At 47.0% G+C, this 71,401-nt stretch overlaps 2 protein-coding genes across 6 annotated transcripts in view; both read right to left on the bottom strand.

The window, feature by feature from the left end:
- Positions 1-36,318: 36,318 nt before the first annotated feature.
- On the bottom strand, positions 36,319-54,660 carry Adora2a (adenosine A2a receptor). 4 transcript variants are annotated; one of them, XM_029564800.1, is made up of 3 exons: positions 54,563-54,660; positions 44,800-45,365; positions 36,319-38,050 (listed from the first exon to the last, which is right to left on the bottom strand). In XM_029564800.1, the coding sequence occupies exons 2-3, from the start codon at positions 45,120-45,122 to the stop codon at positions 37,111-37,113; spliced, it is 1,263 nt and encodes a 420-aa protein (XP_029420660.1). In that variant the 5' UTR covers positions 45,123-45,365; positions 54,563-54,660; the 3' UTR covers positions 36,319-37,110. The 4 variants fall into 4 exon arrangements, with proteins under 4 accessions (XP_029420660.1, XP_008833984.1, XP_029420661.1 ...); XM_008835762.2 differs by lacking the exon at positions 54,563-54,660 and adding an exon at positions 54,187-54,301; XM_029564801.1 differs by lacking the exon at positions 54,563-54,660 and adding an exon at positions 53,924-54,006.
- A 7,626-nt stretch (positions 54,661-62,286) lies between these two features.
- Specc1l (sperm antigen with calponin homology and coiled-coil domains 1 like) overlaps positions 62,287-71,401 on the bottom strand; it is a 159,365-nt gene continuing 150,250 nt past the window's right edge. For both annotated transcript variants that reach the window (XM_008835759.3, XM_029564799.1), the window contains 3 exons: positions 66,844-66,960; positions 66,103-66,162; positions 62,287-64,191 (listed from right to left, as the gene is read on the bottom strand). In XM_008835759.3, the coding sequence (XP_008833981.1) occupies positions 64,102-64,191; positions 66,103-66,162; positions 66,844-66,960 (267 nt within the window). In that variant the 3' untranslated portion in view covers positions 62,287-64,101. The remainder of the gene's footprint in view (positions 64,192-66,102; positions 66,163-66,843; positions 66,961-71,401) is intronic.

Genomic DNA, 71,401 nt, shown 5'->3' with positions numbered 1-71,401 from the left:
GTACCCAGTGACTGCCTTGTTGTCATGCTTTTTTGTTCTTCTCTGGTAACCATTTTCCTACTCGGCTTCTGTAAGATCATTTCTACACTTCACATCATTGAAACCATGTGATGTTTGTCTTTCTGTGACTGTCATATTTCACCCAACATGATAAATTATCATTCTATTCCTGTTGTAACATTTGAAAGGGCTTCATCCTCTTATGGCTTTATAGTATTCCGTTATGTATACATAAAATGTTTCCTTTTTTATCAGTTGATAAATATTCAGGTTGTTTCCATTTCTTTTCTTTTATAAATAATGCAATAAACTTGGAAATAAAGTTGTCTCTTCATACTGATTTCATTTCCTTGGGATAGATGCTTGCTAGGCCATATGATAATTCTATTTTTAATTTGAGTGATTTCCATACTATTTTCCATAATGGCTGTACTAATTCCCATTCTCACTGTCAGTGAGGGTTCCCATTTGTCCATATCACCACCAGCACCTCTCATCCTCATTATAAGAGCTCCTTCTGATAGCGAGACTATATACATTCTTTGATTTGGATTTTGCTGATAAATGTCAATGCTGGGAATTTTTTACATACCTGTTGGCTGTTTGTGCATTATCTTTTAAGAAATGTCAAGTTAGATCTATTGCCTATTTTCAGCTGGATTATTTGTGGGCTTTGTTCATTTATGTGGTTTGGTTTTTCACACACACACATACACACACACACACAAATATACCAACATGTATATAGTACTTGAAACCTCCAATATAGAGTTTTATTTAGGATTTTTCAATTATAAGTCTGTGTCAGTCACCAATGTCTTAAACTTTGTAGTCATTATTTTCTGCATTTAAAAATTTTTATTGAATTTTTGTGTATTTCATACAGAAAATCATCTTTCTACCCCCTTCCCCTTTGGTACCCTCCCATAGCCCCCACCCCCAACCTGTAGTTCATACATTCTGTCATCTGTGTTAAGCCTCTCATGTAAAGTAGTGTCCTCAGATGTCCCTCAGTGCAAGTTCATCCGCTGGGATATAGTCAGCCTATCTAGAGTCCTTCCCTTTAAGAAGATCAGTTCTCAGCGGGCATGGTGTTGCATGCCTTTAATCCCAGCACTCAGGAGGTAGAGGCAGGCAGATCTCTGGGAGTTCAAGGCCAGCCTGGTCTACATAGTGAGTTCCAGGACAGCTGGGACTACAGGGAGACCCTGTCTCAAAAAGACAAAAAAAAAAATCTTGGACTAATATTGGAGACAGCTATTCATTTCCACAATTCTTTGCTGGGTTTTTGTCTGCTTAAGTTTGCATGGGTCTTGTGTATGCCGACACCATTGCTGTAGGTTTGTATGAGAAGACTCCCAGGAGCCTGTAGGACTATTTCTGTATGGTCCTGCACCTCCTCCCTGGCTCTTACAATCTTTCTGCCCCCTCTTCCAAAATGGTCCCTGAACCCTGGATGGGTAGATTTTTAATATAGGAGTCCTGTCCAATGACCTGGACTCTGAAGACTCTTATTCTTTGTATTTTGGTTGTTTGTGACCTTTTGCTTTCCTGGCACTCTGTTACATGAGGGAGCTTCATTGATGAGAATTGAAAGATACATCAGTGTTCTCTACATCCCTTGTTATGTGTTCCATGAGCCTTAGGTGTAGAGGTTGTATCTTAGATGTGCCATTTAAGCATGGGCAATTCAGACAATCTCTGTGTGTGACTAGTTGTGGAACTCTGTAATTATCTCTGTCTCTTGAAAAATAAGCTTCTTTGATGGGTGATGACTGGGATACTTGTCTATAATTTTTTTTTGGTCTTTTTGAGACAGGGTCTCCCTGTAGCTCCATGTAAAGTCAAATTTACTTCTGGGGGGCCAGTGCTGCACAGGCTCTTGGCTCCCAGGCCCCACGTGAGGCACACTGCAACCTTCTTTCACCATGCTGTCCTTACAACTGACAAACTGACACAATGTCCCTTTGAGCTATGGTTTAGGGAATAAAGATATTTATTTGAGCTTGCCAACAGAGCTATGATGTCCAGGAGGAGGTTACTTACAAAGGCATGGATACACATGGGCTTTTTTGTCTACAAATGTGATAGCCTTGGAATTTTCTCTAAGATCTGTGGTCTCTCCAGCTATGTGTATTTAGCCAGGTTTACAGTACCACACTTGAGTTTCCTCCCATAAAGTGGGCTTTAAGTCCAATTAGGTAGCTGTTGATTACCACCAAGATAAAAGTGCCACTACTGTACCAGTGTCATTTGTTGTGCTGGTCATTGATGCAGTTTTTAGGCCTTGAAGCTGGGGTTGGACCATCAACTGATGTTCTTCCTTACCAGCTTGCACAGTGCTCTCCAAAGCAAGAGAGCTAGCCTTCAGAGGAGGTGGCTTCCGGGTCAGTTCCCCTTGAAGCTGGGGTTGGACCATCAACTGATGTTCTTCCTTACCAGCTTGCATAGTGCTCTCCAAAGCAAGAGAGCTAGCCTTCAGAGGAGGTGGCTTCCAGGTCAGTTCTAGCTCCATTGCTCTAAATCCTGTGTCCAAATCATGTCCCATCTTCCACAATAGAGTCTTACCATCAAGTTCTGGGAGGCAATCAAGGACTGTGACAATAGCCTGTGTAATTTGGGAGTGTCTTGGACTCTGGCCCCGGCCAACAACTCAAAGGAAGGTTTCTCCCATTTGGCACTGTTTATTGTTATGTAGCCTTCAGCTATACTCACAGACTCATGTAGAGATAGTGTACGTGTAATTTTTCAGTAGGCTCCTGGATTAATACAATTCCCTCTGGCTTTTTATACTAGCCAGGCACTATTTATCTCTCTTTCTTTCTTTCTCTTTCTTTCTTTCTTTCTTTCTTTCTTTCTTTCTTTCTTTCTTTCTTTCTTTCTTTCTTTCTTTCTTTCTTTCTTTCTTTCTTTCTTTCTTTCTTTCTTTCTTTCTTTCTTTCTTTCTTTCTTTCTTTCTTTCTTTCTTTCTTTCTTTCTTTCTTTCTTTCTTTCTTTCTTTCTTTCTTTCTTTCTTTCTTTCTTTCTTTCTTTCTTTCTTTCTTTCTTTCTTTCTTTCTTTCTTTCTTTCTTTCTTTCTTTCTTTCTTTCTTTCTTTCTTTCTTTCTTTCTTTCTTTCTTTCTCTCTCTCTCTTATCCTCCTTCTCTACCCTCCCTATTTTTTTCATTTATTATTTTTATTTTATGTGTATGTGTGTATTGCCTGCTTGTAGGTAAGTGCACGCATGTTGTGCAATGCCCGTAGAGGACAGGAGAGGCTGTCGGATCCCCTGGGACTGGAGTTATAGACAGTTGTTAGCTGCCATGTGGGTGCTGGGATTCGAACCTGGGTCTTATGCAAGAACAACCAGTGTTCTTAACTACTGAGCCATCTCTCCAGCCCCCACCCTCCCTATGTAAAGTGTCCTCATTTTCCCCATTTCTCCCTTGATAATTTCTGTCTGCTGTGGTCCCATCTCTCTTGAGCTCCTTCTTCCCCTTTATTCCCATAGTTCTTTGTATAGCCCTCCTTCTCCCTCTCCCATTTAACTACCCCCTTTTAACACATTTCTCCTTTAATAACACCTGTCTTCTACTATTCTTCTTCTTGGGTTCCTCCTTTCCCTTTACCTCCCTGCTTCCCTTCCATTTTCCTCATCCTGTAGTGACATCAGGATATGTACTCACTTATAAGGATTTGGTGCTAGGATCCACAAATGAGGGAGAACATAAGTCTTTTGATTTTCTGAGTCTGCTAAGATCTCTTATTTTTATTTTTATGTGTGTGAGTGTTTTGCCTCTATGTAAGTGTGCTCTTGTGTGCAATGCCTGTGGATATCAGAAGAGGGAGGGAGATCCCCTGGAACTGGGGTTATGGATGATTGTTAGCCACCACGTGGGTGCTGGGAACTTAACCTGGGTCCTTTGCAAGATTATCCAGTGCTCTTAACCACGGAGCCATCTCTCCAGCCCTCCCCCACCCCCTGCCCAACTATAATTTTTAAGCCATGAAGCACCTAATTCCAAAGAAAGGGGACGTGGAATGGAGGGAGGGAGAGAGAATGCAGCTCTGTTGAAGGAAAGTTAGAACTAAGGTAAGGAAAGGGCTCTGGGTAAGCAGAAAGCAGGTAGGATTCTCACTGTGTCCAAAAGGAGAAGGTGCCACCTGGTGGGTCAGAAAAGGACACAGAGAGTTGACAGGCTGCCACAACTTGAAAATCTCAGCAAAACAGATACAAGTGCTCCTCAAGATCTTTGTATTTCCACAGCTGTGACTTAAGCACTGCTTATCTTTCCTCCAAGAGATTCCTTGGAATGAAACCACCGGGAGTCTAGACTTTGGGAGAGTCTCATCAGAGCAGATGGGCCAGCAGCAGCCAGAAAGCTTGTTGCCTTTGGCTGAGAGCACCGTCCTGGAAGTGGATATCTTGTGAGTAAACCTCAGCAGGCTCGGCTGTAGGCCTGAGTCAGGAGGCCTGCTGCTCGAAGTTCTCCTACGTTTCCTCTCCACCCCCCTTTTTTTCTTTTTCTTCTTTTATTATTTTCCTTTTTATGTATATGAGTATATTGTCTGCATGTATGTAAGTGCACCCTGTGTTGTGCAATGCCTGATTAGGACAGAAGAGGGCGTCGGGTCCCCTGGAACTGGAGTTTTGGACCGTTGTCAGTTGCCACATGGGTACTGGGAACTGAACCGAGGTCCTTTGTGAGGACAGACAGTGCTCTTAACCACTGAGCCATCTCTCCAGCCTGTCTTCTCCCTTCTTGTGTATGTTGAAAACCACATTCTTAGATACTCTTCTCCTTAAGCACTTTGTCCACAAATACCCTTGGGAAGATGGATTAGTGCATTTAGGCTTTAGGTGGATTCAGAAGTATGTGGTATAGTGGGTCAGAAGGCCTGGGCTCTGCTTGTTATGCAACTACTGATTTTCCCCAGGATCCTGTTTCCTTGGGCCCAAATTGTTCCTCTCTGACCCTCAGTTTTGTTCACTATAAGATTGTTTATAATAAATTATGAATACCCACTATGTACAGGATGAATCTCAGTGAATCCTTCAACAGTTCTCTGATGTGTGTGCTATTATTATTTTAATTAACAGATAAGGAAATAGAGGCCTAGAATTTTATTTTTAAGAATATTTTTATTCTTTGACAATTTCATACATGTATACAATGTATCTTGGTTGTATCCACCTCCAACTTCCTCCTCTCCCTCCCATTTTCAAGTTTTCTTTTGTTAAATAACTCACTGAATCCAATTACTGTGCTGCCTTCTGTGCATGGGTGTTGGACAGTCTACCAGAGCTCGGGCACCCCACATAGCAGAGGCCACACCCCTAAAGAAAAATTATTCCCTCTTCCCCCAGCAGCCATCAGCTGCCAATGATTCTGAAGCAAGGGGTTCCTGGAGTCAGTCCTCTCCTTCCACCATGTGGGTTGCGGGAATCAAACTCAGGTCATCAGGCTTGGCAGCAAGCACCTTTACACACTGAGCCATTTCTCCAGCCTCTACATCTTCAGCAAATCCTACCAGCATGTACCACAATAGCTGGATTTGCATGTTTTAGACAGGCAACCAAAGGTGTAGTGAGTTCATGAAGCAACAGCCATGCCATGTCCAGAAAACAGTATTTCACATCACTCCTTCCCCATCCTCTAACTCTTACATTCTTTCAACCCCCTTTCCCATAATGTTCCCAGAGCCTTGGGTGGGTAGGGCATGTTGATATGGATGTCCCATTTATATGACTTAGCAGCCACTTTTTTCAGCACTTTGACCTTTTATAAGTCTCTGCATTAACTAGTGTCCATTGCAAAAAGAAGTTTCTCTGACTAAGGTTGAGAGCAACCCAGACGTACAGATATAAACAAACATATTTAGGAGGCAGTTTGACAACATATTTATTAGCAAAACAATAGTAGTAGATCCTCCCCTAGGGTTTATGATCTCCCTAGCCATGGGATTTTTTTTTTAAAACCAGGTTTTCAGTACCACACATGAATTTGTTCATATAGAGGTAGGCCTCAAATCTGAGCAGAAAGTGGTTACCCTCAAAACAATCATGCCATTATTGCATCCATGGGTACATTTTGCTGACAGATTGGTATTGTAGAATGCAGAGTTCACAGCTGGTAATTAATGACTTTTCTTTACTAGAAGTCTATGTAGTACCTTCTGGCACTATGGAAACTATCCAGCAGGGAAAAAGCTTCTAGGTCAGTTCCAGCTTGATTTCACTATGTCTTTTAACCAGAGTATGTGTTATCTTCAGCAACAGTCTCAACACCTAGTTTTAGTAGGCAACTAAGATCAATGGCAATAACCTGTGTTGCTCTGAGGGCCTGTGGGGCCTCCCTGATCAAAAACTCATAAAGAGGTATCCCACATCTAGCATGAGATTTTTCACTTAACAACCCATGTCATCTGGAAAAACACTATCCACTCATGCAGTGTAGCACCATTCAAACACTTTAAAAATTATATTTTAAATTAGCTTACAAAGTATATTTTCTTAAGACTTTTTTTTTGTCTTTTTGAGACAGGGTCTCCCTGTAGTCCCAGCTGACCTGAACTCACTATGTAGACCAAGCTGGTCTTGAACTCACAATGATCCACCTGCCTCTGCCTCCCAAGTGCTGGGATTAAAGGTGTGTGCCACCATGCCTGGCTTCTTAAGACTTTTTAATATAGCATTAATTTTGATTAACCCGTCTTGCTCCCTCTTCTTCCCCATCCCCCGTCCCCATCTTCACTTAACTCCTCCACCCCCAGCACTCCCTCTCTGCTTTCATATCAAATCTCACATGTGTTCTACTGTTCCCTCCTCCCCTTTACTTCCCCCTCTCACAGGACCTTTCTAGCTTCCTGACCTCTACAAATACTCGAAATTAAACACAAAAATTTGAAATTTCAGAGCTAGGATCCACATGCAAGATTGAACATGTGCTGTTTGTCTTTCTGGGCCTGATTACCCCACTTAGTATATTTTCCAGTTCTACCCATTTTCTTACAAATTGCACAATTTCATTTTTACTCATGGATGAATAAAATCCCATTGTGTATATACACAATATTTTCATCATCCATTCATCAGTTGGTAGACATTTAGGCTGATTCCATTTACTGGCTATTGTAAATAAAGCAGCAACAAACATGGACATGCAGGTGTCTTTGTGGTAGGATATGAAGTCCTTTGGGCACATACCAGGAGTGATGTAGTGGGGTCCTGCAGTAGTTCTACTTTTAGCTTTTTAGTTTTTTGTTTGTTTGTTTTTGGTTTTTTTTTTTTTGTATGTGTGTGAGCCTACAGGAGTATATGTGCACCATGTGTATGCAGAAGTCCACAGAGGCCAGAAGAAGGCATCAGATCCTCTGAAACTGGAGTTACGGGCAGTTGTGAGCTGCCATATAGGTGTTGGGAACTGAACTCAGGTCCTCTGCAAGAGCAGTAAGTACTCTTAACTACTAAGCAATCGCTCCAGCCCTTTTATTATTTTTGAGAACTCTCTGTTTAGTTTTGTAGTCCATTTTTTATTGTGTTGTTTGTTTTCTTAATGTTTAATTTTTTTCAGTTCTTTGCATATTCTAGCTATCAGTCTTCTATCAGATGTAGAGATGGAAAAGATCTTCTCACATTCTGTAGGTTTTGAGGCTTAGAATCTTTATACCCTACTTAGACTTCGTCCTACTCCAGGCATGGTGATGCACATTATAATCCCAGCTACTCAGGAGGCTTTTGCAGGGGGATCATTTGAGCCCTGAGTTTAAGCCAGCCTGGGCAACATAGCAAGCCCATGTCCCCCCACCCTCACCCCCCTGAAAAATCCATTTTCCGTCTTACCCTGCTTAATATTCCTTTCTCTGCTTTATTTTGGTTCTATAATTTAACACCAGAAATGTTGCAAAGTTGATGTTTTTATTTGCCCTCATTTCTACAAGGCTATAAATCCTAAAGGAAATGGATATGTCTTAGCTTTTATAATTACTGTTTATTTTATTGTGTTGCCAAGGCCTAGAGTTAGGCTTGTCACTCAAGTATTTGTTGAATTAAAAGAAAATGATTGGGTAGAAGACGGCTCATCAGGTAAAGTCCCCTGTTGCCAACCCTGACCACCTTAGTGGGACCCACATTATAGAAGGAGAGAACTAACTCCTGAAAGTTGTTCTCTGACTTCCACATATGTGCAATGACATGTGCACACTCATACACACACATACACACACAATAGATAAAGTACTTTAAAAATACTTTTAAGTAATTGAATGAATTCTTGGTAGGAATGTAAATTTGTATAGATTCTAGGGAAGTCAGTTTACAATGATAGCATTTAACCTTGCAACACATAACTAGGAATTCATTCTATACATGAAAGGTTCATACATGTGCGTAAGATTGTAAGCACATGGATATTTACTACAAGACTGCTTTCTAATAAAAGACTAAAAACAATCAATATGTTCATCAATATAGGAATTCCTTAAATAAATTCCTAGGTTCTTACATAAATTCTAAACAGGGTGAAAAGAAAGATTTAAATCTCCATGCACTTCATAATAGTCTAAGCGGCATTATTTAAGAGAAAAAAGTCTAAAACATATATCACTTCTTTCTATTTGTATTAGAATAAAAATATATGATAGGAGATACTTGCTATACATGGACTATTTCTAGAAAACTAGAAAAAATAATTGTCTGATAAAGGAAACAGAAATTCCAGGCTGAGCTGGAGAACGAATTCTTACCAAGAGATCATTTATAGCTCAACTGGGTGGCACATGAACATAACTGCAGCTCTTGGGAGGCAAAGGTAGTAGTGGTGCATGTTTTAGGCCAGCCCAAGACATGTAACAAATCCCTGTCTCAAAAAGACAAAGCAAGCAAACAGCAATGAGAAGATATGTAATTTATAAGTTCACCGTACAGCTGCATATGTAATATGCATTTAATGAGTGTGGTGCATTACACTAATTTTTCACATTGTAAAGTAGATGTACACAAAACATAATGTTATCCATTTATACTTATTCTTTCTTGTAGCTCAAGCTGGCCCTGGACTCATTATATAGCACATTGGCCTCAAACTCACAGTGACCCTCATGCCTCAGTCTCCCAAGTGCTGGTATTTAGGCATATGCTTCCCACACCTGTCTCATTTTTACCATTTTGATGTATATGATTGAGTGGCATTAATTATAGTCAGAATATTGTACAACATAGCTACAATTTCCAAAACTTTATCACCTCAAATGGGAATCCCGTAACCAATTTTATTGTAGGCTTTGTAGTATTTTACCTTTTAAAATTTCTGTATATTAGATTTTGCTTATTGAGATAGGCTCTTATGTAGCTCAAGTTGGCTTTGAACTAACTATATAACTGAAAAATGACCTTGAACTCCTGATCTTACTGATTCTACTACCCAAATGCTGAGATTATAGGCATGTACCACCAACCAGCACACATTACTTTTATTTATGTAAATATTTTTAAAATATTTTACTTATTATTTTTATGCATATGTGTGTATTGCCTACATGTAGGTCAGTGCACCTGTGTCATGCAATGCTCGCGGAGGACAGAAGAGGCTGTCGGATCCCCTGGAACTAGAGTCACAGACAGTTGTTAGCTGCCATGTAGGTGCTGGGATTCGAACCCGGGTCTTCTGCAAGAACATTCAGTGTTCTTAACCGCTGAGCCATCTCTCCAGCCCTATGTAAATATTTTTAAAAGGAATTTATGTGGGTTTAAAAAACTTGGTAGCATGACTAAGATCTCACATCTTATATTCCATAGTAGCAAATATCTAGTTTATTTTAAAATATAAACTACCATACAGAATCAACCTTTGGTCATTCTTCTGGGTACCCAGTGGGATGTCTGGTATCATCTAAAATACTCATTTTGTAAGTTAGGTAACCAAGTCTCAGAGGCAAGGTGAGTACCACAGTAAGGAAGCCTGCTTTTAGCAAGCCTAATCCAAGGAATGCCATCCAAAACCGATAATCAAGAGATGTCTTCTCCTTGACAGAAAGTGGGACTTGAATCTGTCCTGTCCCCAAACATGGACATAATCATCCCCATTTTGGATATCTCTTGGAAGTCCCATGAACCTGTCCTATACAGCAGTACAGAATGGGGCTTTTGTACTGCTATCCTCATTTATGTTTATCTAACTGCAACAAACCTTCAGAGTTTGCTATGTCTATTTCTAAGAAAATTTCTTTGGTTGTCCTTTCAATTCCAAATCCCAACTTAGTTCTTAACTCATAAACATTATTATTTGGAACACAGGTTGCAATCACAGAATGCTGTGAAACATTTTATAGCTGTGTCAAGGTAGAAGTAAGTTCATTGTGTCTACTAGTGTAAGCTCTAGGAAGATAGGACTTGGGTGGTTGATTCTCTGGAGTAGATCACCAGTAAGACTGGTGACTGGTTTATTGAGCTGTTCCATTTTAGGGTGAAAGAAAATAAAACCAATTATACAAATGAGCTCTTCAAAGGGTTTCCCTGTGCCTCCCAGCACAGCTGCCTATTGGATCACAGAACATTGAAATTCACGAAGACTGTGGCTATTGCTCACTCACTGAGAACCAAGTATAATCCTTCCCTCAGTGTGCTTGGCTTGGCATCAGTTACACCTTCACTTATGTGACTGATTGCAGCTCATCTTTTCTTTGCTTCCTCCCTCTATGGCAATAAACTCATCTGGCTTGACTCACCATTGTTTCTCCAGCACCAAGCCAGGCACGTGGTAGGGGCTCAGGAAACATTTATTGAAGGACTGAATGGATGAATACAACACTTTATTTTATACATAAGGAAGCAGAGGTCAAGTAAATCAGGCTCTTAAAAGACGTAGCTGGGGTGGGAAGGCAGGCTTCTCCACCCTGGCCAGACAGCGTTCATTCTGTGCTCCTGTGTCTTCCCAGGGTTGGATTTAAAACCCTTGGCACCTAGTCCAGCTTCTTCATTTTGTAAATGAGAAGTGAGGCCCAGAAAGAACGACACACTCGAGGCTACAGAAAGAGGCCAGCCTGCTACCTAGGTCTCCTGCCTCCTAAGCTAGTGCTTTATAAGAGCATTAAAAAAACCAAACCCAAAAGCAAAGCTGCAGTGGGCTCCTTGCCAAAACCCTGCAGGAGGTCACATAGCCAAGAAGCTCTCAGAGTCCTCGGCTATTCTTAGCCTGAACTTTTAGTGACTCTGATCTTCAGCAGCTTTTTCCTTCCCTTTCCCTTTGCACTGGGTTCGCTGTGTCAATGCAAAAGGCGGTTTAAGTAAATGGTGCTACGTGTAGGAAGCGGGCTTCAGCAGAGCCCTGCTACAGAGGCCCTGGAAGAATGAGTTAGAGGAGGAGCCCTGAGAAGCCCTGAGGCTTCCTACCCTCTGAAGCGACCCTGTGTCCAAGAGCTGCTCTCTCTGTCCCTGTCACAACTGCACCACAAGGCAAAGCTGCTCACAAATAAGAAAATCACCAGAAACAATTTGCAAGGACGGTTGGCTGCTAATATTAGCCAATGGTGCCTTATTTTGATGCAGACCTCTTTCTCTGTTCCAGTACCTGCCCTGAACAGGGACAGAAGGAATTTAAGCTGCTATTCACCTCCAGTTACTGCAAAGGACGGACACACACACACACACACACAGACACACACACACACACACACATACACAGAGAGAGAAGAAGAGACAATATGCAAAATGACCCATAAGAACAGGTCTACGTCAAGTTCAAATGAAGCAGAGGTTACCCTGGGCAAGGCAAAGTCAAGGAAAAGTCAGAGGAACAGTTTGAGCCAGTTCTTGTGCTCTTGCTATTTATTGCTGTGTAACATATTACCCTACTTTGGAGTGTTACCTGTCTATTACTGAATAACAAATTAATATTTAGTGGTTTCAGACAACAAACATGTATTATCCAACAGCTTCTGGGGCTCAGGGATCTAGACACAGTAACTGGGTGCCTCTGGCTCAAAGTCTTTTGTGGTGTTGCAGTCAAGTTCTCAACCTAAAGGCTGATTGGGATTGAAGGGAATCTGTTGTCAAGTTCACTGAAGTGGTCCTTCGCATGCCTGGTCCTTCCTGAAGCAGGCCTCCCCTTTGGACTGTGCTAAGACTTTCTTAGGGTGAGAGATCTCTGAAGAAATTGAACGACAGGTTAGAAGCCCTGGTGCTTGGCTACCTCATCTCGGAAGGGAAACCCTGTCACCTTTGCTGTACAGATGCTCTCCAACGCACAGTTTTCATCTTCATGTTGGTAATGAAAGCATGCCCATATAACCATTCTGTTACACGGGGTAGTGAACGTTTTATTACAAAATAGACTCTGCGTTAGCTGATTCTAGCCAACTTGGGCTAACATGCTAGTTGTGAGCATGTTGGAAGTTGGGCAAGGTAAGCTCTGCCATTGAGAAGGATAGGCATTTTAAATGTATTTCAGCTTCCTGATGTTCCCAACTTGCACTAAGTCCATCAGGACGAAGCCCTGTTGTAAACTGAGGAACCATCTGTATGCCTGGCATCCAAAGAAAATTGCTAGGTTCAATCCCCGTATGAGGTTGTGAATGCCAAGAGGGGCTATTTTAGAGACTGTCTACCTTAAAGATCCTTAAACACCTCATCATTCTGTTGAGCCTCAGAATCTTGGTATACAGGTAAAAGAAGACAAACGTGGTGTCTGAGAGCAGACAGCTGGTTTCCACTCACCTAGAAGTCCAGGAGCGTAACCTCTTCCTCACTAGGCAAAGTTGCAACACCTGATGCTGACCACTAGCCACACTGCCTTTTCCCTTTGCTGGCCAAAATGCCTCAAGCAACCATCTTTGTGCAGTACCTCTCAGGATGAAAGAGTCCTGCTCTGGGTGGTGTGTGTATGTGTGTAAAAGCTATTCTGGAAGGAGGGTGTGTGAGTCAGCTGGAGAAATTATAACAAAACATTACAGGTGCGGTGGTTTAAACAAGAGAAATTCTCAGAGTTCTGGAGGCTAGGAGTCCAAGATCAAGGTGTCAGCAGGCTGTTTCTCTTGAGGCCTCTCTTCTTGTTCCAGTGTCTGCCTTTTCACTCTGTGCTCACATGGCCTGTTCTGTGCACCAAGACCCTTATGTCTCTTCCTATTCTAAGGATACTAGTCCTGTTAGATCAGAGCCCTGCCTTTTTGAGCTCACTTAACCTTACTTATCTCTTCAAAGGTTCTATTTTGAAGTACAGTTACCCCAGGGCTCAGGGCTTAAATATGTGCATTTTCAGGTGGACATGAATTAGGCCATAGCAGTGGGCAAATGCATGTAATGCACCATATCCATTTTCTTATAAGGAAATGATAATCTCCCATTTGTACAGTTGGTGCAGATGGAGTTGACGCTTCTTAAGAACTATTCACATCACTGATGTAATCACTTCTGCAGCCTCCAGGGTAGCAGAGGTAGTGTTGTTATCTCTCTTCTGTGGATGAGGAAACAGACCAGATGGATTCCCAGGTCCTCCCAACCACAGAGTGTGAACTGTGGCTCCAGGCTCCCAGGCCAACTCTCTTGTGCTCAATCTTGGTGTTACCTGCCTCTGACCTGTTAGGATTGGTCCCCAGTGCTTTGCTCACCTTGATTTTAAATGTCCTCTTCTTCCTCCTGCCCTGTTCTATCAAAAGTTACAGACCCTTCCAGGGCCTCATATTTGATTTTCAGAGCTGCAGCTAGCCTACTAGATCATCTACTAAATAGCTATGCTGGATTGTTAGTGAATGTCTTAGTGGTCCTGCCAAACAGGCTAACAATCTATGTCATTTTCTAGCTTTAAAAATATTGTGTTGGCCGGGAGTGGTGCTGTATGCCTTTAATCCCAGCACTCAGGAGGCCGAAGCAGGCACATCTCCATAGTGAATCCAGGCGAGCTAGGGCTACAGGGAGACCCTTTCTCAAAAAGACCAAAAAAAAAAAAAAATTGTGTTGATAAGCAACATCTAACTTACTTTCATTGAAACAAAGTTATACAAAGAGATAGTATCTGTTTCCAGAAAAAGAAACAGAGAAACTGGGCACTAGCTCAAGGTCATTCCGTAGAGTACCTGAGGTAAAGCCGGAACTACTCTGAACATGTAGGAAAGCACTGTAGCACTGAACTCTATGCCTTGCTTTTTGACAGAGTCTCACTGTATAGTTGAGCTTGCTATGTAGACCAGAGTGGCCTTGGACTCTCCTTCCTGCAGCCTCTACCCCCTGAATGCTGAGATTACAGGTGTACCTCATGACTCCTTGCTATTTTTTTAACTGTGTTCTTCTCCACAGTGTAGTGTTACTGATTACCTAGAATCCATTGCCTCCCTGTATTTCTCCTCTCAATATCAAAGTGATGGCTCTTCCTTTCCTTGGTTAGTCTATCCTTAATAGCTCTCAAGTAGGGTGGGGAGGGGGGGGACTTGAGTGTCAGCACCATCCCTACATAGATACGGTGTCTGCAATTATTTTAAAAATCTCACAGGTCTCTTATTTTTTCATTTACTTCTTCTTCTTCTTCTCATTATTATTATTATTATTATTATTATTTATTATTATTTTTTTCTTTATTCTTTTATTATTATTATTGGTGTGTATGTACATGATGGGGGTGGGCATGCATTTTGCAACATTTGTGGAGCTCAGAGTTGTGTATTTGGTTCTCTCCTTGTACCTCCGTGTGAGTTCCAGGGATTGAACTCAGGTGGTCAGCTTGAGTCATTGAGCACCAAGTGTCCTTACTTGCCCATCTCACCAGTCCACTGGGCTTTTTTTTTTTCTCTCCCATGAAATTAAATGTACTAATTTTCTAGTTTTAAAAGTCCAATGAGTTGATAACTTTATCTCCCATGCCATTCATTTAAGACATATTTATCGGTAAAGTACCATACCAGGTGTGGTACTACAGATTTGTAATCCCAGCACTTGGAAAGTGGCAGCAAGAGGATCAGAGTTCAAGGTCATCCTTGCTTGGCTACATAGTAAGTCAAGCCAGTGAGGTCAGCCATGTGTGCGTTAGACCCTTTGTAAAAATAAAGTATATATGTGCACATGTATAACCTGCTATTCGTACTATTTTAGAGACACTGTCAGGTACTAGGAGAGGACAGACATGGTTCCTGCCCTCGGGGAGTTCAATTTCTTATCCAAAGGGAGGGACCCTCTGAAGCACTTAATTAGGTCTTTTTACAGAAATGAACTGTGAGCCATGAGGTAACTGACTTCCCCGGTGTCAGCCAGTAAGACGTGGCAGAAAAGGGATCCAGGACTCTGGGTGTTTTCTTTCCTGCTTTGAAGTCTTCCATTTATTGTGAGTTTCGTAGAACATGATTTGGAGGAGCTGGCCTCCCTTCTCAGTGTTTCTCCTTGAGCTCTGATGTGCACTCTGCTGCTGTGGCTCACAGAACGTAGTCAGAGGCCATCCTCATGACCCACTATTTCAGCATAACTGAAGGCACAGAAGTTCAAAGTTGGACTCCCATGGTGGTAACCAGCCCAGAGGTAGCCAGCTCTGCCCAGCAAAAAAGACCTTCTCATTCTTTTCCTGCTCATAGGGCCAGAATCTGTTTCTGCTGTCAGCCTATGTGTTTTTATATGCCCCTCAGTGTATTCCCCTTCCTTCTCAAAATTAGGCTCTTAGACAGCGGCCTGTAGCCCTACACCTGCCCAGGTTTTCTGCTGACACTTGCCCATTAAACCTTCACCATCCATCCCTTGAATCTGGTTTCTTGAGATGAGACAAAGACATTTACTTAGACTAAGTGACTTCCTTGGGGTGGCAGTCAGCACAGCCTGGGATCAGCCCCATGCTGCTTCCCAAAGAAGAGCCTCACGTAATCAGGGAGCATAATCCCTGGCTGCTCATAGGTCCTGGACAGTAGCAGATCAGCACCCATACGTGGACACCTGCTGTGCTTGCCACTCTTACCTGTAGCTGTACTTGTAATTTTTAATTCACTTTAAAATTATACAAGCACATAGTTTAAAAAAACACACTAGTCTTACAAAGTTTCTTTAAACAAAGAGTGGTCTGCAGCCTCCATTTACCCACCCCAACCCCATTTCCCTTTCCCTAGAGGAACCACTTTGAGCTTGTTTAATTCTTTTGGAATTTACTTATCTCTAAATGACATGTTTATAGTGCTACTTCCTGATTCTTCAGTTGAGGCCTTTTTTTTGTTGATTTCCCGTTGTGAGAGATGAGGACTTAGCTCCTTTTTTTCTACTTGTGCCCTCTATACACATATACTATCTATCCCCTTGCTACCAATATGATTATGGCTTCATTTTTTCATAAATCAATAGTTTTTATAACTTAAAAAAATGACTAGGAAAAAAATTACCAATGAGGTGAAAAACCCTCATAACAAAAAATTTGAAACACCAAAAGATGGAAAGAACTGTGCCCACGGAGCAGTAGAATTACCACTGTAGAAATATGTATGCTAGTGTGGGGAGATGGCTCAGCAGTTAAGAGCACTGGCTGCTGTTGCAGAGGACCCAGGTTCGGTTCTCAGCAACCACATGGTGGCTCACAACTGTCTGTAAGTCCAGTTCCAGGGGAATCCAACACCTCTTCTGACCTCTGCAGGTATTGCATGACACGGGTACACTTACATATATACAGACAATACACTCATACACATTGATACAAATGATCCATAGAGTTAGCATGATGCCATTAAAATTCCTGTGACAGTCTTCACTGAACTAGAAAAAAAATCCAGAAATTCATATGGAAGCACAAAAGAACTTGCATAGCCAGAACACTAAGCAGAAAAAGAAATGCCAGTAGTATCACACAGTGCCTGATAGTGCCAAACCCAGCTTGCTACTGACAAAAGCAGACGTACAGAGCGACAGAGTAGAGTAAAACCTAGAGGCAAAACCACACAACTGCAACCACTTAATTTTAAACAAAGATGTGGAGAACATACATTGGAGAAAAGTCAGCTTCTTTAAGAAATGGTGCTGGGAAAACTGGATATCCACATGTAGAAGAGTGCAACTAGATCCCTATCTCTCACCCTAAATAAAAATCAATTAAAAATAGATCAAAGACCTTAATGCATAAAAGATTAAAGCTCTGAAAGTGCCAGAGGAAAACACTTCAAGATATAGATATTGGAGGCAAAGCTTTTCTGTAAAGAATTCCAACAGCCCAGGAAATAGTTGCAAAATTTAACAAATATGATTGCATGGAATTAAAAAGCTTCTGCACAGCAAAGTAAACAATCATTGAAGTAAAGAAACAGTTTACAGAATGGAGGGAATCTTTGCCAATGAAACATCCAGCAGGATATTAATATCTGAAATATGTAAAGAAATAAAAACTAAACCAAAAAAGAATGAGCCAATAAATGGACAAATGAATTGATCAGACAGTTCTCAGAAGAAATACAAATGCCCAATAAATATTAAAAGATGTTTTAAATCCTTAGCCATCAGGAAAACATAAAACTACAGTGAGATTCCATCTCACCCTAATCAGAATGGCTATTACCAAGAAAAGGAGGGGGCCGGAGAGATGACTCTGTGGTTAAGAGCACTTGCTTTCAGAGGACCCAGGATTTGGTTCCTAGTACCCATAAGGTGGCTCACAGCCATCTCTAACTCTAGTTCCAGGGAATCCAACACCCTCTTCTAGTCTCTGCAAACCCCAGATACCTGTGGCGTACAGACATACATGCAGGCAAAACACTCATACACACAGAAACAAATCTTTTTAAAAAGAAAAGAAACAGATGCTGGCCAGGATGTGGGAAGGCAAAGGAATGCTTATACATTGCCGATGGTAATGTGAATGAGTGCAGCCACTATGGAAATAAAAGCCCTAAAAATGGAACTAACATATAAAACTAGCTACGCCACTCTGAGGTATTCAAGTCAGCAGACAACAGATACTTGGACATCCATGATCACTGCCGCATTATTTACAATAGGCAGGACATGGAACCAGTCTAAATAGTCATCAGCATGTGAATGGATAACAAAAATGCGGTTATAGCTGGGCATACTGATGCACGCCTTTAATCCCAGCACTCGAGGCAGAGGCAGGTGGATTTCTGTGAGTTGAAGGCCAGCCAGAGCTAATAGTGAAACCCTATCTCAAAAAATTCAAAAATGTGATTATATATATACACACACAATGGAATTTTATTCAGTCATAAAATAGAATGGAATTATGTCATTTGCAAGAAAATAGATTAAACTAAAGATTACCACATTAAGCAAAATAAGGCACAGTTAGAAAGACAAATGTCACGTGTCTTCTCTCATATGCAGTTTTTAGATTTTAAAATATGTGCATATATTTACAATATGAAGACAGATGTGGTGGCACATACCTCTAATCCCAGCATGTGGGAGATGGAGGCTGATGAGCTAGAGTTTATGACCAGTTTTGGCTACATAGTAATTTTGAGGCCAACCCAGACTACATGAGGCTCTGTCTATAAATAAATTAAATAAATAAATAAATAAAAATTAGAAAGAAAGCAAAAAAAAAGGAATGCATGAGATAAGAGAAGGGTTTAAAGGGTTTAAAAGGAGAGAAGGAAAGAAAGAATAATTGGAGGGATAAAAGGCAAATATATGTTCTTATGTGTACAATCCAGATTTTGTGTGTATGTGCATGTGTAAAACATGAACGCAGAAGGCAGACTCTTTGGAGGGAGGAAGGGGACAAAGTTGGGTGATATATAAGAAAGCACAATGAGTGGGCATGGTGGCACACATCTTTAATCCCAGCACTCAGGAAGCAGAGGCAGGAGTTCAAGGCCAGCCTGGTCTACATAGTGAGTTCCAGGTCAGCTGAGGCTACAGGGAAACCCTATCTCAAAAAGACTGAGAAAGAAAGAAAGAAAGAAAGAAAGAAAGAAAGAAAGAAAAGAAAGAACAATGATTTGCATGTATGAAAGTGCTGTAAAGAACCCCATCATTTTTATACTTACTAAAAAATAAACTCAAACAAAATAGTGTGTTTGTTGACAAGGCACATGCCAGCCATAGCTGGGGCATATAGTCAGCTATACGTGCTTTTCCTCTCCGACGTGTTTTGTTTTGATTCCCTTGTTTGTTTTTCCATGCATTTATGCCTCTAGAGTCTTATCACCAATCCCTCCTGTCATCTAATCTCTGCACATTATCTCGCTGTCCTTTCAATGTGCTGTTCTTAGGAAGGTGTCCTGGAGTCTGCCCTGTGACATGTGAGGAGGACCTACGATGTGGCTGTCACGCTGGGATCTCCTGTCACCCTCACTACGGGAATTCCTTCGCCTCCTTCCTGTGTTGATTGTTTACTGGACCCTGTGTCTTCCCATTTTGTACTGTCTCCCTTCCGTCTCCTTGGTGACATACATACTGTGGAGCTTCCTGAGACTACATGGGAGATACTGTTTTTCAAAATCTTGTATAGCTGAAGGTATCTAACACTTGATTGTAAGTAGAATTCCAGGGAAGAAGTCATTCTGCCTCAGAACTCTGTCAGCCCAGGCCTTGTTTTCTAGCCTCTGGGGCTGCTGGTGAGGGGGCCTGGGCTGCTCTGATTCCTGACTCTGTGTGGAAATTTCACCATGATAGGCCTATTGTCCTTGCCACTCAGCATCCCTTTCATTTTGAAAACTCATGTCCTTTGGCTCTGGGATGTTTTCTTCAATTGTTTCATTTCCTTTGTTGTGTTTCTAAAATTCCTGTTATTCTGACATTGCAATGAATTTTACATCTGTTCATTCCTAGTTCTGTTCCTGCCCTTTTGCTCTACTTTCTGGGAAATTTCCTTAATCTGTCCGCTAAACAGGCTGTTAAGTATTTGATTTCTGATTCCTGATATTGCTAAGAGCTTCCACTATGGACTTTGCTGTTGAAAACCATCCCTTTTAGTGAAATTTTAGATATTTGAAAATTAAATATATCCGTTTATTCCATTATATTTATTCCAGTATCATTCTATGCAAAACTCCTTAATAATTTAAAAATGCTGTGGTTTGATATGGAATGTCTCCCCGAGGCCCATGTGTCAAGAGGTTAGACCCTTACCCACAGTATTCTGAAGGTGGTGAGCATTCGAAGTGAGGCCTAGTGGGAGAGTTTAGGTCACTGGGGGAGAGCACTAAAAGGGGTTCTGTGAGTGGGCTTCCATTCCAAATGCTACTGCCACAATGCACTAAGCTTCCACAGGCTCAAAGCAGACGGGGCTACTCAGTCATGTACCCACCTCCAGAATGAGCCAAAATAGCCCTTTTCCTCTTTGTAATGTGATCATCTCACATATTTTGTTTGGATAATGGAAATCTGAGTAACATGCCGACCTTATACTTGTATGAAACTCATCGAGCCTTCATAATGGTTTCCTACCACTTAATATATTTGTTATAGTCTAGAATGTTTATCCTGGGATGATCATGTTCAGGTCTATCAACTTACAAAGGAAATATAATTCTCAGAAAGTTGTAGTGTCATCTGGGAAAAAACTTTTTTTTTTTTTTTGACAGACTTGGCTAGAAGCATGGGTGATTTATTGGGAGATACCTGATACAAGAGTTTTCTGTGGATTTACTTTTTTAAAGTGATGTTGAGGTATGACTGGGATAAATGCATAAAGTATACTACTGATGCATTTTGGCGCACAGTCCTACAGCCACCAGCATACCGAGATATCAGTCATCCCCCAAATTTCCTGATGCCCCTTGGTAATTTCACTCTCTAGCCAACTCCCAGCACTACCCAGGCAACCAGTCCTCTCCCTTCTGTCACTATACATTTATTTGCATTTGGTGGATACGAATGGAACCAGGCAGAATGATCTCTCTCTTTTTTTCTTTAAATATGTAGTTTTTTCATGTGCTTTGGGACTCACATTTGACGGTCCAGGTTTGGAAAGGTTGTACCGGCACACTGTCTTCCACAGCCTACCCATCATCCTTCACTTTCCTCCATGTCCTTTATCTTCCTCACGCTACCCGCCTTCCTTCAGCAGCCTCGGGGACCACCATCTTCAGTGTTCTAGTTTACCTGAGCCTGGTCTCTGGAAAGGACTGGTTTTCTGCGTTCACACTGAAGAGATTGATAGAGTTTTCGTTTGTTTTTTCTGCAGTGCTACAGACTGGTCCGGACCCTAGTGTGTCCCAGACTAGCAATAAACCACTGAGCTGCATCCCCAGGCTCCTGTCATGATTTTGTACATGGGATTTTATTTGCCTTTTGTATAATTGTATAGAAGATAGAAATGTACATTTGTCCTGTATCAAAGAAGTAAAGTTCTACTGGTAGATGCGCAAACAGGAGCAGGTAGTGTGAAGAGTTTTTCAGACAAAGGCATCCCTGAATCTGGACCAGCACACTATTGGGTACTGGAATCCTGTTAGGATTTCCCAAATTGCAAAGAGGCAGAATGAGCTGAAATCCCCTCTGGTCCATTCAGAGTTTTGGTTTCCTGAAATGCTAGCCATTTAAGAGCTAAGAAAAGAACTTGCTGACCTTCCTTCCTCTTGCTCTATTTGGCAGAGAAAACAATCCTGTGTAGATAAAAGGTCATTAGAGTGCGCTAATCTCTGGACTTGCAGGAGCAGGTGAGAGGAAGGCTCTCAGAGGTGGCCTCAGGCTGCAGTACTGCAGCCCAAACTGGCAGTAGCCTAAGCACCACAGGCGGGGTGACCCAGCGACAAGGCGGGCTCAGGAGGTGCCTTGCCCATCACCCTTCTCTTTTTATTCCTTTTCATGTTTAATCTTAACAGCACCACGAAGCAGAGAACAAGAAATAGTTCTCAATTAAAAAATAAGAGAAAAGAAGTAGCAGAAACGGTTGAACTTTATACCTTCGTAGCCCTAACCCTAACCTTGTCCAGTAGTCCCTGGACCACCACCCTGCTCCTCTGAGGGAACATGGTGTGAAACCTCTGGGCTGGGCAGGAGGCAGGGCAGGGAGCAGAGGCCCCTACAGTCCTACCCTGCACACTCCTACCCATTGTTCCTCTCTCCATGTCCTGTGTGACCCATGCCCGGTTTGGCATTGTTCTCCAAGGGTCTGCTTGAACATGCACAGAGCCTGTAAGAGGAAGGCACGCACAGTGATCCCCAGGCCCTGTAGGAAGGGACCCATCAAACATTTTCCTTGAGCAAGAGGATCTGCTGCTCAGAGCAGCTGGGTAAGGGGGAAGACACAGGCCATTCCTTAGGCCCAGTTCAGCATTTGCTGAAATAAAGCCCAGGCACCGTTCCCCACCCTATGCATCACATTGGTCTTGAATGGCAGGAAACTAATTGTGGTTGGTAATTGTGTGGGGGAGAGGTGGCAGCTGCGCAGAACCAGGAAAGATGTAGTGAAGGGCAAACCAGGAGAAGAGCCCAGGGATGAGATTTTATAGATAGAGATGACCAATTTCAGTACTTAGCCAGGCTGGCTAGCCCTGCCTCCAGGGATCCCAGGCTTCTTGCTGGTCCTCCTGGGCCAGAAATGGAGTGAGTGGCACCAAACATCTAGCAGCACAAGGCAGGGAGAGGGAGCCGAGCTTTCAGAGCCCTGCTTCCCGTGTGAGGCCCGCATCCTCACTCGTCGTCCTGCTTCCCGTGTGAGGCCCGCATGCCTACTCTGTCACCCTGCTTCCATGCGAGGCCCATGTCCCCAATCCATCACCACGCTTCGCTACCTTCAGTGGCAAAATTTCTCCCAATCAAAAGTTCATAAACTGAGCATCCTATAATCCTTTTAGCAAGAGGGTAGATATTTGTATATCCCGAAAATAAGTAATTTTTCCTGTATCTAATAAATTGATAATGTATTGTACTTTATTTCATCCAATTTGTGAGGTCATGCAGTGGCCAGGCAATGATTACCAGCATTTTAAAGATAACAGAGACACAAAAAGCTTGAGTGTCACCCAGATATTAGTGTGAAGCAGGATGTGAGGACTTCACAAGTGAGAGGGGCTGTAGAGGTCTGAGGCTGGAGGAAGGATCTGCTGTGTGTTTGCCATTCACTGAGATGATCTGTGGCCTTGCATGGTACCAGGGGTCAAGTGTTTCTGCACTAATTCTGTCACTCACCTGGAACTTGGGATGAACTTGAGACGGCTCAACTTTTGGGGTCTTGGTTTCTATACTATCAATATGAAAAAGGGTCCAGGAAGATTTTAGTAGGAAGCAGCATCTAAATGAGATCCTTTAAATCTGTTAGACTATGGTGGTGTGCACCTGTGATTCAAGCCCTCAGAAGGCACAGGCAGGGGACTGCTGCGAATGGAAGCCATGGTCAACACAGCAAATTTGGGGACAGACAATGGCAAGAGAGATGGCTCAGTGGTTAAGAGCCCTTGCTGTTCATCCAGAGGACCCAGGTTCAGTTCCCAGTGCCCACACGGAGGCTAACACCTGTCCTTAACTCCAGCTCCAGAGGATCTGACACCCTCTTCCAGCCTCTGTGGGCCATTCACACACATATAGTATACATACATACATACAGGCAAAACATCCATATAAAAAGAAATAGATATTAAATAGAAACAATTCAGGATAGACAAAGCTGCAGAATGAGGCCCTATCACAAAAAAGAGGAAAGAAAAAGCCACTTGGGCCAAAAGTAAGAGGGAGGATAACAGCCAGGAATACGGGCATAAAAGTAGAAAATGGCACAGTCTGAAAACAGGAAACCTTAACTTGGAGACCCAACACTCACATTTATTGAAGAAGCAGACTATAGAGTTTGCCTACCTGGCCTCTGACAAAATATACTCAACACTAAAAATTTCTGTTGCTTCATGTTTTTAGTGTTACATTAACATGATGGACATGTCAGTTTTCAAATGTGTGTGCCTTGGTTGGAGACTGAGGCCTAGAAATGGAAAATTCTAGGTCATAACTCTCACACCTTCCACCTTTCTAAGCATTGTACATCTGTTTCTCTGTATTCCCACCAACAGTTTTTATTTATTATTTTTATTTTATGTGTTCAAGTGCATTACCTGCATGTATGTAAGTGCACCCATGTCAAACAAAGCCCAAAGAGGTCAGAAGAGGGCGTCAGATCCCCTGGAATTGGAGTTAAGGACAGTTGTTAGCCACCACCATGTGGGTGCTAGGAATTGAATCCTGGTCCTCTGCAAGAGAAGCCAGTACTCTTAACCACTGAACCATCTCTCCAACCCCCCCCAACAGTTTTTAAATCATTTCACAGTTGGTTGTGAAATATATCTTAATTTGAATTTTCCTGGTTACTCCAAGAAGCCATATTTTCCCATGTTTATTGATCATTTAGGTTTTTTTCTTCTAAAGTATCTGATCATATCTTCATCTATTTGTTCAACAGATTGTTTCTGTTCATGGAAGTTATACTTTCTGGATAATTATCTTTCATTGGTTATATACTTTATAGATACCTCTTCCCAGACTGTGCCTGGTCTTTACAATGTCTTTATATTATTTTGTTTTTCAATCAAGTTAGGAACATTTTCTCTGATGTTTTTTAAGCTGTTTTAAGGCCTGGTGATGTTGCTTGGTGTTAGAGTGCCTGCCTAGCATGCGCAAGGCACTGGGTTTAATCCTCCCCACTCCCCAAAATGAAGAAGAAAAAAAAAGGTATTAAAAAGTCTATATTGTCCAGAGATCACAAAAACATATTTTGATTTAAAAACTTTGCCTACTTGTTTATTTTTATGGTGCTACTGACCGAACCCAGGGTCTCACACTTGCTAGATAAGTATTGTATCACTGAGTTATATCCCCAGCAATATAGTTGTATTTAAAATGTTAAGATTAGGCCGGGTGTGGTGGTGCATGCCTTTAATCCCAGCACTTGGGAGGCAGAGGCAGGTGACTGTCTATCAGATTAAGTCCATCCTGGTCTATATAGAGGGTTCCCAGCTAGATGGGGCTACAGCTGAGGCAGGAGACTCTGCCTCAAAAAAAAAAACAAAAAACAAAAAACAAAGCAAACAAAATATATTAAAATTCTTAATTTTACCTTAATTTGATTTCCTTTTTTTTTTAGTTTCTTGAGATTTTCATACAATATATTTTGATCATATTCACCCCCTCTCCTAACTCCTCCCAAGTCCATCTCCTCTTTCCTACCCACCTTTGTGTCCTCCTTTTAAAAACAACCCATTGAGTCCAATTTGTGCTGTCCAATTTGGTAGGTCAACCACCCTGCACTGGATGGCAGCACTCTTAAGGAAAGTTGGCTCTCCTTCTCCCCACAGCTGTCAGTTGTCAATATCTCCTCAGCTAGGGCTGGGTCATCATGCCTGCCTCCTCTCCATGCTGGGGTTTTGACTGGCTTGAATTTGCACAGCTCTTGAGCATGCTGTCATTAACTGTTGGGAGTTCGTATGTGCACCTGCCCTGTTGTGTTTCCTTGTGGTCATCTACCACCTTGGCTCTTGGAATCTTTCTGCCCTCTCTTTCTGACCCCTGAGAGAATGAGATAGATGTTCCATTCCCATAGTCTCTTGTTCTCTGTGCCTTGACCAGTTGTGGGTTTGTGTGTTAATCACTATCTACTGCCAAAAGATTCCCTGGTGAGGGTTGAGAGATGCACTAATCTATAGGTATAGTGATAAGTCAGGTGTTGGTTTCCTATTATGTCCATTTAGCAAAATCATAGAAGGTTCTCCCCTAAGACCTACAACCTATCTAGCCACAGATTCTTGGGCCTGATAATAGTGCCAGGCATGGGTTTCATCTTGTGGAGTTGGTCTAAAATCCAAAAAAATTTTAAATGATTGCTTACCCCTAATTGTTGTAATTTGTAGGGTTTACAGGTGGGTAAGACTGATAAATTTCTTTTCTCCCCCAGGCAGCATGCTGTTGCTAAAATTCCTTCCCTGGGGAGAGATGTAAACAATGTCCACCCCATCCTCCCTTGGTCCCAATGACAAACTGAGGTATAATTCCCATAAAGTACACTCTGGGAAACCAGTGAGTTTATTGACTTACTTCTAGAACTAGTGGGTAAGGGGTTACTTTCAGGAGTGTGGGTGCTCCCCCATAAGGCTTCACTGGAAAATCTTCATCCAAGCATGAATACTGGTTTCCCCAAAGCCAGAGAACCTCTTTCTTAGCCTTCCCACTCTGTATACTCTAGCCCTTCCTAGAGGCCACATGCAATTAGGGCCAAATTGCCCATCACAGCTTGGGAGGTGTAGATGGATTCTCAGGTAAGGGTCCCCTGACTCTTTCTCTCTCTGCCCCTCCTTTTATGCTGTGATGATCTTTGGAAAGCAAGCACAGCTGAGCTCAGGAAGATGGCATCTGTCTGACTTGAAGAACAGTCCTGCACAACACATGTGTAGAACCTTCCAGCACTATGAAAGCTAGCTAGCAGGGGTGAAGCTTCCAGGTCAGCTTGATTTCTCCATGTTCTGTGACTCAAGTATGTACTGTCTTCAGAAAAAAGTCTTACTGTCAAGTTCTGGAGGGTAACCAAGAGCACTGGTAATAGCCTGTAATGTTTGGGGCTCTATGGAGCCTCATTGACCAACAAGTCCATAGGAGGCAGCCTGCTCCTGGCACTGACCTTTTTATTTGTTAACCTGTTGTGTCTATTTTTTTTTATGTAGAAATAGTATCTCAGAACCATTTAATGAATCTCTATCACATACTACATTCCCATAGGGAGACAGGTCTGCTCCTGACCTAGTCATCTAATTTGTGTACCTGTTCCTGCCCCACAGTGTTGTGTTGACTTTGACTTATACTTTTGATATATATTAGGGCAAATATTCACCTTCAAAAGGAAAAAAATTATTCTGGCTTTTCTTGACTTTTTTTTTCATCAAATGACTCTTTAGAAGATTCAAGAACTATTATTAGCAGTTCTAAGAGATTGCAACTGATTTACGGATTGATCTAGAGATGATTTCCTGTTTTACAGCATTGCTTCTTTGCTTCCAGAAGTATCACACATCTCTTCACATACTTGAGATGTCTTCTTTGTGTATGCACTGTGTGAACCCAGGGCTTTACAAACACTAAGTGCGCACTGTACCACTGAGCTGTGCACCAAGCCCTGCGCCTTCTTTTTTTGTGCATATTTGTTAATTTATCCCCAGATACCTTCTGGGTTTTGTTGCTATCCTGAGTTATTTTGAGTTGCTTCTAATAATAGTTTCCACTGGTATATAGAAACTGTTGACTTTTTACACTGATCTTATATCCAACAGTGTTGATCAAATCTCTTTATTTCTAATAATACTCCAAAGAAAAATGCTGTTTTCTGTAAAGACAGTTAATTCAACTGCACATTGTGGCACTTAATTTTCCTTCCCAACCTCATATCTTTCATTTTTCATATTTTACTGTGTTCTAGAACTTTCGGTACTGTACTGAATAGAATAGATCGACTCCTGACTAGAAAGAAAAGACCTGTAATTTTGCTGATTTAGTATATGTGACATGGAAATTCCTCGCATCTAAACACGCCGGTCTAATTTTGCTGATTTAGTATATTTTCTACAGGTTTTTAAAAATATCCTTTATTGAGACCATGAAAGGGGACAAAGAGGTGTTAAGGAGAGAGAGAGAGAGAGAGAGAGAGAGAGAGAGAGAGAGAGAGAAAGAATGGTAACATACATAATACATGTCACATGAAAAGAGGAAAGGGACTGCTGACAGGGGAAGGGTATAAGTGGCAGGGCATGAAAGAGAAGAATGAGGGATGGGTCTGGTGAGGTAGCTCACAGGTTGAGGTGCTTGCCGCCATCCTGACAACCTGAGTTCCATCCCTGGGACCCACGTGGTGGAAAGAGGGAACCGACTGCTGCAGGTTGTCCTCTGACCTTCACACATGCACTGTGGTACCTGTGTGCCCCCCACAAATAAATACATAAATGGAATAAAAACAACATATGATGAGGATGCTATAATGAAACACATTACTTTATATGCTAATTTTTAAATTACCATTTATGCATTAAGAAAATACCTTTCTATTTCTACTTTGGTAAGTATTTACTTTTAGTCAGTGTTGAATTTTTATTCAGATATATTTTCTGCATGTATTGCGCTGCTCCTGTGGAATTCTTTAATTTATCAATAGTAATGACACTAATTAATAATCTAATGTTAATTCATCCTTGAATTCCTGGAATAAACCCTAATTGGTCATGATTATATTGTCTTTTCTATATTGGTAGATACAGCTTTCGAATATCTAGTATTTTATATCTACATAGATAAAAGTGGCTTCTAATTAACCGTCTTATATTTGAATGTCAACACAGAATATTAGAAGAATTAGTCATTAAAATTAGGAGGGAATTTGAAGGACATCCGTGTCAGGTATGGTTGCACATGGCTGTAATCCCAGCACTTGGGATCATAAGGAGGCTCATGAGTTGGACGCCAGCCTGGGCTATGCAGCAAAACTGTCTTGAGAAACTGAATAAAGAGCATCCAGTCTAATGGCATCATCTTACAAAGGAAACTAGACCTCCTAGAACAAAACACTCGTTCTTAAATCAAATAAACTCATTCACTTGTAAATTTCTAACAGCTGCCTCATTCATGATCTCATTTTATCTCCACAGCAGTCCTTCAGGAAGGAGACTACTTACTGCCTCCATCTTATGGATAGACTAACTGAGATCCAGGGAGATCATGAATTATGTGACACTGAATAGATTGGACTAGAAGCCGGGTTTCTGACTCCAAGACTAAACCTCCCTCCAAAATGTATTTTGTGTTGTGCCCTATACCACTGACAGATCTAGTAGGTGCCTAAAATACAGACTCTGGTGCAAGGGCCCAAAATCACTATTTTACAAGAGTCCAGAAATACTCTCACGGCATGTCAAGCACATGTCCCATCTGCAGGGACCCCCAATGGGCTGGCAGGAGGGCTTTGTGGTCTACGAGTTTTCAGGACACCCTTGAGGCTGGCATGCATCCATGGTATCTGAGAATGTTCTCTAGAACAGAAATGAATTCAGCATCCCTAACTGTCATGTTAGTTTACAGGGGCAGAATACAAGCTCCCTAAGGGCCTGTCTCAACATCCTCACAGAAAGGGCCTTCATTTCCCTCCAGTCCCCTCCACAGGCCCTGTGGCTCTCCCACCCCTCCCCCACCTCTCTCAGCAAGCTGCTTCCTGCACCAGCACCCTGTTTGCTTGTGCTATTTGTGTCTGCTTCTAACAGCTGGCCCCAGCCTGGCAGCCCCCAGCTCTGAGGAGGATCCAATTATCCCATTAGCCCAGCATGCCCTTCCTTCCTCTGAGCTTTCAGCTCCCCATCTCCCTCTCCCTCTTCCAGGGCTTGTCCATAGCCTCCCTTACTACTTCCCTAGACAGTCCTAAAGCTGAGTCAGCTTCCAGGCACAGGCCAAGAGATTACCAGAACTGGAAGGGCCATGCGCATCCATCCATCTCTTCACTGTTGTGCAAGGAAGGAAAGTTTCCCTCCATACCCAAGTCACATGACCAGTTAATGGCAGCAGAAAACCGAAACCTAGGTCTCTAGACATCATGACTCTGTTCTTTCTCACCACATGCAGTCAGCTTGCCTCATCCCATGCTCACTAGGGTCACTGCTGGGATGGAGGAGATGCAGGCATGAACACAAAAGGAGACCAGAGGTAAAGGAGTTTCCAGCAGAGGTATCTGAACCCACCCCACTCCACCCATCCCCCATCTATGGAGGGAAGCCTGGGCAGTGTTTAAAGTAGTGTAGATTCAGATGAACAAAATCAGAGGCAAAGAGGCCTACCTGAAAGGCAAGAACAGGCAGTAAGTTAAGAGCATGCTGGGTGCTTAAGTCTGGCTTAGCCAAGTTTGAGTCAGGGCTAAGTTAGTAAAGTCATTATCTCCTGGAATGGTATATTATTTCCTTTTATTTTTTTTAAATTTATTTTATGTGTTTATATGTTTTCCCTGCATGTATGTAAGTTGCACTCATGTCATGCAGTGTCCAAAGAGGCCAGATGAGGGTGTCAGATTTCCTGGAACTGGAGTTATGGATAGTTGTTAGCTGTCTTGTGGGTGCTAGGCATTTGCAAGATTAGTCAGTGCTCCTCATCACAGCCCCCTAGTTTCTTTTCTTGTCACTGTGACCAGTATTTAACAGAAGCAGCTTAAGAGAGGGAAGATTTATTTTGGCTCCTGGTTTTAGAAGGTTCTGTCCATGTGCAATTGGGTAGAGCATGATGGCAGTGGGAACATGTGATAGAGAAGGTTCTTTACCTCATGGGGGCAGGAAACAGAGAGTGACAGGGAATGGACAAACCCTGACTCCCACCCCCTAGTGGCCTACTTTCTCCAACTAGTCCTCTTAGAGGTTCCAGGACCTTTATATCTCTACCAGTTGTGGACTAAGCATTCAATACATGAACTTGTGGGAAATAGTTTATATTTAACACATAAAAAATGCCCATGCCAGAAAATATAGATTTGATCTGAAACACATTGAAGGTTCATGCCATGCTTTGCAGCAAAAGAGGGACACAGTTGAAGCTTTGGAAAGATTCTTCTGATTGCATTGGATGAACAGATAAGAGATAAAATATAAGCTTAGAGAGGTCTGTTGGAGTCTTACCCACATGTGTGGCGTTGTTGAGGACTCAGCTAAGGCATAGGTACCTCCAAGGGGTAGAATAGATAGAACAGATTCTGAATATGTTTGGAAGGAAGAATTACCAAGATGCAATAGATTGGATTTGGACGATAAAAGAAAAGCTAAGAGTCTTTAGCAATAGGATTAGGGAAATGAAATGCAGCAGGAAGAAATGTGGGTTAGGATGGAAGAGCAGTGAGGACCCTATGTCAGTCACTTTGTAAACGTGGCAAAGTCGGGCCAGTGAGATGGCTTAGTGGGTAAAGGCCCTTGCTGCCAAGCCTCACAACCTGAGTTCAATCCCTCATGGTGAACAGAAAGAACTGACCCCTGCAGCTTGTCCTCCGACACACGCACTCCCACCATCATGAACCATGGCATGTGCACCCCCTACACACAATGTGTTACTTGCAGCCTTCCCTACCCCTTGGGCTTCTCTGCCTGATGTCCACATGCTGACCCTACAAAGCATTATGCTGTCTCCTCACCCCCCAACAGCAAATACACTTCACTTAGAGTGTCACTGCCGTCACTGAGGCTAAATTTCTGGTATGTTCACCTGCTACCATTATTGTACTCAGGCCTTCTCCACCATGACTTCCTCCTACCACTTTCAGTTCTCAGACCTTATTACTGTCTTGATCCTGCTCACTTCCTTTCACCTGGGGAAATCCTAGTATCTGGGACGTAAGCACACTTTCAAGCTGTGGCTGCTTTCTTCCCCCAGGTATGCCTCATGGAGCTATCCAGTGCTGAAGTGGATAACTTAAATGTCTGCCACGTTCTGGCAGTGAACTCGCGTTAGGAGAGTTTCTCTCTTCCCACGTCTCTACACGTTTGCCTTTTCCAAATTCGTGCAGAGCTTTTGTGGCTCCTTGCTCAGTTTTACCTGTTCAGTCTGCTGAGGTTATTTTGAACACTGATTTTTAGTTCAGGTCTTATCATATTCTCTATTCACCTTTTTGATATGTACAATCTTCTCTGGTTTCTAGACTTTCATTAACAGATGGAAGGTATGGGGTTGAAAGCAGAAAATGATCCATAATCAATGTCCCTTGCCAGTCACCTCCCATTCCCAGAGCCCTCCAGATGTGACCTAAACTCATAGTTGTTGTATATTTCTTTATCGAGCAGCAGCTGAGCAATGTGGCCAAAAGTCCTTCCTTTCCCAGCCTCCTTCCTCTTCTGATGCCAAGAACTCTGGAGCTGTTGCTCAGTTGCCGGCTAATGTTTTCTGAACCAGACATAGATTAGTTATTGCAATAATAATCATAATACTCCTGTGAATTTGCGCCACATATGCCCTCCCCTCCCCTTTCACACTTCTTATCCTGTTTTATCTGAGACCAGGCTTGGCAGCTTAAAAGGCAACTGGCTCACAGTCAAGAAGTCCATGGTAAGTCCACGGTGTGAACCTGGCACTCTGCCTCTCTGGTGAGACTTCCATAGAACTGGATGGTGGCTAGAGGCAAGCAGTGGGATCATCTGGCATTTCTAAGCCTGGTGGAAGGGAGAAGCACGATGAAATCCCCAAAGACAGCATGGGGTACCTGCGGGGGGCAGGTGCCTGGGCTCCAGGGCTAGCCCAACATTCTGAAAGCAGCAGAACAGCGGTGGATTGGGCTCCGTGATTAAAGTTTTCTAAAAGAAAACTCAATAATTTCTGAAAATCTACTTTGAACAATTCCAAAAAATCTCCAGATCTAAACCAGGCTCTATCCCACTCACTCCTGTTCCAACCCAACTACAAAATGTGGGTGGTTTGAAAGGAACAAAAAAAGATCAAAATGGTGACAGCCCTCTGACAACATTTTAACTTGAAAATTGCCTCCAAATGGATGGTATAATTCTGTGTAGGCAGATGTAAATCAGGCACAGACTTACTCAGATCCCCCTCATTCTTATTTCTTTTCCACACCTTGGACAGTCACAGCCCTGGGGGTGACCAAGGCCAGCCGAGGCTGATTCAACCTGGCTTGCTCTGGGAAACCCACCATGAGTGCCCAGTGGATGGTCCTTTTCTTTCTCCAAACTTGCTCATCTTGTGTCTCTCTCCTGGCCCTCACTGCCCTCATCTGGCCTATTCTCCTAAATTGATTGTTGGCTCCCTCAGCATGCCCCTAGCCCTAGGCTCAGTGTGTATCAGCAAGGGATCACTGAGTATTTAGAGGGCGGACAGAGTCAGGAGATAGGGCTCAGGCCCTAAGCAGCCCTCTCTAGGACTTTGCTGGTGTCTAGAAACAGTCCAAATGGCTAATTGAGCATAATTCTTTCTACCTCAAAAAATGTTTTCTTAGTATAATGCTTTGAATAAGAAATGTCTCTCATAGGCTCACATATTTGAACAACTGGTCCCCCATTGGTGGCTGTCTTTGGCAAGGTTATGGAACCTTTAGATGATAGAGCCTTGCTATAGAAACTACATCGCTGGGGGTAGATGGACATGGGGAGTTTATAGTGTCACCCCACTTCCAGTTTGCTCTGCTTTGAGTTTGAGGTTGAGGTGTGAGCTCTCAGCTTCCTGCTTGGGCTACACTACCTGTTGTCATTCTCATTCTCTCTCTGTCTCTCTCTCTGTCTCTCTCTCTGTCTCTCTGTCTCTCTGTCTCTCTCTCTCTCTCTCTCTCTCTCTCTCTCTCTGTAGGCCAAAGTAAACTGTCTTCCAAAAGTCACTTTTAGTCATGGTACATTATCACAGCAACAAAAAATCACCAATACTCTTAGATAATAGAGGTGATTCCCTGTGGTGCCTTCCCCACCTGGGAAGCTGGGGTTAATTGCACCTGCTACCTGCCTTTGTTCATACTCCATGCCTGGCCTTTCCCCATGCCAGGTCCTTTTAAAGTCTGACGTGGGGGTTGGTGGTAAGAGGAGGCTGAGCTGCACTTTCTCCCTGAGAAAGAACAGAGCTGGAGTTCTAGAAAGGTGCTTCCCATACCTGGGTTATGTTCTCTATCCCCCTTTGAGGCCCTTTTTCCAGGCTCTGTGGCCTGATGGGTGATTCTCACAGTGACAGTACTCCTAATAATAGTGGCTACAGGGAGGGGTACCTGAGGATACAGGGGGACCATTGTGGGCAAGAGGAAGAGCAGATTAAGGAAACGGATAGAGTCACTTTGCCTCCCAGAACTCCTGGATCTCCTCAGCTCTGTCCCCACTAAAGTAACTTCCCATCAGCAAAGTGTAGCAGCTCTTGTTCATCTGGGATTGTGGGGGTGGGAGGGCCTTCATGCTCTAAGCCATAGATGGCCAGGGGACAGAGGACGGGGCAGGATATGAGGTATGAGAACTAACGACCCACCTTTCCCACAGCCTAGGAGCCAGGTAGTATGCATAGAACTAGCTCACTCCCTGAACATTTGGCTTCCCAGGACCCTCCAGGGTCCTATGTTCTCATCACAGTTTAGAAGGCTGGCGTAGATCATTTCTCCTCATCCAGCAGCCCCACCGCCCTGTCTGGCTACAGTTTGCTACTCCATGGCCCCCACACAGACCTGTGGCTAACATAGACTCAGCTCTACAAGTCTCCTTTCACGATGCTTCCCAAAGGGAAAAAGGGACCCCCACGCAAATGAAAAGCACTACAGAAGCAGGGCTTCAGGGGGTTGCCTCATGTGGAGCAAGGTAAAGCCCCTGTCTCTCGGTGCTGGGGATGAGTCGAGACCCAACCAGAGCCAGGCATCTGCTCTTGGGCTTCCCTGTGGTCTTGCCTTTCCTGCCCTACAGAGGAGCTAAAACCCAGTGCACATGACTCTGATGGGTCCCATTTGCTCAAAATGGGCCATTGGAACCAGGCACATGCCCAGTACTCAGAAGGCAGATGCAGGCAAATCTTTATGAGTTGGAGAGTAGCCTGGCTTATATCTGAGTTCTGGACAGACAAGGATACATAATGAGATCCTCTTTTTTTTTTTTTTTTTTTTTTTTTTTTTTTTTTTTAAAGCTCTTTTCTGTGGGCACTTCTGCTAGGTGGGCACTGCCCATGCATATGTCCGTTGTATGCACACTTGTGTTCTTATGATCAGAGGAATGACATATGCGTATCTGTGTTTATACACGTTCCCACACTGAAGGCCTATTCACAGTGGAGATGGGACACTGGGCCCTGAGGACCCAAGGAAACCTAGGCTCCAGAACTGGGCCTGGGCTGGCTGAAAGGACTGGAGGCACAGCTGTACCCAGAAGTCATGCCTAAGCCCCATGGCCTCGCCTCCCCAACCCTGAAGCCTGTACCCGTGCAGCTCAGCACCGAAAGCTCAGGACCCCGCAGCGTCCTGCTCTTGTTCTCTTCCAACACAACCCAGGCCATTATTCTGCCTTCAGCCCGCAGCCAGCATAGACCCAAGGTGTAGGAGGGGGTAGCCTCTGAGGACGGGTGGTTGCTGAGGACAGGTGGGCTCTGTGTTCACTTTATGCTTAGCCTGGCTGTCCACAGACACTGTGGGGACCGACAGCTGTGGGGATCCACCCAGGCAAGGTCACTCAGGCCCTGGTGAGGAACCTGGGCTTCAGAGATGCGGAGAAGTTTCCTAGACAGCTCTTCTCTGCAGTCAGACTATAGAACCTCTTGTTGATGGGATGGTGAAAGAGGACCAAAGAACTCACATGTATCTGCATATGTATAGGAAAAGCAAAAAAAAAAAAAAAAAATACAATGGAAAGGTCAGATGTGTCATTTCTTAAGTTGAAGGTAAGAACATTATTTCACTTTCACTTTTTGGTTTGGTTGAAATAGTTCATTATCAATTAATGAAAAGAAAAAAAAAAAAAGCATCAATTTTGTTAGCAAAGAAAGGCCTAGAATTTAGGTTCATTTCTGCCTCTTAAGAGCTTTGTGACCTGAGGCAAAAATTTAACCTCTCTGAGCCTGTTAATCATATGTAAAACAGGGCTCATAGAATTGTGTGAACATCACCCCTGAAACTCTAACACCCCTTCCCTGAGTCATAGCCCAAGAGATCCAACACTGGCCCTCAGAGCCCTGTGAGAACCAGTTAAGGCTCCCTGCCCATCCCAAGCTGACTTCACCACTGCAGGACACCTCTTTAGGCAGGGCAGAGGCCATGGTCAGAGCAGGTTTTTTGTTGGAAGGGGAAGGGTAACTTACAAGAAAGCAGTGTTGCCTCAGTCTAACCCCTGTAGCCTTTTAGCTGAGGGGTAGGGCAGCAAGGAGGGGTGATGGACACAGCTCTGATGAGATCTTCCTTGTAGGATGTGTGGAAGGAAACATGGGCTAGAACAGGGAGCCAGGTCCTCTCACCTTGAACACCTAGGACTAGAGGGTCAGTAACCTTTGGGGGAACTGCCTGAACAAACAGCTCCTCCCCGCTATGTTACCTGTAAGGAGTAAATGTGCCTCTCATAGGAATGTAGGTTTCCCCCCTTCATCCCCCACTACCACACAGGCATTTGGATTTTTTTTTTTTATCTTTTTGTGACAAGATCTCCTTGTAACCCCAGCTGGCCTGGAACTCACTATGTAGACCAGGCTGGCCTTGAACTTACAGAGATCCACCTGCCTCTGCCTCCGGAGTGCTGGGAGTAAAGGTGTGCACCACCATGCCTGGCAAGGCATTTGGATTCTTGTACAACCAGGCAGCCTGTTCCCCGGGAGGTCCCCAGGGAAGGCAATGTAGCTTTTGTCTGTCTGGGTTCTCTTGCTCTCTCTCTCTCTCTCTCTCTCTCTCTCTCTCTCTCTCACACACACACACACACACACACATATACTTAACACACCAACCAGTATGTGTGCATCAGACCTTCCTATGGAGTGGGGAAAAGAACAGACATCATTCTTAACAAACTTAAAACACAATGTGGCTCATTTTATTTTATCTCAGAAAAAAAAACCCACTCCTTTCATATGGAAAGGCATACAGGGCCTCTAATGGGGCAGCTCTGAGCTACCCAGGCTCAGGTCCACAGCCTGCCGGCCCTGACCTCTCCCCTGGGGCCAGAACCCATGCTCTGGCACTATTCCCTTCACAGTTCCTGTCCTCCAGCCCAGTTTTGTTGCCCCAAGAGATGGCCCTGTGACTGAGTGTGTGGCAGCTTGTGGACTGCCTGAGGCTCCTTTGGAAGACTCCTGGTGCTGGGATGACAGGAGGGTCAACAACAGACCCAGCAGCCAGGGAGGGAAAGATAATAAAATAGAAGGGATTTCCTCACATTTATATCTTCGGAAAAAATAGTCTAGTGCCACTTCCAGGCATGCAGCTCCCTGAGCCCTAGAAAGTCTGGGGAGGGTAGTGTTTGCATGGCAGGAGGCCTGAGGCAGCCACTCCCAGGCATCAGGCTAGGTCTTCTAAGCCACAGTGGCTCTACAGAGACAAGGTAGGGCTTTTTGATGCTTGTGGAGTGTGGGAGCTGCTGCTGTACCCTGGCCTAGTAGGCCAGGGCCTTGCAGCATAAAACATCTGCTTCTTCAGACCCTAGGCTTTCTTACTGGGCCTCATGCTGCTCCAATTTGATGCATCCTCTTCTCAGAGCAAAGTGGGAACCAGATGCCTGGTAGATCTCCTGACACTTTCTTCTGACATACTTTCTTCTCTCAGTGAGACTGGTCCAGCCAACCAAAAGATAAAGATTTCTTTTCCTCAGGAAGGAGAAAAGTCTGTGGACCATGAGGCCATTTCTGCTCTGCCCTGAGCCAGAGGATCCACTAGGCCAGGGGCCTCCTGGCATGCTTCCTGATGCTCATGGGTAAGGAGCTCCACATCTGGAAGGCCCACATCCCCATGAAACCCTTGGGTACTCCCTCCACTCACCAGCCCGAGGGTGTAGCCATTGGGCCGTCGTTCAGGATGGGGGGCACTACCATTAGCCCACACTCCCAGGGGGTGGCCGTTGAGGCGAAGGCTGACCTGCTCTCCCTCAGTGCTGTGAGCAGCCAAGGCCCGGGCACTGGTACCCCCTGCCTTGAAGGGTTCCTGCCGACGCCTCAGGACGTGGCTGCGAATGATCTTGCGGAAGGTCTGGCGGAATTCACGGATCCTGTAGGCATAGATGAAGGGATTGACAACAGAATTGCTGTGGGAGAGGACGATGGCCAGGTACATGAGCCACAGAGGGGCGTGGCTGCATGAGGGACAGAAGAAGGTGAAGCAGTTGATGACGTGCAGCGGCAACCAGCAGAGGGCGAAGAGCCCCACGATGATGGCCAGGGACTTGGCCGCATGGACCTCCTTCTGTAGTGTAGACCTAGCCCGCTCCCCTGGTAGGGGTTGGCTCTCCATCTGCTTCAGCTGTCGCCGGGCTGCCAGAAAGATCCGCAAGTAGATGCCCAGCATGAGCAGCAGAGGCACAAGCACGAAAGCAAAGAAGTTGTAGTACACCATGTAGTTCATGGGTACCACATCCTCAAAGAGACAGGTCACCTGGCCCTCGTCACAGGGCTGCTGTGTGTTGTTCTCGACTCCCTTGACCTGACTGCAGCTGTTCCAGCCCAGCATGGGGGTCAGGCCAATGGCAAATGACAGCACCCAGCAAATTGCAATGATGCCCTTCGCCCTCACACCTGTCACCAAGCCATTGTACCTGAGGAGAGAAGACTATCATTAGAGGCCTGAGAAACCAGGGCCTAGCCAGGCCACAAGTCGAGAAACCGAAGCCCAGCCAATCTGTGTAGTGGCTGTAGGGTCTTGCGCTGGACACTCCCCTTCTAGCCTAGGTGTATACTTCTAAGTGAGGTGTTGGGCTTTGCCATTCTCACAAGCTGCTGGGAGGTAATGGGAAAGCAAGCACCTAGACTTGGAAAGAATCATACAAATGTTCAGATGTTAGATGGTCTTAGGTATAGTATTGAGGCTTGATTTGAGAGAAATAAGTGACCTGACGGGGAGAAATACCACATCCATGTTGGCTGGTCTTGGTTCATATTACAACACACTTCACTTTAGAGTGGGACAGGTCTAGAGTTGGAGCAGAACCAGCCAGATCAGACCGGTAAGATGATCTCAGTTATTTCTTTTCCACTCTTTTTCTTCCCCATTTGACTTGAGTCTCCAGAAACAAACCCCCCACCCCATACCCAAGGAGAGGCTGTCTAGGGCATAAAGGAGTGGAAGTTCCAAGCCAGATGAAATACTATCTCCCCTCCAAATCTCACCGTCCTCTGGAAAGGAACGGGGACAATTATGTATTGGCATTTATCCGCTGTCTTAGTAATCAAGAGGAAGTACTTCGATGAGGGACTGAAGTCCCGGGGAAGGACAGTAATCTGCCTCAAGTCACTCAGTTGTTTCTGAGAGTCAGATAAAAATTCACTCCTGCTGATTGCCAGGCCAACTTAGGGAGTGGTTTGATCTGTCGGTCAGGAAGTAGCCTCAGCCCCACTGGAATGGAAAGGTGCCATCAGCTATGTAAAAGAACAGGCACTCAAAAAAGTCTCCTTGATTGAAAAAGACAGCCTGGGTGACTTCTGAGGGATGGCCTGGTGTGTAATAGTTTTGATTCTGACAAAACTAGATGACCCTCCCTACAGACTGCAAGTCCTCGTTCTTCAAGTTCAGGATAGACACCTTTGGAGAGACGCTTCCTGCCTCACCTGAAGCCAAGAGCCCACTGAGAGGAGGGCTCTCCTACTTCCATCTCTACATCACCAGCCAGGGTCAGGGACACACAGCAGGTGATGCGGAAAAAGTGCACACTACTTAATTCCGGAGTTTTAGCAGTCATAGAAAGGGTACCACCCATGGGCGGCAATTTTTCTGGACAAAATCTCCCATTTTAAATGTTGTTAATTAAGAAAACCCCTAGTAGCCTCTGTCCTCTTCTTGAACTTATTCTATTTTAGAGATGGGGAAACTGAGACCCAAGGAGAGGAATGGACTTGCTGTGAACATTCGAAGGTCTAGGGTCAACTCAAACCCTGGTGAATTAGTTCTGAATCTTACATGCACACCCCACTCCCTTGTGGTGCTGGGGATCAAATCCAGGGTCTTGTATATGTCAGACAAACATTCTGCCACTGAGCTACAACTCCAGCCCTGAAAATTCAGAATCTAAACTGTGATTGCCTGGCTCCTTCTCAGAAGCTCCACAGGCCCACACAGCAGGGCCCTGCTCACCTGCCTCAGGGCCCTGCAGGAGGGTCATGGACCTGCTTATTGCTACCAGGTGACAGAGAGCAAGTGCTGCCTGTCTCCTGGTCAAGAGGCTCAGACATGAAGTCCTAGGCTCCCCACTCCCATCTAATACATCCTCTGTACTAAGTTCTCTTCAATGGTGCTTTACATGATCCACACTAAAGGGGTCGCTACATTAGTGTTCAAATCTTTCCTGACAGAAGCATACCCTCCCTGGGTCCTAGTCCTGGTACATTTCTATAATCAGGAATGTTGTGTCACTTCACCTCTCTGAGCCTCAATTTCCCCATTTGTAAAATGAAACTAAGAATTTAAGAGCTGGTGCCACTGCCCCATAAGGGCAAAATGCAGGATGAGTGGAAACCTCAGGGAGGCAGAGTATGCCTCTCACAGAGCTTTTCAGCTGAGCTGTTCAGAGAAAGGGACTGCCTGGGATAGTGCTAAGCATCTAGCCATTTGAAGCTAGCATGCAGAGCACGCAGTTACAAAGATGGCATAGGGCCATCTGCCTTGATGGTTTTCAGACTGTTCTTAGAACATGACTTCTCACCCCTATCCAGGTGGAGGCCCTGGAGGAGGGGAACTTAATAATAATTAGCTATTACATTAACAAGTTGTTGGAGACAACAGGGCCAGGTCTGATAGCTTCTGGGAACACTTCATGAAATCCCTGGTCTGTCCAGTTTTACTTTCACAGACAAGGGAACTCACAAGGGGACTCTTCCACTGCACTCTGAAAAGAAAGTCCCTTGTGGGGACAGAAACCAAAATGTGTGCAGCAGTCTCCTATGTTGCTAAAGCACTAGGGGGATGGAGACAGCTTTTAATTATGGGACTTTTGTTCCTTTTTAATGTTTAAGCACATGCAATTTTTTATTATTACAAAAAACATCAAATATGGGGCTGGAGAGATGGTTCAGTGGTTAAGGGCACTGGCTGCTCTTGCAGAGGACCCAGATTCAGTTCCCAGCACCCACATGGCAGCTACCAGCCATCTATAACCCCAGTTCCAGGAGACCCGACACCCTCTTCTGACCTCTGTGGGCATTGCATGACATGGGTACACTTATATATATATGTAGGCAATACACTCATACACATAAAATAAAAATAAATAAAATATAAAAATCAAAATCAAATAGAAACATATACCCATATTCCCTACACTTGGGACATAGAGGCAGGAGAATCAGGAATTCAAGGTCATCCTTGACTATACAATGAGTTCCAGACCAGCCTAACCTAAATGGGACCCTGTCTCAAAACAACAAAAAACAAAATAACTGCAAATAGGACTGGAGGTATAACTCAGTGGTGGGGCATTTACCTAGCATGTGTGAGTCCCTAGATTCAATCTCAACATATACACATACCACACAATGTTAATCAAAGGAAAGCCCCTTAGGCTAAGGTGTCTGAGGGCCTAGGACAGTATCAGGGCCCAAATGGAACCATGGACGAACCATACCTAGCCCAATGATATAACCTGAGCTGCATCTGTGACTAACACAGCCTCATCCTGGCCAGACAGATACTGTACAGCTACAAGGGATGGTCATGCCATCTAGCATGACATGGAACCATTCCAGGGACCCAGAGGTAACAGAGGCTGTGGATGTCAGAGTTGCCAGCCTCTATTTTCAAGGAGGCCACTGCATCCCTGTATCCTCCAGCTTGTGGAGGCTGCCTTTCCCTGGGGATCCTGATTACTCACATTGGAAGCCTATTCTATGGCCCAAGAATACACCCCACAATTTCAGGTGGAGTTTCATGTGTATTTGTAACACACTGAGGACAAGGTAGAACTCTGTTAAGTTATCCCAAGGGATCACTGAGCCAAGAATTGAAGATCTAACCCAAAGGACAGGCCTAAATCAGCCTCACACCATAGTTGCCATGCAGATCCTCTCCTGTGACTCAATTCTCCCTGGTACAGCACCCACATATACTGACATGCTCACCCTTTCCTCAAGTTTTTTGACCAGACTTTACCCTCCTGGCATGCCTTCCCTCATATCATTAAGACCTACACACCCACCCATCTTTCTCCCAGGAAGTACTCCTTCCCAATTCTGTGCACATACCAGCACATTTGTGGTGATGAGAATGAAACCTAGGGAGTCACACATGCTGAGCAAGTAGTACTCTACCTCTGAGCTGTATCTCCAGTCCAAAGGGGCATACGGCTAAAAGGAAAACTTTTTCTTTCTTTCTGTAGGCCAGGGATACAGCCCAAAGCCTTAGGCATGCTAGGCAAGTGCTCTACTGCTGAGCTGGTCCTTAGCACTTTTACTCTTTCGGAAGTCAGAGAAATTAATTTCATAGGACTTCAGGCCTTTCACCAACTCCTGTATATACTTTAGCCTGTCTCTTGGGGATTAGAGCACCAGAGACATAGGACAGCAGTGCACAGGATCCCTAAGAGGCGGAGGCCCCTTACCCAAGGCTTTTCATCCTCTGTGGACACAAAGCCGTATATCTGCCTTTGGCTCAACTTCTTTCTCACCAACTAGGCCTTGCCCTAAGTTAACAGGGTTCTTGCACTCAAGAAGGAGGGGAAAATTGTTCTTAAGCTGAATTCTTCAAAACAACAAGAAAAGAATTACTGTGCATGGTGCAGGCCTAGGATTGATTATGTATCCATGAAAAGCTACATCTGGTGGACCTTGCAGGCAATGGCTTAGAGGAGGCTGTCCTGGCTGTGAAGGGGACAAAGGAGAAAGTGACAGTCCAAGCTAGACAAGCGCCTCCAAGCCAGGCAAGAGTTCCTGGCCCCCTGGACTATTTCCAGACTTCCTTCATGCTGGCTTGCTCTTGGGAGCCCCCATACAGATACCTTCATGTACCTAGCAACCAGGAGATTCGTGGAACAGGAAAGTAAAGGAGTTCAGTGGCCACGAGTAGAATGAAGGGCTCCAGAGTCCATTCAGGTTGGGTGATGCATAGATATCCTTCCCTGGTTCTGGCCTCCCCGTGAGTAACACAAGTGTTAAGACATCTGCTCTGGCTGCAAGGCTGGATCAGGATGATCAAAGGAGACTGCACCAACACCCCATGGCAATTGTAAAACTCTGCCCATAGAACAGGATGAGTGTCAGTGGGCATCTTCATTCTCGTCATCTCCTTGCGGTGACCAGCCTGAGCTTTCCAAAGCCTCCCTCAGAGCTCAATCAGCCCAAGGTCCAGGTGGAAGTAAGGTCTAGGTCCAGGAGGCTCTGGGGTCAGGGATGCAGACTGAAGTAGGGACAGGCCTCTAGCTTCAAGCCTCCAGCACCTTAAGAAAGAGTTGAATCCTCCCACTGTTAGCCTGCCCAGCCTTGGCATTGCTGTCCAGTTAATGAACCCTCATTCCTTTGTGAGCTCAGAACAGAGAAACTTGTCCCCTTGTTATAGATGAGACAACAGGCCTAGCACAGGGCAGCTGACTTTCCACAGCCACACAGGTCATTTCATCTCATTTCAGGGATTCATTCCCTTGACTCTCAGAAGACAAGACAGGGAGAGGCCACGGGGAGGAAAACAAGTTAAGGCCTTTAAATCGAGAACAGCCTTTCCTAGTAACACTGACCTTTCCTAGTAATTGCTGCCCTGAGTCAGAGAAGAAAGTGAAAGCTAAGCTACTGCTTCCCGTCGGTGCCCCACTACTGCACGGACCCAGCCTGACTGCCTGGGGTGGACACCAGCCCTCTGTCCTCCGCCCACCTGGAACCCACATGTAGACATCCCCTAGGCCTTTGTATTCTGAGCCCTCACTGCAGGACTTAGACACTGCTCTATTTCTAGAGCATAGGGTGTAGGCAGTGGGGGCCGGGCTGTCCTTACAGACTATCTTTAATCTGTCCCCCTTCTTATGACTAGCTGCTAGAGGCCCCTTCCTTTTGTTTTTACTTGTTATTTTGCTTAATCATTTTTCTTCTCTTTGATCAGGTGTCTCAGTAGAGAGCCCTAGCTGGTCTGGAACTCACGATCCTCTAGCCCTAGCTTGGAAAGTTCCAGGATTCCAAGTACGTGCTACCATGCCTGGCCGAGTCCCCTTTGACAAGGGCTTTAAGACAGCATAACGCACAGGCTCCACCCTTTTGTGTAGCCTGGTATGGGTGCTTGCTTCTCCCTTACAGCCCAAGTTATGGCAACAGCTATAGGATGCAACTTCCTCCAGGACACCGGGCTACTTGAGACAGGCCGCTCCCCAAAGACTGATGTCGTGGTGATGGCAGTCTGCGTTTCTTCCCAGGACTCATCCCAGTTCTGCTATCAACTCCTTGTGTGGCTCTGAGAGAGCTGGCCCCCTTCTCAGAGCCTCATTTTTCCATCCAGAAGATGAGAGGAAGGAAATGACCTCTAAGGGCTCTCTTGCACTGACGCAGAATTTCCATTGCTCACTGAGCAGTCTTCACTGCTGGGTGCCCTTAGCCCACAGTGGGGCTGCGGGTACTTCCTCTGTGGGTGGGGACTCCACCTGCTTGGGAAAACTTACACGGGGACTGTGCATTCCAATCCCTCATCATGGAACCCTCCCTCAAGGCCTGCAGCCACCCTAGCTGAGGAAGCTAGCTCACGGTAGAGTCAAGGAGATGGAATAAGAGGGCCTGGGTCCCCTGGGAGAAGGATACACTTTCTAGATTATCTATGGGCTGGGGAGGTGGAGGTCTCTGAGAAGGACTTCATTTTTACAATCCATGGCTGAAAAGATTCACCATAAAAGCCCCTTCCCACAACTAGTCCCTGAATGCTGGCTGAGTCCTCTCTTACCTCAGGAGCAGCATAATTTACATATAAGTCCAAGTGACTCACTGTGGCATTTGGTCAAGTCACTTCCCCTCTCTGGGTCACTCGCCTAATGTACACATTAGGGGGAAAAGCTGGTGGTGGCAGAGGCGGGCTCCTAGCTGAGGTCCTGTGGTTTCCTGTGGCTCCTTACCCACTTCAGATCATACAGGGAGTTTTGTTCTGATGTATGAAGAATGGCTCACGCACAGCTGCATTTAGTATCAGGGCAAGGCCATCCTCATCTGACAGTAGTCAAACATGGCAGGCTATAGACATGGGCCTGGGGGAGCTCTCTGTTTATGGGGATAAGCCAGACTAGCATTATAGCTGTCTACCTCTAGCTCTGGGAAGGCTCAAGCCAAGTCCGGGGGTCCTGTCCCCTGTGCCCACAGATCAAGCCTTAGGCATAGACATAAGCCCCTGGCTCACCGGAGTGGAATGCGGATGGCGATATAGCGGTCAATGGCAATGGCCAAGAGGCTGAAGATGGAGCTCTGCGTGAGGACCAGGACAAAACAGGCGAAGAAGAGGCAGCCATGGCAGGCAGCACAGAACCCAGTGCTGATGGTGATGGCGAAAGGGATGGCGAGCACACCCACTGCAATGTCAGCCGCCGCCAGTGACACCACAAAGTAGTTGGTGACATTCTGTAGGTTGCTGTTGATCCATACGGCCCAGCACACAAGCACGTTGCCCAGGACGGCCAGCACAGCAATGGCCAGCTCCACCGTGATGTACACCGAGGAGCCCATGGTGGGAGCAGCCACAGTCGGGCAGGCTCAGCAAGGACACGGGTCTGGGCCAGCTCACGGTCCATAGCTGCGGCCCAGCCGTCCACCTACCTAGGCCCCGCAGCCCTTTCCTCACAAGAGCCACGAGTGTCCCCAGAGGGAGCTCCCCAAGGGCTTTCTCACAAATGACTCTGCATCTTCTGAAATCATGCTTTCTCCAGGGGCTCTGGCATGGCTCAGCTCAGCTTCAGGGTTCCGAGGCACCTGCAAAGAGAGAGAGAAAGTCCAGGTGAGCAGCTGAACCACCACCGCCACTTTGGATTCCACCTCTGTTCTACCTCTGTTGCCTGAAGATGACTCCTATGCCTTTTCCAGTCTGCTGTGGTCATAGCCAGGACACAACAGAAGTGGGATTTGAATCTCCACTGCTAAGGAGGACACAGGTCAAGAGCTAACTGGTCCTAAAGGATTCCTGTCAAGATCTTCACCCAGCCCTTCTCAGGGATGCAGCCCCTTCTCCAGGCTCAACAGGACAGACAACAGGAGGGACTGCAGACAGACTGACCCACCCCTACTACCCAAGATGTTGGCTGTTCTCCAACCCCAGGTCAACACCTCCTAGCCAGGGCTGTGACTGAAGATTTTTATTTCTTTGGCAGCCTGGCCAGTCCTCGGGTCCCTGTACTCACAGCCAGCCCCATGACCCTCCCTCCGAGAAAACCCCTTTCTCATGAGGGCTTTCCCAATCTCACCTGCCTTCTCTCACTAGGTCTCCCTCCCAGCACAGCTCACCCTGCACCATCCTCTGCTTTCCAGGGAACTGCCATACCCACCGAAGGGATACCACTGCCCCTAAGGTCATGTCAGACACCCCCAGAGTTCCTTTTCAGAGGAATCTTTTAGTCCCGTCTCCCAGTTTGGGAAAATATTCGCTCTTACCCTCATAGGCAGCAAGGCAGGCTCCAAGCCAAACCCACTGTTCCAGGAGCCCCTGCCAGCAGGCTGTACGTCTAGGCAGGGCAGACACTGTGGTTGCTTTCCTGCTCTGAGGGATCCACCTCTCACTGTCCTCCCACGCCTCTCCCCACCTGTTCCTCTGCCTACCTGATGAGGGAATGATGCTTCAGCAAAGCAGATACTTAGCCGGGACTCACTGGGGGACTGTGGGTAAGAATGTTTTCTTTTCTGGGTCTCAGTTTCTCTATTTATCCTGTAACACTTCTGGGCCCCAGAGGGTACCTAGAGCCTATTTCAGCTCTCACCCATAATTCCATGAGAAGGAAATAAACAGTAGATTTGAAGAGGCTACCCCAGAGTCCAAATGTCAGAAATACAGGACTAGCCAGCACCCCTGGAGAGTAGGAGTCTTACTTTCCCAAAACAGGCCCAAGCCAAGACCAAACTAGTTGCTCCTCCCTGAGTTTGCAAAACTCAGTGTAAGTAGTATGCTTCTTCTCAAGCAAGAGCTGATGGACAGCCCCCCCATCCATCCCTGTCAATCCTGAACATCCATGGAACCCCAGGTGTGCTGAGAATGAGAGCCTTGAGGCTGCCTTTCAGCTGCTATGTGGACACATTTCCTTCTTCTCCCCTCTAGGATATGAGGGTTAGAGTGGGACTGGAGACCTGGGAGAAGGGTCTTCACCACTAGAAATGAGACAAAGAAGCAATACAGGGCTGAAAGAAATGAACCCCAGGTATAATATTGCCAGTGCTTCAGACTGGAGCTGAAGCAGGAGCAGATTGCAGCCATGTGGCATAGAGGTGCTTCTGTACCCAAAAAGTCATTTGTCCCCCCAGGAGGATGACATAGAAGGCTAGGACCTCTGGGGCTGGAGAGATGACTCAGCGGTTAAGAGCACTGACTACTCTTGCAGAGGACCTGGGTTTGACTCCCAGCACCCACATGGTGGCTAATAACCATCTGTAACTCCAGGTCCAGGGGAATCCGACACCTTCTTCTGACCTCCCCAGGCATTGCCCGACATAGGTATAGTTACATGCAGGCAATACACACATACAAAAATAATAAATAAAATATTTAAAAAAAGGCTGGGACCCATAAGGAAACCAGGAGGAGCCAAAATCTGCAGAAACTGAGGAGTCAAGCAGCCTGTGCAGCCCCTGGCCCTCCCTCCCCCAAAATCCCTTCCCCACTGGGCTTCCCTAACCCCACCTGCCTTCTCTCATCAGGCCAGGCTCCCAACCCAGCTCATCCTGCTCCAACCCCTGCTTTCTAGGGAACTACCATGTCCACCTAAAGGACACTATTGCCCTTAAAGTCATGCCAGATGCCATTGGCCAAATCCTTCTGAGTCTTAGATTTGTAGAAACCACTGCCAACTAGCTGCTCATAAAGCATGTCCCTGGCAGAAGGGCCAGACCCAATCTGGGTGCCACCTCCAGATACATACCATGTCCCTCTCTGCTCACAGTCTGCATTCACCAGGGGTCCACTCAACCCCAACAGGCCCAGGCCCAACAGATGCCTATGGAGCTGGGGCTGGCACTGGATCTGCTTCTGTGCTGTAGCCTTCAAGGTTTGATAGAAACAGCAGGCCACTGTCCAATCAGACCTACTGAGCCCCTGAAGAGCTACTACTTTCCAAGGAGCCTAACTCTTACAACTGGTGCCTCCTAGGGAAAGAGAAACAACCTGATGTCCCTTGAACCCTCTCTAATGGAATCTGCATTGAAGGACCCTGCAGCATTGTGCAATCAGACCAGTCCAGGTTAGAAAGCTGGCCTAGCCCATGACCATTGTCCACCATCAAGGGCCCCACAGGGACAAAGTGGAACATAACACATTTCTGAAAGGCAAGACGGCTTCAGCCCTGTTGCCCAAAGTCTCACTAATGGTCACACTGTCAGTGCTGGTCCCAGTAATTGCACTGACTCCACTGGTCAGGACACCAGACTTGGCAGGGTGGGTCTAACCCAGGCCTGTATTTGCTGAAGCTCTCTCAGCAGCTCTGGTACTTGCCTGAGCCATGGAGACCCAGTGCTGAACACTTCTGAGTACTATCATCCTTCCTCACTGTATTGAGACTGCTCTCCTATTCTCCAGCCTCACTGAATGCATCTGACCCACCACGCCAGCCTTGCATGGGCTAAAGACCCAGCCCAGCCTCCTGCCCCAGGCTCTCTAATTTGTCCTTCCTTCAACATTCATGCATGCTGTCTCAGTTGCTGCAACACATCCTAGGGGAAGCGCCTCTGGTCCCAAGGCCACCTGGGAAGCTGCCAAAACTGAATCTGCTCTCAGTTTGTGTCTTCATCAGCCCCAAGCTCCGAAGATCAGTAGAGCCAGAGGCAAGTCCCAGGACAGTTGGGAGAGAGGAGCCTTACAGGGGAAGGCTGGGGCTGCCTAGCTATAGGCCAGCAAAATAGCCCAGGGCCAGGGCACCATGACTTGTAGCCTGTCTTTGTAGTGTGAATGCTCCCACTGGGTCAGTTTAGACTATTGATGTGTCATTGACTAGAACTGAGGAACAGCACACACAGTTGACCACAAGCTGCTAGCCACTGCTGAACCACCAAGGCCTATTCACTCCAGGTGGCCACCTGTATGAATGCCAAGACACTACACTGGACCCTCTTTAAGAGCCTGTGTATCCTGTCTGGGAGTTTGGAAAATGACTGACAGCTGTGTTCTTGCTGACCTCTGAGGTCCATTTTTCAGATGACAAGTCAAAGCCTAACAGGTAAAAAGACCTCTCAGCCTTACCAGGAACATTTCAGGGTGGCGTAGAACTTTGGGGAGAATGCCAAGGAACATAGCAATGTGAAGATTTCCCTCACTGTGAAGCCTCTCAGAACCACAGGAAGGCTGGGGGCACAGAAGGGGTTGGGGGAGGGCCAGGATCTGCTAATTTCCTATCCATCTCTGCTGGCTCTGTGGGCTAATTAATCCTTAAGTCATCTGTTGCTAGCCAAGAGAGGAAATTAAATATTAATAATGTTGTATTTCCTCATGATTGTCCCTTGTTAGGGATGGGACAGAGGGCAGAAACTGTCCCATGTATACTATGGACACATGCTGCAGAACATGCATTATAAAACTTGAAAGAACAGCCCATTAGACTCCCAGCAGTCAGACTTAACACTGCTGCCTCTTCCTTCCTACCCACTCCCACCCTGACCCATACACTTTAATTAAAACCATTTAATCCAAATCCACACATCTCCTGACCCACCCCTAGGTGCTGTGTACACATGCCCAGATGGTGGCTCCACAGCCTTCTGGTGTATCTACCAGCTTCCAAGCAGCGCTCCACATACCTGCTCCTGGGTGTAGCCAAGGGCAAGGAACAGAGCAATGTAGAGACTGATCATTGACCATTGCAGCCATGTCAGGCTCTTTCCTGAGCTCCAGAATCTCAGCCACATATATTTATTATTTTATTTTATTTTTGAGACATAGTCTCATGTAGCCCAGCCTGGCCTCACACTTGCCATATAGCCAAGTATGACCCATAACTTCTCATCTTTCTGCTTTCCCTGTCCAAGGGCTAGGATTACAGGCATGCCTCGTTCTCATAGGCAATGTTCACCAGTTACCCCACTCTTCCGTGTCACAGGGAGCTTTATGTCGTCAGCTGCTGCACTTGACCCCTCCAGGCCCTGAGCCTACTGCAGGATGGGAGGACCTGGAAATTCTTCAATGGCAGCTGCCACTGTAGAGATTCAGGTACCTGCAGACCACTCCCTGACCTCAGGGCCACAGCTCCCACTTCAGATGAGTTGCAAACCAAATTTCAAAACACACAAAATTAAGACAATGAAAGATAAGTAAAAAGTATCAAAATCACAGGAGAGAAAGGTATGGAGTAATGTGATAATAAATTCAGATAGTTCAGGTACTCATAGAAACAAAGGAAGATCTCTAAACAACAACAAAAGGACTCGCAAACCCATTGGCAAACAAGAGCAGGCAACTACGAGCAAGAAACATAAGATCCTGGACAGGAAAAACAGGGATGGAAATAGAGAACACACCAACATGGTAGTACCAGGCCCAGAGGCAGCTGAGGACTGAGAAAGCGGTGGACTAAAGAGCACACTTAGGACTTCTTACAGCAATCTCACAGAGACGAAGTCTGGTTGAGAAGATCCGATATCTGTCATTTGGAAGTAGCTGGTGTGTGAAAAAACACCAGAGTGACAGCTGGATGGGCTGGTGTGTCCTGTACCCAAAGCACAGCCCTTCAGTGACTGGGAACAGGCTTCAAGAAGACTGGGGTCCCACTGAGCAGCCCCCAACACATCAGTCGGCACTACAGGTGCCTCTGAGCTTGCCTAGGTCTCTCTTCCTCCACAGATTCCCCCAGGGGTAGATAGCATCCCAATTCCAATATCTGGTAAAGACTGGGCCTCAAGTACTCAAGCAGGTGTCCCTCCCCCATCAACTGAGGCTATGTGGCTGCTGTTGTGTGCCTGGGGACAGGATGTGGGCAGAAACAGAGAACCAGTTCTCTGCAGCTGGAGGCCAGGGTACTGGGCTGCCTTTCTAAGTGTCTCTGCCACCATCCAGCCCCCAAGATTGCTTCAGCTTAGACCCTAAGGCCACTGGCCAGCTACATCTCCCTTCTCTCCCACTGAGGGCCTTAGAATGACCCCTGGCATCCCTTATTCAGGTCTGGTGCCAGAGAGACCACAGGTCCCAAGTCTTCCCTTCAGGTGCCACTCACCTGTCGCAGGCCACTTCACCAGATTAAAACCCCTCAAGGATCCAGACCTCACAGAGGTACTGGGAGCCCAGCCTGTGGTGGGAGCACCCCAGGTAGGGTCCATGTTGGCTCCATTATACAGGCTTCCCTGCTGTGCCTTGGCTCCTCCCATGTACACAGGCTACGGTGAGAGCATCACATGAGGCTCAGCATCTGCACCTCCCACAAACAGTGCATGACAGGAAGTGTGCCTCCAGACAGAGGACAAGGGACATCCTGAGTGCATGGCCCCCAGGAGCCCTGGATGGAACCCTGGCAGGAGGCTGGCCCGTTGAAGGGGCACTGCTAAGTGCACTAAGGAGAGGGATGGAAGATCCACTGCTGAGGTCAGTAGGACACGGGTGTGTATGACAATGCAGTTATGCAGGCTGAAGGGAAAGAGCAGAGGGAGCTGGACCAACCTAAGCACAGTCCTGCCGCTGCCCCTCTGCCCATCAGTGCCTCCCCGAGCCTGACTCATGGCTTCCAGAGGCCATTGTGAGGCCAGAGGCAAAGCCCCTGTAGCAAATGGGCACACTGCCTTCAGCTCAGGGGTCTCTGAACAGGCACATGTCACAGAAAGTCAGAGGTAGTCCTGGAAAGCTGCACAAGTCCTGCTTTCCCTGGTGTCTAGCCCCTTCCCAGAGTTGGGTGAGGGTGGCTGCTCTTCGCCATCACATCCTTGCCTGCTGCCTGACAGGATGCCTGCTGCCTCATAGCTTCCAGACAGCCTGGCTAGGACCTCCCTCCCTCTTTGCATCAAATGGCTCCTTCCCACTCACCCCAAGGTCTGAGCCCTGCTCAGGAGATGAGCAGCTTCCAGGGGCCCCTTTCTACATCCAGCATGGACCCAGGGCCTGCTTTCAGACATCATTCTTCTCCCTCCAACTTCCAGACTATGTTCCTCCTCTGAGTTCCCCAGGCCACCCTCTACACGTCTGTGGTCCCCAGTATGTCCCAGAGACCAGATTCTTCCCTGGAAGTTGGAGCTATTTCCTTTTACCCACTCTGCACCTGACTCTAAGTCTCCTGTCCTCAGCATCCACATCTCTTCAGCCTTATCACCGTCATCAAAATCCTTCCCACCTGTGCTCATCTGTCTGCCTATTTGTCTTCCCCTCTGCTCTCATATGCACACAGTTACTCAGGGCCCAGGTTGAGCTGTACTAAGCAAGATACGTCCCACAATGATGCTGAGATAGTGGCTTGAGCTTCTCTGAGGCAAGGTAGTTTGGGACCCAGTAGGGTAGAGGCAAGAGCTGCTGATTTCAGATCACTGCTGAGAGCCACCAGGGGCTATGGTCCAACCTACACGCTCTGGACTTTGTGGAACCCAATACCCTGAAGCCATACACTTGCTCCCAGCCAACTCTTTTTTTTTTTTAAAGACTTTATTATTTTTTATGTTTATGAGTGTATTGCCTACATGTATGTAAATGCACCTGTGTTTTTCAATGCCCAGAGAGGTCAGAAGAAGGCATCAGATCCCTGGAACTGGAGTTATGGATGGTTGTTAGCTGCCGTGTGGGTGCTGGGAATCGAACCCAGGTCCTCTGCCAGAGCAGTCAATGCTCTTAATTGCTGAGCCATCTCTCCAGCCTACTCCCAATCAACACTTGTCCACATCTCCCTCCATTTAGAGCAATCCCTCCTGATGTGCTCTGACCTCTCCCTCCAGGGTTATCTAGCTTAAGCACAGAGCCCCTGATCTGTCTTTTGGGGACACCCCATCTGCCCAGCCAAAGCCTGTCTGGTGTTGTGTTTTGTTTTTCTCTACAGCCCTGTGTGTTAGGCATTAGTAGAAACACATTCTTGCTCTTCGGTGGTGACCCTCCCAAGCCCATCCAGTTAGTGAATCAAGGAGGAAAGACCAGAGAACTCAGAACACCGAACTCTGGCCCATCTTCAACATCCTGGAGACTAGTCACCGCCTTCTTCTGCCTGGCCCAAAGTTTGTTTCTTGCCAGAAGTGTGGGACTGCCCTCAGGCTAACTCCAAGCCATGGACAGGGAGGCCAAACTAACTCAGCTGAGATGTGGTCAGCACTGAAGGGATGCATGGGGGTGGGGTGGGGGGTGTACACAGGGACGGTCGAGGACAGCACACAACCAATCTGTGAGGAGCTCCAGCCACAGGTCTGCAGGCCCAAACAGGACCTTTCCAGGGCATCCTTTCTGGACCCTGTGTTTCAAAAGGCTTTCCACCATCACCTTAAGAGTCTAGGCACCAAGGACAGCCTTGGCTGGATATAGACAGCCTTCTGGAAGATCAGGAGTCCAGGAGAAACTGGGCGAGCTTGGGTTTCAGGTGGAAGGCCAGACAGCAGACTCCCCCTACTCAGGGAAACAAGGTGCAGCCTCTGGGTGGGGAAGGGGACAGGTCCAGAACCCCATCCTCAAAGGTCAGGAGAACACCTGCTCTACTTGCTCCAGTCGTGGCTCGAGAAGGAGCCATGGGAACCACCAGCTTGCCTCTTCTGTTGCCACTTTGACTCCCCGATTCTCTCATTGTACAGCCAGGTAAAATTAAAGTCTAAATGTTTCAAAAACTGGGACCTGGGGCGTCCCGCGTCAAATCCCTCGAGAGTCGCAACCATTCCCGCCATTCCTACCTGGCTAGGGGCAGCCAGCAGAAGGCCAAGGACAAGTTCCAGGCGCGCACTCACCCTCCTGTCCTCCAGCCTCTCCCTGGTGCCCAAGTCGGGTTCCCGCCACCATTGTCAACAGGATGCCCTCCACCCGGTTCCAGACTCTCCTTTCTCGCAGCCCCAGGCATCGGGGATGCTCTGCTCACGCTGCGCCTTTCCCGCTGGAACTCCGGCGCCCGCCTGGACTCCTAACCCTGCGAGTCTGACCTGCCTACCTCCGGCCGCGCCTCGACGCCCGCAGCCTAGCTTTGGTCGGGACGCGCCCTGAAGTATCTTGCAAGTGAGCAGGTTCGGTCAGCCCGGCAGGGACAAACCGACGGCTGTTCCCGCCTACTGCGGACTGGTCCAGATCACTGTTCCGCATCCCGCCGCTCGGCATCCAGCCGCTCGGCCGCCGCACCGGCGCCCCTCCCCTCCCCACCTGCCCCTGTGCACCTTCCGGTCGACGTGGGGCGACCCGAGCGTACCGGGCTTGGGACGTGACCGCGCCTGAGGATCCTGCTCCGGCCGTTCCCGCGGCTGCCGGGACGGGCTCGGACTCCGGTGGCAGGACCCACTCTCCCCGCAACAGGAAGAAGGGGGCGGCGGGCGCGGCGGGCGCTCCGAGGGGCTGGCGGGACCCGGGCCGCTCAGGCCTCCCGGCCCCGCCACCTCCGACGTCCCGGGCCGCTGGACCGCCCACCCGGGACCCCCAAGCCCCCCAGATGCTCGACCCCGGGTCCCCGCTGACCTGCTGCTTGCGCTGGCTCCCACCGTCTCGGCGGCAGCTTGGCTCCGGCTCCAGCCGTGCCGCTCACGGGCGCACCCTGTAGGCGGCTTTGAACCTCCGCGCTGCTCCCGCCCCGCCCCGCCACTCGGGGAAACAGAGGCCCGGAGGCCGGCGGGAACCCCAGGAAATGGCCCCGAGAGGGCTCGGCCGCGGAGGCTGGGGCCGCAGAGCATCCCTCGCCCCAGGTGGGCCCCGCAGGTCCACGCGTCCTGGCCTCCTCCTGCGCCACTCCCGCTCCCAAAGGAGCGCCCTCCCCAGTGAAGCCCTCGGCGCCCCACCCCTCTCCTGCTCCTCTGGCCCGGCTGCCTCTGGCACTGTGGTCCTCTCCGGTTCTGACCTTTATTAGAGCTGGGTTGCGTTGGTACCTTGTCACTCCCGCTGCCCTTCCACACCCGACCTTAGGCCAGCATCCCTCTTGTTCTTACACTCCTGTCTGCCCCGTGGACCAGAACTCCTCCTCCCCCACTTCTCTGTACTACATAACAAGGAGGGAGTCGTATCTTCACCACAAAGTCTCTAGGAATCTCAGAGTTCTAGGCTGGGAATCCCCTTCTCTCCTTGCCCTTGTACTGGGGGGGGCAGCCCAGCCATGAAGGGGATCTGCCTTGGACTTATATCTGGATGGACTTGCAAATTGCAGTCTGCTCACAGCAGGACAAGCCCTTCAGACAGCCCAGGCATTGGTGGCCAAGGCTTTTTGGAACCATTCTCTTCTAGAGCTTCCTGGAACGAATAGGCTGTGGACTAGAGGCAAGTGTGGCTTAGAGCCAGGTTGGACCCTACCGTTGAGGTCTGGATGGGAAGGTCTCTTAAGGAGCAGTTCTCTGTCCCCATCTCAGGAAGGTGGGTGGGGAGTGGGCGTGCATGTGCCTAGCCTTTGGAGAAGCCAAAAGTCTGCCTCTGATTGCAACTTACCAGGCCTTAACTTTGGTCACCAGGCACCCTTCCTGACCAGTTCCTCCAAAGTCTGGTCTCCTGTTCCAATTAGGCCAGCCCAGCCCCTATCACTGTTCTTAATAGTGTTTATGCATGTTGGAAAGCAATCTCCAGGCAGAGGCAGGACAGGGCTACATAGGGTAGGAACCTGTGTGCAGTTTTAAACCTGAGATTCCCAGGAGGGAGCACAGGAGACTGGAGCACTGCCATCCCAGCTTCGAAGTCATTCCCAGGGGCCCTTCTAACTTCAGACTTCTCTCTCTCTCTCTCTCTCTCTCTCTCTCTCTTGCTCTCTCTCTCTCTCTGGCTCTCTCTTGGTCTTTGCTGAGCCTGTTCCCCTCCTCTCAGGGTACCCTATGCCCATGATGAGGCAGGACACCACTACTCTTGGGACAAGTTCCTGGGGGCATTCCCCCAGGCCTTCCAGGGATGCATTTGTTTCTGCCCAGCTACGTCCTGGAGCTGAGCCAGCAGCTTGTGCCACGGAGTAAGGCTAGGGACACAAGTCAGGGGCCTCCCCTCAAGTCCTTAACCGTACATCAATGCTCCTAGACCTCCTCTATTTGAGAGCAACACCATCCTGCCCACTCCTGTTGGACCCATGTTTAAGGAACACTCCATCTTAAAAGCCCCCCTGAAGGGGCAATGGGGGCTTATGAGGCAGAAACTAACACACAGCCAGTTTTGGGGTCCCTCTTGTTTACTGATGCTTCTCTTCTCAGCCACTTCAATTCCAGGGTCCAGCATCATCCTCCTGGACCTCCCAAGGGTCTGGCCTGGTGCACTACAATGTGCCTTACCCAGGGAGGGATGGCTTCATTCATTACTGGTTCTCAAGGAAACCAAGCTGTCGACCCTTGTAGTTCAACCTTGGGTTCTGATGGGTAGTGCCCCACCAAGCAGCATGCGTATTTACGGCCAAGGAAGCTGTGTCCTGAGGCCACTGTGGTCAGACAGACCTGGCTTGGCTCCAGCTCCAGAGGAGAGGGGTTGTGCCAAGGAGCTGTGAGAGGCTGGTTCAGGCTGGGACCTCTCCCACCAGTGAAGGTTCACTTGGTCTTGGCCTGTCTCTCCCCAGCTACGAGGACTTTCTTTGGGTGCTGTGAACATTCAGAAGCCTGGGCCTCCCCAAAGAAGCTTCATAGGAAAATGGTATGGGCCTGCTTCAAGCATGGGAACTGCCCTTGACAGCGCTTGGCTCCTGGCTAGCCCCCTGGTTTCCAGCTCTGGGCTTTGGTTTCTCTGCCTAGCTTCAGGCAGGCTTTGAAGGTTGCAGACGCCCATCCTTCCTTATGTTCAGACTCTTAACTCCCCAGTCACAGCAGTGGGGCCAGCTGGGCCCTGTCATGCTCCAGCATTCCACTCTCAAACTACCCACCCCCACCACCCCAGCCCTTTGTTCCTGCCCAGGATGCACCTGGGCGGCCTCTGGCCCTCATTGTTTGCTCTGGGGCCAGCTGAGCCCCATCAGGGAACAAGACTTATAGAGACCAGGACCATGCACCTAGCGGGCTCTGAGCCAAGCTCTCAAAAACCCCAGGTTACCCCAAGTACTTAATTTTCTACCTGTGAACAGGGTGCTCCAGTTTACCCTCAGCAAAGCCCTGAAGAGGTTGAGTGATGCTAGAGGGAGCAATCCAAGTAGCCCAAAGCATGGCAGACATGAGGGCAACCCCCTCCCAACCTTTAGCCTTATGGGAAGACGCTCCATCCCAACATCTACTTCTCACCAACAGGAGCTGGCCAGCAGACTGGCCAGGGCGCTAATCTGGTGCAGCAGTGTAGACAGGAAATAGATCCTGAGAGGTGCACAGCCTTGTCTGGGCCCCGTGGTGGGACGTGACAGCCCTCTGCAACTCCTCAGGCTAGGGCTTGTTGCTTATCACTCCCAGCGATGGCCCTAAGCCACCTCCCAACTCTCCTTGTGCCCACCCAGCCCCGAGACCTGCTGGACCTCCCTCACATCCAGTGAATGCCTGGCAGGAAGGGCCCCTTCTTAGGGTCCCCACTTTGCAGAGGTCAGAACAGTTTCAGGATGTCCCCAGTGCCAATCACCCACCTGGGATAGGTCCATGCAGAGATGTTCTGGCCTAACAGGTGACCTTCTGGTTCTCCCCATTCCTAGGACTCAGCTCCCAAGCTTCAGAGTCCTGCTGCCTGCCCCCTTTTCACATACAGAGCAATGCAGACACCCTCTAGGGGCTTATCAGTGACAGGGCTCAGGCCTTCCTCTGGGTCTGGTGCTGGTCATCATTGACCCATACTGACTTGGATCCACCCTCATGCCCCAGCTCATCCCCAGGGAGTGTGGCTTCCTCTCCTCCCAACTTCATTTGGCCTCCTGAGCTCTCTTGGGTTCAGAGCCCTACCAAAATGGAGACCCTGAGCCGCCACCTCTACCACTCAACAGATCATGGTGGCTGTACACCAAAACCCATTACATCTGTTCCCACTCTCCATTGGAGGGGCAACCTCAAACGGTCCAGCACCCCTGAGATTCTGGGAAGCACTGACCCTGTCAGATTGGGGCCAGAGCTGGCCATTGAGTACCCTGGCTCCTCTAGGCTGTAGACAGAGAGATCTGGGGTTTTCTGGATATCTCCTCTTTTCCAAACCTATTTTCCCTTTCCTACCCATTAGAGCTGTCCCTCAGCGAAGCTCTGAACCTTCCCCAAGTTAAGGTGCTGATGGGCTGGCTCTGCAGACTCCAGGCAGATGAACTGGATTACACAAGGGTCTCTTAGGAATTCACTCAGGGCCTCAGGGTCCACTCCTCAGACAGCATACAACATGCAGGGGACAGGGTCTGAGGAAGAAATGCCTTCCTTGGAGAGGCCCCTGCTGTCTCGGGGACAGCACTTTTCCTGCCATGCAGTAGGCTCCCACTGGCCAGCTCTGGACACAAATCCAACATTTAGAGTGAGCTACAGCCAAAATAGAGTAGCTCCAAAAATGCACTAGGTCTGCACTCCAGGCTTGAGTGGGGGCCACATGGGTGTCCTGGGTGCCTGTAGTGTTGGCTCCCCAGAGGGGTGGGGCTTGTAAGTGCTTTGAAGACATCCAAACTCGAGCTAGCTGGAGTCTTGGCCTCCTTGGGATCCCTGACCCTGGGGAGTCTCAGATCAGGACAGGATGCTTGCCATGGGTCCCCTGTGTGCAGGTGTTAAGCCCGCAGATCTCTCTGCATGTGATATATGCAAGTGACAAGACAGTGCTGTCCAAGCTGAACACAGTGAACTTAAAATCATGGCACCAAGATACACATGGAGGCCTGGGGTGCAGCTCAGTGGCAGAGTGCTAGCCTAGCATGGGCAAGGTCCTGCTGGGCATGAGTCCCAGCAAGAAAACAAACCAAAAGGAAAAATATGTCTATGAAGCTGCCCCTGGGTAGCGACCCCCCCTTTCTTAACCACTCTGTAATTTTATACATCCTGAATTCATCTTTAACAAAACACATGTCTAAAAAGGCAAAAGCCCTTGTGATATCCTGCCTGTGTTCAGGCTGTGCTGGGGGCTTCACTTACACGGTGACTCTATTGTGGGAAGTGCTCGCCATATGATGGGGTCTGGAGACCTGTTTTTGATAACATGGTTTTAGAGTAGGCCAGAACCTTCGGGGCTCATCTAGCTCCCTCTTCCCCTGCCCAGACCTGCCTGAGTCCCCATGGTGGGCTTCAGCAGGTGAACCCGAGACAGGTGCACCCATGCTTACACTCCAGTTCCACAGGAGGGTTGAAAGGGGCAGAGGGGCAGCAGAGAGGGAGAACAAATTGGGAAAATCAAAGCACGACAACAGTTTAACACATTCGAGAGTATTTACTAGAACAAAAATGACAAGGTATCACTGGTCAGCAGAAGCCTGTGATTGAGAAATAAACATAACTGGCCCTTTTGTAGTGAAGCTTGTGCTTTAGGGAGAAGAGGCAAGCTTACATCTTGGAGCTTCCCAGGAGGCACCCTTAGAATGAGAATCTCCAAATTTCACTTTTTTAAGGCAAGCTCACACATAGCCCAGGCTGGCATCATACTTGTTATGCAGTCAAGGATGATACTCAACTCCTGATCCTCCTGCCTCTACCTCCCAAGTCTGGAATTACAGGCACGCACCACCATACTTGGTTCATATTGTGCTGGGAATCAAACGCAGGGCCTCATGCATTCTAGGCAGACACTCTACCCACTGAGCTACATCTCCAGCTCCCCAGTATTACTTAAAAAAAACAACCACACACAACCATCTATAATCATGCCCACAGAGCTATTATACGGTCCTTTTAGAACAGGCAAAAAGCAATGCTTTGGAGTCACCTGTGGACTTGTGGACCCTTGCATAAATGTGGGCAGACAGACCCTGACTGGGATGGATGCCCAGAATTTCCGGGGGGGGGGGGGGCTCCCTTAGCCTACCTTGTTCCTGCTACTGGCTCTAGGTCTATGTTGGGCCTACAAATTCCAGAACAGAAGGGCTATGTGGACATACCCTTCAGCAGCAGCAACGTCCTCCAAATTCTTTTGGAAAATTGCTAGCTTCCACTCTACCAGGAGCTACCAGGGCTGGGCTCACAGTCACCATGGAACAGAAGTTGTGAACTACAGGCCAGGGTAAGTATTTTTCACAAGGCAGCCCTCCTCCATGACAAAATAAATAAAAGCATGGCGTCAGGCCACACACCCTGGTGCAGAGTGGACAGGCCTCACTGAAGGCAAAAGACAGCAGAGACTGGTGCTCAGAGAAATTCAATGGAGACATGTTTGGAAACAGTGATTCTCAGACTACTCAGTCTGACGGCTAATCATCAGCAGAGTAACACAACAAAACTGAGCCAGAGAGAACCAGTTAGGCATGGGGGCAGCCAGGATATAGGGGTCTTCTGGTACGCTCTGCAGCTTGGTGCACTCCTTAGCTAAAAATGGGCATTTCACCAAAGAGCTGCAATAGGGGTAGCAGCTTGAGCCATCATAATTGGGCATTTAGGCAGGGTGGATGGGTAGTGCTGGCTACCTGGTGACAGCATACCACAGGTCACACATGCAGGTACAGCCCACTTCCTAATAGCCACTTTCTTCTCTAGGCTCCACAGACACATCAACTCCTAATCTAAAACATTACACTTGAATGCAGAACTTCAGTCCATGTTTAGACTAGGCATGCCTCCTGAGAGAGACCCCTCAGGGCATCCATCCAGTTAGTGCAGTTGTGACCCCATTTCCACTAGTGGCCAGTCTTCCTCATGGTGTCTTGAAGGTGCCAAACACAACATATTCTGGAAGTTACAGGTCTTAACATTGTTTAAACAACAGCTTCTGTGTCAGGCACATGATACAAAAAGGGGGTGCTAAGTCCCAACTGGAAAGTCATCAACAGAATCAAGTAAGGCCTTGGCTCACAGTACAGGCCCCACATCCCAGGAGGGTGGGCATAGCATGAGACCACTTCCACCACAGAATCCCACCAACATCTAGAACACCTACACTGGTATGGGACTCAGCCGTCTGGTGCAGGACAAAGGCACTGTTTTAATTCCTGCCCTGAGGGGCAGCCAGCAGTGACTTGAATCTCTGGTCCCCTTAAGCAGATCCTTCTCTTCCTTACTCCTTCATGAATCCTCACTTGCAATATGCTAACAGCCAGATTTTGTGTGGTATTTCTATGCTTAGTAGAACAATTAACTTTGGTACTAACAGAATAGGAGCTATTTTTCCAATATTGCTTATAATAAAACACAATGTTAACTAGGAGGACTCCTTGTGACCAGTCTTTTCCCTGGGGCTAGAGACAGGTGGCTGAGCACCCAGGGAGGACACCACCTGCTTTCTGCTGACAGAAGCCTGCCTATGGCAGCATGGATTCAGTCAGCTGTGGGCTTGGAAGCTGTATTTTTTGACACTTCTAAGTTTACTGTAGTAGCTATGACAGCCCTGTCACATGGAAGAGGTGATGATCCTCTTCTATGGTAATGCATGCCTACAGCCCAGGCCCACATGAAGGGACCAAGGCCAGCCTGCCCCAGCACTGGGAATCACATGGGTGGCAGTCAAGAAGTGCGATGACTAAAGCTTTCACTAACCCCTGGGCCAATTTAATTCAGTTTCCCAAGTTTAGCTGGGCACAGGCCTTTTGTTTTTTACATCCCAGGGTGCTGACGGAGCTTGATGGTCTCCAGAGGGAAGCTGGCTGTGTGCTGCATGACCTGCTCTGGAGGACAGCCATGTATATGAGCCCTGGTCTGCCATTCCAGTTCCTATGCAGAGGCCTTGAGCTGAGCTCACATCCTGCAGGGCAGCCCAGAGTCGCTGAAAGCTTTAGGGGTTCTAGCTAACAGTGTTGGTGTCTCTTGATGTCTGCAGAGGTCCCTAGCTGGTGGCAGCTCCTTCCTCATGCTCAGGTTTCAAAGTACTTGTAGATGGCTGTGACATACACCATCACATTCTGCCAGTCGGGCCGTTCAGTCCGTGCCATCTCATTGATGTCCTGGCAAAGAAAAGGCTCAGTTAGGACTGCAGATTCTTTCCCAGGCCATCTCAAGGAGGTCTGCATCCCAGCAACCAGCAGAGGGCTTTTAGTCCAAGGTTTGCTGTTTCTTTCAGAGGATAAGCCCAGAGCATCTGCTCTACCTCCACTCATGGCCCTGAGAGGCACCTCCTTTCTGAGCATCAGCATCATTCCAAGTCACTGCCCTGTGTCACACCAGGGTCTCCTCCCTACCCCAGCCCCAGCTTGCTAAGACTAGATGGACTTTGCTTAGTCTGGCAAACTCCCCTCCTTCAGTCTCAGTCTCTCTCTCTCTCTCTCTCTCTCTCTCTCTCTCTCTCTCGTAGAATGTATATGTGTGTATATATATATGTGTGTGTGTGTGTGTGTGTGCATAGGTACACGTGTGTGAGTGTGGATTAACATGCAGGCCAGTGGTCAACCTTGAGTATCATCCCTCAGGTGTCATCTACATTGTTTTGTTTTATTTTGTTGAAACAAAGTCTGTCACTGGGCCCAGGGGCTCACTGGGTGGATTAGACTGATTGACTAGGAAGCCCTCAGGATCCACCTGTCTCTTCTTCCCCAGGCCTGGGATTACTAGTGTGTGCCGCCATGCTTAGCTTTTTATACGGATACTGGCTCACAGTCACCATGGAACAGAAGTTGTGAACTACAGGCCAGGGTAAGTATTTTTCACAAGGCAGCCCTCCTCCATGACAAAATAAATAAAAGCATGGCGTCAGGCCACACACCCTGGTGCAGAGTGGACAGGCCTCACTGAAGGCAAAAGACAGCAGAGACTGGTGCTCAGAGAAATTCAATGGAGACATGTTTGGAAACAGTGATTCTCAGACTACTCAGTCTGACGGCTAATCATCAGCAGAGTAACACAACAAAACTGAGCCAGAGAGAACCAGTTAGGCATGGGGGCAGCCAGGATATAGGGGTCTTCTGGTACGCTCTGCAGCTTGGTGCACTCCTTAGCTAAAAATGGGCATTTCACCAAAGAGCTGCAATAGGGGTAGCAGCTTGAGCCATCATAATTGGGCATTTAGGCAGGGTGGATGGGTAGTGCTGGCTACCTGGTGACAGCATACCACAGGTCACACATGCAGGTACAGCCCACTTCCTAATAGCCACTTTCTTCTCTAGGCTCCACAGACACATCAACTCCTAATCTAAAACATTACACTTGAATGCAGAACTTCAGTCCATGTTTAGACTAGGCATGCCTCCTGAGAGAGACCCCTCAGGGCATCCATCCAGTTAGTGCAGTTGTGACCCCATTTCCACTAGTGGCCAGTCTTCCTCATGGTGTCTTGAAGGTGCCAAACACAACATATTCTGGAAGTTACAGGTCTTAACATTGTTTAAACAACAGCTTCTGTGTCAGGCACATGATACAAAAAGGGGGTGCTAAGTCCCAACTGGAAAGTCATCAACAGAATCAAGTAAGGCCTTGGCTCACAGTACAGGCCCCACATCCCAGGAGGGTGGGCATAGCATGAGACCACTTCCACCACAGAATCCCACCAACATCTAGAACACCTACACTGGTATGGGACTCAGCCGTCTGGTGCAGGACGAAGGCACTGTTTTAATTCCTGCCCTGAGGGGCAGCCAGCAGTGACTTGAATCTCTGGTCCCCTTAAGCAGATCCTTCTCTTCCTTACTCCTTCATGAATCCTCACTTGCAATATGCTAACAGCCAGATTTTGTGTGGTATTTCTATGCTTAGTAGAACAATTAACTTTGGTACTAACAGAATAGGAGCTATTTTTCCAATATTGCTTATAATAAAACACAATGTTAACTAGGAGGACTCCTTGTGACCAGTCTTTTCCCTGGGGCTAGAGACAGGTGGCCGAGCACCCAGGGAGGACACCACCTGCTTTCTGCTGACAGAAGCCTGCCTATGGCAGCATGGATTCAGTCAGCTGTGGGCTTGGAAGCTGTATTTTTTGACACTTCTAAGTTTACTGTAGTAGCTATGACAGCCCTGTCACATGGAAGAAGAGGTGATGATCCTCTTCTATGGTAATGCATGCCTACAGCCCAGGCCCACATGAAGGGACCAAGGCCAGCCTGCCCCAGCACTGGGAATCACATGGGTGGCAGTCAAGAAGTGCGATGACTAAAGCTTTCACTAACCCCTGGGCCAATTTAATTCAGTTTCCCAAGTTTAGCTGGGCACAGGCCTTTTGTTTTTTACATCCCAGGGTGCTGACGGAGCTTGATGGTCTCCAGAGGGAAGCTGGCTGTGTGCTGCATGACCTGCTCTGGAGGACAGCCATGTATATGAGCCCTGGTCTGCCATTCCAGTTCCTATGCAGAGGCCTTGAGCTGAGCTCACATCCTGCAGGGCAGCCCAGAGTCGCTGAAAGCTTTAGGGGTTCTAGCTAACAGTGTTGGTGTCTCTTGATGTCTGCAGAGGTCCCTAGCTGGTGGCAGCTCCTTCCTCATGCTCAGGTTTCAAAGTACTTGTAGATGGCTGTGACATACACCATCACATTCTGCCAGTCGGGCCGTTCAGTCCGTGCCATCTCATTGATGTCCTGGCAAAGAAAAGGCTCAGTTAGGACTGCAGATTCTTTCCCAGGCCATCTCAAGGAGGTCTGCATCCCAGCAACCAGCAGAGGGCTTTTAGTCCAAGGTTTGCTGTTTCTTTCAGAGGATAAGCCCAGAGCATCTGCTCTACCTCCACTCATGGCCCTGAGAGGCACCTCCTTTCTGAGCATCAGCATCATTCCAAGTCACTGCCCTGTGTCACACCAGGGTCTCCTCCCTACCCCAGCCCCAGCTTGCTAAGACTAGATGGACTTTGCTTAGTCTGGCAAACTCCCCTCCTTCAGTCTCAGTCTCTCTCTCTCTCTCTCTCTCTCTCTCTCTCTCTCTCTCTCTCTCGGCTAATTCTCTGGAGACATTTCTGAAGGCACTGGAAGGCTTCCTGTGTCAGGGTTCACAGGACCAACACTGGAGACCTTCACCATGGGGTGTTAGAAATCATTGAAGGCATTATTTTGTAATTGCCTTCTGTAGAATACTAGTGACATGTGATGTGGGAACTAGTTGTGTAGGAAGCTGAGTATGGGAAACCATGCCTGAACTGCTGTGTCTCAGCATCTGTCACAAGTGCCACACTGCAGCTAAAGAACAGGAGGGCCTTTCTATAGAGGAGCCCAGAGTGTGCACTGGCATGTGGGGTAGGGAGGGTTATCCTGGGCAACTCAACCTGAAAACAGAAAACAGAGCCCTGCCAGCTTAATGTAAGAATCTTGACTATGAGATTTTTTTTTTTTTTAAGGTAAAAAAGCTGGCCACCTTTTATGTATAAGAACACTTTGTACAAGATGTAAGGTGTCTACTGCAGTAACTATCTGATCTCTCCCTAAATAGCTGGACAGGAGCTACCCTGTGCAAGCATACGTCTATGAATTCACAAGAATGTTTATAAGTGAACACTCTAACAATTTAACTATGAATGAAAATATTTCTCCATAGGGCCATTAGGTTGTTACAAGTCAAGGTAATGGGCACCCCTGGATGGGGAGGCAACCCTAGAGGACTGCAGGGATCCTGGGGTCCTAGGAATGTTCTGGTCCCATAAGGCCTTTAAAAAAAATATATATATATTTTTTTTAATTTTTATTTTTTTAATGTGTAGGACTGTTATGCCTGCATGTAGGTTGCACCCGTGTTGTGCAATGTCCACAGAAGACAGAAGATGCTGTAGGATCCTCTGGGACTGGAGTTACAGACAGTTGTTAGCTGCCATGAGGGTGCTGGGATTCCAACCCAGGTCTTCTACAAGAACAGTCAGTGTTCTTAACTGCTGAATCATCTCTCCAGCCCAAGGCCCTTTCTTTTATGATCAGTCCTAAGCAGTAGCAGATCTGTGCAATGCCCCTGTATCAAATTCTAAGTGTGGAAGTACTTCTTTGCATCTGGATGCAGTATTTTCTCCTAGAAAGTCAGGCTTGGTGAGGACAGCAAGAACTCCTGATAGATGCATGTCTGTGTGAGCCCAGCAGCAGGGCAGAAGCCCAAAGAAGGCCCCTAGAGCTCGCTAGTTTCTACACCTGAAAATTTCCTGCCCTACAAGCAACACTTCTGGCACTTTCCCATGACCTTTATGAGGAACTATGGGCAGTGCTGTGCAGCCCCAGAAACATCTAGACTCGGGATGCACCTGACCTATCCCTCTCAAGCAACAAAAGGCATACATCCCTGTGCAAAGTGTACTGCAGAGTGACACCTTTTTCCTAAACCCAAAGATTCTGTTAAGGAAAAACCCATCATGAGGAACAGCCAGGGCCTGTGGTCATAAGTCACTCAGGGCACTACCCTGAAGGCAGAGGGTATCATAAGTAGTGGCTGAGATTCCATTAAGCACCTCAGCCCACCTGTGACCATGCTCTTCTTAGCCAGGAGGCTGTCAGCAACTCCTCAGTGGGCTGTACGCTTACCAGAGTAGATTTGATGCCAACACTTTCAGCTGCCTGGAAAGCCAGGGTGAAGTTCCTTTTCTGCAAAAGAAATCATATTGTTGCTATAGTGAATGGACAATGCAAGAAGAAAGGTTACATGAAGGACGGACACTCACCTGTCTAGAACCCAAACCAGCCTCCACCAGGGCCTCAGCACTCCTGGTTTTAGCTCCTAGTTTTACCAAGTATTCCAGGGACACCACTCATGAGCTCTGCCAGCCTTCTCTCCAGCCAGCTAAGGGTCATCTATTCATTTTTTCTTCACTTAGAAAGTTGTATTCTGGCACATGGCCCCTCAGCTAGCCAGACATGGACCCCGAACACTAGAAACTAAAAGCCTCTCCTGAAAGGCTTTTCTTTCCTGAGGAGATCTTCAAGTATTTACTGGGCTGGGGCTGCATGAGGGGAAGTGGGAGACCTTGAAAAACTTTCTGGGTAGAACACCTCAAACCATAGCCTGGAACTAGAGGCATGGTCATTGTCATTCCTGAGACCCACAGTGTACAAGAGCTGTGAGGAGAAGTCCTGATCCTGAGGTGACAGGCTGGGCAGCACGGCCCTGACTGCTCATGCCACCATCAGCCTTCTTGTCACCAAGAAGGACTAACAGCTCTCACTGGGAATGAAGTCACAGACAACTCTGAGTGGATCAGGGACTGGCTACTGTGAGGCAGGGCCATGGTAACCTACTAACAAGGTAACAGCCTAGCTTCCCCTCACCTTATCTTGACTATTAAGTTCTTGATACGGTATGTGGGCTGGAAGATAGGTATGAAGGAGTGCGCAGAAAGCCAGCCCATCATTCCAGCTGCTGCTGAAGTTTGTGATGTCAATATTCTGAGGGAAAAGAAACAGAGGTAAGTAATGCGACCCTTGATCCTCTCAGAAGGTGATAAGGAGGACAGAGAGGTCTCCCATCATGTGACCTTCAAAACAGAAAACCAACCTTGAGCTGGGTAAGCTCTGGAGAAACCGTAACAGCATGTTTCCCAAGACTCACCCTGTGACTATGCCTGGGCCTTTTATGAATCTCTCATCCCACCTACCTACCAGCTGCAGAGCACTGCTCCTGTCTGGTCAGACTTGGGTTGCAACATGATTTATATGCTGCTCTGTGCACCCAAAGGCCTCTCCAAGGCTCTTCTGTGGTAACAATACAGGCTGCTGAATGTGGGTAACAACCAATGAGGTTAAAAAAGTACCATTTATTAAAATGCCAACTCATTCCTCATTGTTAAAGCACTTAAAAGATCCTCAAGCTGGGCAATATGGCACACATCTATAATCTCAGCACTGAGGTGGACCTTGAGTTCAAAGCTGGTTTGGGCTATACAGTCATGGTTAGACCCTGTCACAAACACTAATAACATTGAGAGGACTCTCCTATCTGCCTATAAATTGTACAGAGAGCTCCAGGAATTTAGCTGTCATGAGCCATCAACTATGCCGGAGTGGCCTTTTTGATGTTTCTGCTACCTTTGAATCGTCCATGTTCCTACAAGCAACCACAATGAACCCACTGGTTCACTAAAAAAAAAAAAAAAAAAAAAAGAGGGCTGGGTGTGGTGATACACACTTTTGATGCAACACTTAGGAGGAGGCAGGAAGACCTCTATGAGTTTGAGGCCAGCCGGATCTACATAGCATGTTCCAGGCTAGCCAGGACTACATAGTGAAACCCAGCCTCAAAAATAAACTAACATCAAGAACATGAAATCCTCATCCTTCAAGCCAGTATGCACCTCAAAGTATGCACACACAGCAACACATGCAGTGCCTGAGTGCAGATGGCAAAAAGCACCCAGAATCCACTTGGCTTTGGCACCATCCTGCTGGTCAGCACTACAGTTCTCACCACCTGCAATGCACAGCTACACAGTAATTTTAACACTGGGTTGCATCTTCCTCATTCCCCCAGAGCCACCTGGACTTATTTCTGTCTACCCTAAAAGGTGTTCACAACTACACAAAGAACAAGCCCAGAAAGCTATTAACTATGCTGGTCTTTACCCTTGTTTGAAGAAAGCCATTTGAAGATGAAACTGCACATTTAAATTTTGTTAATTCACTTTGTGAACAGCTCCCAACACTTCTTGTTTCACATCTCACTGTTTATGTCAAGTCACCTTCTCCTGGATTGAGAGTCAGTCTCCTGAAGAAACTCAAATCTGACTAGCAAACCACTCAGCACCTGAAGGGCAGCTCTTACTCCTCCAAAGGATGAGAGCGCCACAGAATAATACCAACACTGTTTGTAACTGGACAAAGCACTTTACCACCCTTTACTTCTCTATAAAATCACAGATCCTAAAACCAAGTGGGAACCAAGCTTTGAGCTGTGAGGCTACGTCCGTGCTGCACAGATCAGCATCTAGCTTCACAGATCTAGGTGGTTTCTTCATGGAGCAGCATGAGGTCAGGCCCTAACCAGCTTCATCACTGAGTGCATCTTCTTACCCCAATTGCAAGTGCACAGAACACCGTCTTCTGGCAGTACCACCTCTGCTCAGGGCAGTGGCTCCAACAGCCATGGGCAACCTGAACGTCTGCTCTTTCCAGCTTTTCCCATCTGACTTCAATATGTTATATACTTGTGTGGAGAAAGAAGTCAGAGTAAGATACAAAAGGATAGACACCTGCCAGGACTTACAGTGGTAGGTACAATAAGCTGGTGGTGGCCAGGGTGCTCATCTGACCCAGGAACTGAAGGGTACCCCTGCCCAGTGTTCACTGGTATCACCTTTCTCCAAATGCCCAGGTCTGGTTAGAATCTTTTGTCTTGTTGCCACACAGATCAACCTTCCTGGCCATCCTTTTTTCGTCTCCTCCCCAACAGTCTCTGCTCTGGCTAACAGCTACCATTCCTAAGGAGTTCTAATGGTGTCACCTAGCCACCTTGAGATAAATGATCCTTGGCAGGTACAGCCAACTGAAGATCCACCCCCAACAGATACATACACTCAAGCACAGTTGCTTCTCTCTTTTCTCATCTGAATTTTAGGAAGTTGCCAGCCGGGACAGTCAGTTTCATTTGGGAGTCCTGGGAGACAAAGTACCTGTCCAAGGTTCTCTGCAGCATCAGTGATGGGCAGGGACAGGAGCCTTTGCCCTAAGCACTGTATGAGCAGTATCTAATTTTTGGTTAGCTGGGTATTTTGTCATTCTGCAGTGCTGGATGTAGGCCAGTGCTCTACTACCAAGCAGTTCACCCCAAAGCAGCCTTAATTAAAGGAAGCTGGTGGTTTGCAGTCAGGTCAGGTCTCACTACCACAGCAAGGACTTGCTGTTTGCCCATATATTTCTGAGTAAAGATCATGTGCTCTGAGGAAAGTGCTACATTTATGAAATAGGTCTAGACTTGGGCACAGAGGAAAGGTAGGAATAAAATATGCAAGACAAATGAATGGACAAGACTAACGACATGGTGCATAGGGTCCAGTGTAAAATGACAATGAAGGGCCTTTTTGTTCAGAGTGCAGAGTGGGGAAAGAGGAAGGGGAAAGAAGGAAGGAAGAGGAAGGAAGGAAGGAAGGAAAGAAGGAAGGAAGGAAGAAAAGAAAGAAGAGAGGAAGGAAGGAAGGAAGGAAGGAAGGAAGGAAGGAAGGAAGGAAGGAAGGAAGGAAGGAAGGAAGGAAAGAAAGAAAGACAGACCAGTTAGGTGTAAAGCCCTTCCCACTCTTCTAGGACTTTGTGACCAAGTGGCTGATGAAGGAGCCAAGGCATTGGCCTTGTCAGAGACAACAGGTCAGGAAGCTTTTCAGTGACATGCAGAGCTTTGTGCGAGGCCAGTGGAAGCTTTTCAGTGACATGCAGAGCTTTGTGCGAGGCCAGTGGCAGTATCTCATTGGGGTCACTCATTTCTGGAAGAAGACAAACGTCTTCTTCCTGTTCCAGTGCCCGGTTTGCTCCCAGGGACAGAGCCGGCTCTCAGAGGGTTGTGGACGTGCCTAGCTTCACTGCTCCTCACAGCAGAGACTCCTGCACCCCAGCTGCCTAAGGCCTGCTTCCCCTAGACAAAGCCCATCCTGGGGGGTTGGAGGGGGGGAGCTGCTGCTGCTCTCGTGCCACTCTACCCTGATCCTTCTAGAACAGACACAAAACACAATCTCTGGATCAGGACAGCAGGGATCTGGGGTTCCAGGCAAGAAGAATTTATGTTTTATACTTGACAACAACATTTCAGATCAAAACAAGCCCAAACCTAGACAGGAGATGTCTCGGGCTTCCATTCCCCTGGTGGGCTAGAGGGGAGTTGCTAAGAAGTACAGGGGTGGCTAGGAACTGCAAGGCCATTAGCAATGAACCCAAAGGAGCCTGGAGTGCCAGCTTGTACCTCTGTTCAGACCTGCCCCCAAAGGACTCCAGAGGGAAGAGCACCAGACAGGACACTGGGGTACTCTTCCAGAAATGTGGAGAAGCCTGCAAGCCTGACAGAGCAATCTCTTGTCCCCACCTCCACCAGTTATTTCATGGTTTTCAATGTTCAGAGCTGAAAGTCTAGCTACTCATGAACTAATGCCAACTGGATCTACAGAGGTCTGCAAACACTAGGCTGGCTCTTTAAGGATAAAGCACACAGTGCTAGAAAAGGCAGAGAGGAAGCACCCCACCCATTTTTGGAGCTCTTCATCACATGGCTATCATGTCCAGATACAATGACAGGACCGGTAAACACCTTGGACAAGAATGGTAAAAAGTCATACCAAGTTGCCAAAGAAACAAGTTACCAGAGAAATGGCTTCGCCCTTCATCACCCAGTAAAGGTCCAAGTGCCCCATCCCTCAGAGGCTACCACATGTGTGCCCACCATCTGTTCCCAAACCTGAACTGTAAGTGGGGCTCCAGGCTGCCAGGGGCAGAACAGAGATCAGTGGAAGATCCAGGGCCTTTGCCGTGTCTCAGCAGGAGGCCACCTGAACCCATCTCTATTTTCTCTCCTTGCCTGGACCCCACAGTACAGCCTAGGGACAGTGTGGTGTCCAGTCTCTGCAAGCATGAGTTAAAGCTAAACTTCCTACTCCTCTGCCTTCATGTGAAAGAAGGAAATACAACCCCCTACCTTCAGAAAAGTGGTTCTTTCTTTCTCCAAGATTTAGGGGGAACTTTAGTGACAAGAGATCTAAAACTCCAACTCCAGAAGCATTTACACATTGATAGGAAAATCTAACATCATTTGCTTTAAAACAGCCAAGACTGGCATGCCCTCCTCCAGTGGATCCGTTTTCTACAGGCCCTAAAAAGCTTTATGAGATCACCATAAAACAGAAGAGTGAAGGGC

Source organism: Nannospalax galili, unplaced genomic scaffold (genome assembly GCF_000622305.1).
Source record: "Nannospalax galili isolate Female #2095 unplaced genomic scaffold, S.galili_v1.0 scaffold658, whole genome shotgun sequence".
Lineage (NCBI taxonomy): Eukaryota > Metazoa > Chordata > Mammalia > Rodentia > Spalacidae > Nannospalax > Nannospalax galili.
Note: the sequence above shows the minus strand (reverse complement) of the source record. Positions and strands in the feature narration are given on the sequence as shown.

Coding starts and splice junctions, on each gene's coding strand:
- Adora2a (XM_029564800.1), bottom strand. CDS start 45,122: ATGGGCTCCTCGGTGTACATCACGGTGGAGCTGGCCATTGCTGTGCTG. Junction 38,051..44,799: donor GCCATCCGCATTCCACTCCG/GTGAGCCAGGGG, acceptor TTCTCTCCTCAG/GTACAATGGCTTGGTGACAG.